General features: G+C 42.0%; 4 protein-coding genes across 4 annotated transcripts; all 4 read left to right on the top strand.

Annotated features, from left to right (window-relative positions):
* Positions 1-42,349: 42,349 nt before the first annotated feature.
* On the top strand, positions 42,350-44,476 carry LOC138740037 (uncharacterized). Its single transcript, XM_069892481.1, has 6 exons — positions 42,350-42,731; positions 42,774-43,163; positions 43,207-43,362; positions 43,421-43,557; positions 43,618-43,825; positions 43,929-44,476. Exons 1-6 carry the CDS (start codon positions 42,350-42,352, stop codon positions 44,474-44,476), a joined length of 1,821 nt encoding a protein of 606 aa, XP_069748582.1.
* A 2,940-nt stretch (positions 44,477-47,416) lies between these two features.
* Positions 47,417-50,201, top strand: LOC138740036 (uncharacterized). The gene is made up of 6 exons (XM_069892480.1): positions 47,417-47,970; positions 48,062-48,421; positions 48,463-49,085; positions 49,144-49,279; positions 49,363-49,547; positions 49,651-50,201. Exons 1-6 carry the CDS (start codon positions 47,417-47,419, stop codon positions 50,199-50,201), a joined length of 2,409 nt encoding a protein of 802 aa, XP_069748581.1.
* Positions 50,202-51,267: 1,066 nt separating this feature from the next.
* On the top strand, positions 51,268-53,010 carry LOC138740035 (uncharacterized). The gene is made up of 3 exons (XM_069892479.1): positions 51,268-51,632; positions 51,701-51,839; positions 51,901-53,010. The coding sequence occupies exons 1-3, from the start codon at positions 51,268-51,270 to the stop codon at positions 53,008-53,010; spliced, it is 1,614 nt and encodes a 537-aa protein (XP_069748580.1).
* Position 53,011: 1 nt separating this feature from the next.
* LOC138740034 (uncharacterized) lies at positions 53,012-55,916 on the top strand. The gene is made up of 5 exons (XM_069892478.1): positions 53,012-53,910; positions 54,106-54,585; positions 54,668-55,206; positions 55,263-55,592; positions 55,666-55,916. Exons 1-5 carry the CDS (start codon positions 53,012-53,014, stop codon positions 55,914-55,916), a joined length of 2,499 nt encoding a protein of 832 aa, XP_069748579.1.
* Positions 55,917-72,089: the final 16,173 nt, after the last annotated feature.

Genomic DNA, 72,089 nt, shown 5'->3' with positions numbered 1-72,089 from the left:
TTTTCACACTATGAACCATATTGACCAAAATGCACGTAAACATTTCCCTCTGGAATATACACAGTGTAATTTTCTCCCTTTTTTCCCCTATCCCTTCCCTCCCTCCTTCCCAGCCCCCTCCCCACCCACTAAACGTTCAACATATACTATACATTAAACCCATAAAACAATGTCATCACACAATGAAAATAAACAAGAAAATTGTGTCATCTACTTTTACACACTGGGTCAGTTCATTTCGTCTTCTTCTCCTTCTGTCATTTTAGGTGGTGGAGGTCCGCGGTAGGACTTCTTTGTTGTGTTCCATTTACGGTTCCCAAATTTGTTCGAATATTGTGATGTTATTTCTTAAATGATATGTTATTTTTTTCCAATGGAATACATTTACTCATTTCTATGTACCATTGCTGTATTCTCAGGCTATCTTCAGATTTCCAGGTTGACATAATACATTTTTTTTGCTACAGCTAAGGCTATCATAATAAATCTTTTTTGTGCTCCATCCAAATCGAGGCCAAGTTCTTTACTTCTTATATCACTTAGAAGAAAGATCTCTGGATTTTTTGGTATGTTGCTTTTTGTGATTTTATTTAATACCCAAAACTTTTCCATTTTCTCACATGTCCAAATTGTATGCACTTTTGTTCCTGTTTCCTTTTTACAGTGAAAACATCTATCTGATACTGTTGGGTCCCATTTATTTAACTTTTGGGGTGTGGTGTATAGCCTGTGTAACTAATTATATTGTATCATGCATAACCTCGTGTTTATTGTATTTCTCATAGTTCTGGAGCATAGCTTTTCCCACGTTTCATTCTTTATCTTTATGTTTAGATCTTGTTCCCACTTTTGTTTGGGTTTACAGCTTATTTTGTTTGGGAACTTTGAAGGGGATTGAAATGGTTAGCAACTGGAAGTTCAAAGTGTGACCCAGAGACTGCAGGTATTTGGTGAAGTAGTCACCCACTCTGTGTTTGGTTTCAATGAAGTAGAGGAGGCCAAACCAAGTACACCAAATAGAGCAGATAAACAATTATCTGTTAACATTAAAGGCTTTCTGCTTGAAATGTAGACCATTCTATTTAACCCCCAGATACTACTTGATTCCCTGTTCCTCCAGCAGAGTGCATTTAGCTTCAGATTCCACCATCTGCAGTCACCCGTGTGTCACCACTCTCAGAGGAATAGCTGTTGTGTCTGTTAATAATTGGGATAATTGTTCGCTCACGGTGTCAGCTGCCACAGTAATTGTGTTGGGGGTCTGGGAATTCTGCTCTCACAACCTTTTAGAACATCCATGTGAATTAGTTGGTCACAATAAAGATATTTGGAATAGTCAGAGGTATCTTGTCTGTTAAGGCACACTTGCCTCATGAATAAATAATTTGTCTGTCCCTAAAATATTGAAGTACATCATGCAAATGCAATTATTGAAATTACCTTTTGTTATCTATATACTTAAGAGTATAAAAATTGGATTTGCTTGGATTTCTGAGAGATCTCCCAAGCTTTGCCTAGAGAGCCTTCAGAATGCCTGCTGTCTACGCTAAATAAAATATCTCAAGTCCTGTGTAGCTCATTCATAATCACAACGAGGCAAATGACCTGAACATTACTGCCATGCATGATATATTATGTACAATATGATAGGGAGATGAGATTGCTTGGAGCCAGCATGGATTTGATGACCAAATGTGCTGTAAGAATTCTAGTTGAATAGTTATATAGAATATATGGAGACAAATCATCGAAACAGTTCCTGTCAGAATTTAATGGACCATCCTAGCCTTCTTTCTCCCTTCTGCATTCAAATAGTTCAATATTCATTTCCTTCTCTCGTTGATATTTAGTTTTCTTTGAATTCATCTATCTATTCTTTTCAAGTAATCCTTGGATTGGTGAATTCAGTTTCTTTGTGCACTCTTTGAAACCCTAAGTTACCTTAATACACTGAAGGTCTCTAGTTGTTCAATTTTTCTGTTCTAATCTATTAAAACCTTTCACAATATATTTACCTCTTCAATAACACTGCCATGACATAAGGTTGCTGATGCAGTGATTGTAGTTTACACAAAAAGGTTGGAGAAACTCAGCAATTCACACTGAGTTCTTTTATGTTACAAAGATATAGATAAATAATCAAGGCTTCAGGATCAAGACTTTCATCAAGGTATGATGAAAAAGCAGGCAGACACCTGATTAAAATGGATGGTGGGGGGGGGGGTGGAGATCTAGGAAGAGGAGCACAGGCAAGATGTGATAAGTGGATGTGGGTGGATGGGCATAAGAGAAAAAAAAACTTGAAAAGTGATGGGAGTATGTCAGCATCGTCGTGGAGTGTGGAATTGAAATTAATGGCCTCTCAGAGATCTCCACTATTGCAGCAGACCTTCCCTCTGTCTGACAACATCCCTTTCCATGGCCTCAAGCATTGCCAAACCAAGACCACCACAAATTGATGGAGCAACAAGAACAGTAATTTTCTGCCTGGGCACCTTTCATCTGGATGGCATTAACATCAACTTCCCTGGTTTCCGTGAAGGGAAAAGAGGGAAATAAGCCCCCCTTCCCATCTCCTTCTTTTCCCTATCCCTCTATCTCTTTTTGGCAGCTCTCCAGCCCGTCTTCTCCATTCAGAGACCTAACCCCTCCCCCATCACCTCAGCTATTTTCTTTATCACCCTCTCACCCATATCCACCTGTGATCTCTACTCCCCCCCACAACCATCTTATTCAAACACCTGACTGCTTTTTGCCTGATCCTTGATGAATAACTGAGGCCCAAAATGATAGCCATGTATTTTTGTCACATAAAGAACATTGTGTGACTTGATGAGACTCTTTAATAACACTACTGTAACTTTGCAAAACAAATGTGGTGTAAGGTTTAATACATAATCAGTATAATTTCTCCATTTTTAAAAAATTCCATTTATTGAGATATAATTGCAGAGCTGATGTTTAAATGTTAGAGTTTGTGAAGTTTATTAAATCTACTTCTAATGTGCTTTTCTAATCCTTTTCATATTTCCTCTTCAAAAATGAGTAATTAAGATAACATTCAGAGATGTGTGTTTTTAGTGCAGTAGTGTTCTCACTGTGCAATACGCAATTCACCATCTACTTAATAACAAAAATATTGTTGGGTAATTTTAAATGAAACCTTACACTTTTATTAAGTACCAGAAGACTATTGACTATTCCTCTCTTCGCTTTTCTAAAGAAAGTCTTTGGACCACCCTCATCTCAGTCCACAGATATTATAGGCAACTCACTCTCACTGCTACAACTCCAGATCTCACTTGCCACGGCCTGTCATGGACCTCTCCGATACTTCATCCTTCGCAGGAACCATTGGCTCTTCACTCACCTAGTATTCATTAAGGATCAGGATTGATTCCCTTCAATGCAGGTTTTCATCTTGGCTCCAGTCTCACCAGAGCTCCTGTCATCTTGAATGCCGACTTTTGCCTCAGCCCTGGCCGCCCACAGCCCAAGGCTCCCGATGCCTCTGATATCACATAATGTTTCATGGTCACGACCTCCTCCGCACCAGAGTCCATGCTGATTTTCTCACCTGTTGCCACACCAACCTCCATAGCATAATCGCACAGGCCAATTCACCCCCCCCACAACCACTCTTTACTCCTCCATATCCCCTCACACCTCTCTCTGCTCTACCCTCATTTCCCCCTTTCAACTTCCCCTTTCTTCCCATCCCAACCCTCAGACTCTCTCATCTGCCCCAATATTCTACAGTGACATTCCTACCCTCCACCACCCCCCTTTGAACTACCCTATCTACCACCTCCACCTCCTTACCTCCACAATGCTTCATCTCCCCCCTATGATTTTCTCAATCCTCTACTTCCCCCCAATACCCCCCCCCCCACACCCACCTCCAACACCCTCCACCTGACTGTCTCCTGTTCTGACCCATTTGGTTTTTAATCAACTCCTCTGACCTTCCTTTCTCAGAGCTAGAATGTGCTGTCGTTATTTGAGGCCCTACCTTCTTTCCCCTTCACCCACACCTTAATGAGTTCCATGCATGCCACAATACCAAACTCCTTATCCAACACCTCTGTAGTCACTTCTGTATTAACTTCTACTTTGAAAAACAACCACTTGATAAATTCAAGCTCAAAAGAACAATTTTATCTGAAACAGCAAATCTCTATTGATTTTTTTCTCTCCCTACAGCACACAACATGGCCTCCAAGCTATATACAGGGCACACGGGAAGTAAAGAAGACAGCAGGAAGTAAACCTCTCCCAGCCTCACTTTAAAAACTGCTCACATTACAACACTTCTTCCCCCTTAGACTCCAACATTCCCCAAATATTAAAAAAAAATGGTGTTATTAGCTTGTGTATGCCTAAAACTTACAATAATATCTCAGCAACAATTTAATAATATAAAAACATCTATAAAAATAATGTGGCAGGTTCCACATTCAGTCAACTAAAAAAAAACTGTCCAATCAAAGATTTAGTCTGTCAGGAAGTTTGTAAGTATGTTGTTATCTATGCACTACCCCCGACGACCCAGCCCACACCGCTAATGAGGGTGTTTTAGGCAGATCTGTTATTGTGGGCATAAGGGAATGTCCATCCTCTTCAGGGGGCCCAGGCTCGTCTGCCAGCATTTCTCTCTCTGGCAAAGTTACTGGGGAACACACTTCCATAGTAGTCTGTCTCACCATTGGAAATTCCATGGAATTGTTCATCTCTGAGTATGTATGATGCAAGCACATGTGGTCCTGATGTTTGTGGAAAACAGGTGCATCAGTCAGCTTAACAAAGGAGATGGGTCCCACTCTGCTTAAGAATAATCCTGAGCAGCCATTGCTAATTGTTTCTTACATAGAAATTGTCATCTGGTTTTAACTGTCTTTCATGCACATGATGATCATTTCCCTCCTCCTGCTTTCTCTTCACTCTTGCCTTCCTGTCCAGCCGCAGCAGGTCCAATTTTAACTTGGGCCTAGGCCCTATTAGCATCTTGCCTGGAGTGCATGCAGTTGCAGTCTGCAGCATAAGGTGGTATTTAAACAATAAATGTGAAAGCCTGAGGCTAAGCGAGTCCTCTGTCATTCTCTTCACTGTCTGAACAGCCCCCTCTGCCAAACCATGTGAGGCTGAGTGGAAAGGGGCGTCCGAATGTGATGAATGCCCTTTTGCTGCATGAACTCACTGAACAGCTCACTGGTAAATGCCAGGCCATTATCAGTGACTAGAGTGTCAGGCAACCCCTGGACTGCAAACACTTGCTTGAGTTTGTCTATGTTTTAATGAGCTGTAATGTTGCCCATGATGTGAGCTTCTATCCATTTGGAATGTGGATCCACCATTACTAGAAACATCTGCCCCATAAAAGGCCCAGTAAAGTCCAAAAGTAGCCTAGACCAGGGGCAGTTCAGCCAAGAGCTGCTAGTGACATTTTCTGATTGATCTTACATGGTGTGTATGATTTTACCTGGTTCTCAAGATACTGATCTATTCTTGGTTACCAGGCATAGGATCTTGCAAAGCTTTTCCTTGAAAAAGGAAAGTCTTGACTGTATCGGAGTCACCTTTACAGGTGTCTCTGACAGCCTCTCCAATGAAAACATCATCTCTTGAGGCACATACGTAATATCCGGTGACTCATGAAAATTTAAATGACTCAATGCATCAGCATTTGCATTACCCCCATCTGCTCTGTACACAATAGAGTACTGGTAGACTAACAATGAGAGAGCCTAATGCCGTGACTTAGCTGAGGTTAGGGATGGGATACATCTGGTTTTACTAAACAAGCTCATCACTGGTTTATGATCTGTATAAATTGTGAATGCACATCCATAGATGTACTGATGAAAACATTTAACCACAAAACATGGCCAGACCTTCTTTGTCTAGCTGTGAATATCCCTTCTCTGGAGTCATTAGGATTCACAAAGCAAAGCCAATAGGCTTATCTGTACGGATGCTCCATTACATGTGAGGGAATTGCCCCTATTCCATAGTGTGAGGTATCACAAGAAAGGATGATCTCCTTATCTGGGTCATAATGAACCAGCAGCTTAGCTGAGTGGAATTCTTTCATATCCTTGAAAGCTTCCTCCTACTGTTCACTCCATGGCCACTGGGTGCTATTGTGCAGCAGCTTGTTGTCTTGGGTAAACTTGTAGCTCTCACTTTGTTCGTTTTAGATTGGTCACAGTGTTCGAGCTACCGAAAGAAAATAGACACACACACCGAGAGCAGTTCAGTTTATACAAGTCTTTATTACTAAATCTAAAGTTGAATTCACACTACAATATGCAAGACCTTCCCAATTATACTTATCAATGCCTGGACTGGTCCCAACTGCCAAAGCGAGGCAACAACTGCACACTTGTAGTAGGTTGTCGGGGCGCTGGTAGCAGCTTCTCTACCTCCCTCGACCGGGACGTTAGCTGGACTCTTGAAGTTCTTCTTCTTGCTGAGAGATGTAGCCACCTCTTCCAGAGTCTCTCTCTTCAGCAGTGGGACCAGGGCTTATATTACCCAAAAGTTCTTTACTTCAGAGCTTATCTTTTTGAACAAATAGTTTATTATCTTCCTCTTGCTGAGAGATCTTGCCACCTCTTGGAGAGTCTCTCACTTCAGCAGTGGGACCATGGCTCATATCACCCCAAAAGTTGTTTACCTCAAATCCTATCTCTTTGAACAAATGGTTTAATTATCTTCAAGGTCTCCTGACAGTCTGCGACCAACAAATGTAAACTGCTCTGGGCCTCATAAGTGTAAATTAGGTAATGTCTTCCTATTCAACTGCATCCTGGGCCCCATGGTGGGTGTTTACTAAATATGCATCCTGGGCTCATGGTGGAATTTAGATTATGTCTGCTGATTCCAAACAAGTTCTCAGCCTTGCAGCTGCAGAAGTAAAAACACAGTTTAAATCTTTCATTACACTTGTACATTGGAGCTTGTACACCTAGTGCCAGGTACACATATTTGTCGAGTTTAAATTGCAGCCCTGCATCAGACAGCCTCTTCAACACTTGGAACAAGTGAGTCAGATGCTACACATCCTTGGTCCCCATGATCAAAATATCATCCAGATACACCACTACATGTGGAATCCCTGGTAGCAAGGTGTCCATTGTCCTTTGGAAAATGGTGGGGATGGACGCCGCTCCAAACACCAGGCAATTGTACTTAAATAATCCCTTATTCTTGTAATTGTGACGTATTTCTTTGAATCCTCGTTGAGCAGCAGCTGATGGTAAGCATGGCTTATATCTAGTCTTGTGAATAGCTTACTCCCTGACAGAGTCATAAACAGGTCATCCACCCATGGCAATGGGTTCTCCTCCAGGTTAGAGACCTGATTGATCAAAAGTATGTAGTCCCCACATATCCTCTCCAATTTGTCTGCCTTCAAAACTGGAACAATAGGACCTGCCCACCTTGAAAAGTGTGATTGTTTAGGGTTTTCCCAGAGGACATGGGTTAAGGGTGAAAGGGGAAATGTTTAGGGAGAACATGAGGGGGAACTTCTTCATACAGAGAGTGGTGGGGGTGTGGAGCGAGTTTCCAGCTGAGGCGGTGAATGTGGGGTCAATTTTAACATTTAAGAAAAATTTGAACAGGTACATAGACATGCACATAGGTACATAGATATATACATAGGAGGGCAATGGACTGGGTGCAGGTCAATGGGACAAGGCAAAAAAAATGGCTTGTCACAGACTAGAAGGGCCAATAGGGTCTGTTTCTGTGCTGTAGTGTTCTATGGTTATGCGGCATCAACAAGGACAAAAGGTTTAAATTCCTTTACTTCCTATGGACCCTAAGGACTATTTTGCTTTAATCCCATTAATTGAATTTATACTATGTACTTACTTAATTACTGGTACCAATTTCTTTATTCTTCATTCTCAATTAATTCTTGATTACACATGATTGACATAAATGAAGGATTAGTACAATGATAATAGAGTAATCATCGGGAATTTTAATCCACATAAAAACCAGGCAAATCAAATTAATATTAACAATGTAAAAAATGAACTCCTGGAACGTATACGAGATTATTAGTATACCTATCAGTGAATAGATGCTTTTGCTTTAATTCTGAGCAATTAGAAAGTATTAATTCCTGCAAATAGGCTTTAGAAAAGAAATAAAATCAATTCCAAAAGAATAATTTAAGCCATGATGGCAAAAGCAAATTAAGTAATGTAAGTCAAGTAGTTCACCTTTTTACTCAGTAACCCCATTCAAATGGCAAGGATTGAGACACTCATGCCGGGTGTCTTCAGTGTAAACGTGAGTAATTGAATATGAAATGGTACACAGCTCATCTCTGACTTGCCATTTTCAGTGTGCAGGCTTGAAAGTCAAGTGTTAAGATGCCTGGTGTAGGCATCTTTCTCCAAGAAGGCATTACACACAATAAACCAAAATTGACTTAATGTCCTCTGCTGCTCTGAGCTACCTTGTGTAAACAATAACTTTTTCAAATAGACAATAACTGGAAAGCTAGTAAAGCAACCCTGGAAAATGTATTTATAAAATGGAACATTTTCATCTGGACTCCTGATGTGTGAGAATGTCACCAACATCACAAGATAATGCTCAGATAACGAGGTGGCTAGGTTTTAATGGGTCCATTCTCATTAGTCAATTGAAAATGAAAATGTAAGTATCAGAGAGAGAAAAAAAAAACAAGCAACTTTCAGAATTGTTTAAACTTGAACATGTTCCCTGTGAAATCATCTTGTTGCAGTAATGTTGTTCCTATTGGGACAATTTGTGATCTTACAATAGCAAGTAACATTGAAGATTGATTCATTAAATAATCATTTATCATGGGTGTGATCTGTGGATTGTAAAGGAATGCTTAGGTAAAACTGGATGTGCAACCTGAAAGGAGAAGATTGAATTGCCTGACATTCTGAGTAGACAGAATTAAAGATCAAGTAATATATATAGTTAAAGAACAGCTTGCAAGGGAACTACAAATGGAAATTAACACTTTTTCATTTAAATTTAGAGAAAGAGCATGGTAAAAGTCCCTTTCAGCCCACGAGCCCATGCCACCCAATTGACCTACAACCCCCAGTACACTTTGGAATGATGAGAGGAAAGCAAAGCCCTCAGAGAAAACCCACGCAGACACGAGGAGAACATACAAATTCCTTAGAGAGCGTGGGATTCAAATCCCTGTCCCGATCACTGGCGCTGTAACAACGTTGCACTAATCACTATGCTAAACTTGCTGCCCTTGTTGAGAGAGAGAGAGAGAAATTACAGAATCTGTGCAAGTATGCTGGAGCTTACAGTTAAGATATTTAATCTCACATTAATGTTCCTATTGTGTTATATTTATATTACTATGTATGTCATGGCTGTTTGAATTCACTACATTTTAGTGGAGTTCTGTGTGTTATTTACCCTCTTCAGGGAGTTCCAACCAAATTTAAAGAATTAGTTGTGGTTCTCTTGGGTCCTCCATTCTGTTGGACAGGATCAGAATGCGAAATCATGATTGCCAATGAACAGGATCAGTTGAAACAGGAAATTGCACAGTGTTCTTCGCAGGGAGCCATTGCATTTGCGGGCATTCCTTCTTTTCATTCTTGCCCAATCAAAAAATCCTTCCTGTATCTTGATATGAGTCTCATCGATTTCAGTTTATCCCTAATTTCGCTTGTTTTGTTAACCAAATCAATGTAACACTCTTGTTAGTTTTATTCCGCAAAGGGAAGTGTGTTTGTTGCAAATAATGATTGAAAAATACTTTTGATCATCTTCTGTCACATTTTTAATCAATTTCCCTTTGCTAATTTATTTCCAAACTTACTCATTTACATTATTTAGATTCACAAACTTCATTTCATATTTGAATCCATCTTATCAAGTTCATTTATATTTCTTTTACTACTAGTTTAGTATAATGTTTCTAGTTTACAATGTCTCATTACATTTTCTGCATCTAAAGTAGTCTGTTCCGAGGTACTACCACTATATGTATATATGTATGTATGTACTGTATGGGCTGGTCCACCCTCTGAACCTGTGACTCCTCCCTCCCAGATATCCCCATAATGGCTGTTATGCCCAAATCCCTCACTCAGTACCAGCCTTGGAACCGGGCCAGCAACATGCAAGCTGTGCTGACACTTTAAGGTGATTAAAGCCCATTAATCTGATTCTCTGCCTGATTGCGGTTGATTGGTAGTACAATTTAATCACCTTAATTTTAGACCACGGACAAGGTAATACAGGCAGATACATTAGACTCTGACCCCAAGGATCTGAAGGCCTCTACTATATTGGACCAGTGGGTGCACTGCCTCAACCCTTTCTGGAGATGCAACAACGTGTAGAGCGAAGACAACAATTGGGAAGTGCTCTTTGCTCAAGTAAGCCTCTGGCTTTTACAAGCAATAAGAGACTTTGCTATTTACTCTGAAGTGATGGAGTGCATGCAGAAGCAGAACCAGGCCTGGACGTCATATATGCAGGAATCCTCCTGGGCAGCCGAAAACAAACACCAGGTGAGTTGATCGATGAAAACATGTGGCAGCTGGGGTGAGCCTGTGACTGCCGAGAAGTCTCTGTGGCTCCTCACCTCGAAGGCCCAATACAGGATACATGCGTGGCCAGATTCAACTCTGGTTACATCAAACAGGAACTCCAATAAAAGGGCAATTGGAGACTGCAGAAAGTAATAGACTTGGCTAAATCCCTGGAGACAGCAAAGCAAAGTGCCGAAGCATTCTCCTCAGGTAATGCGGCCACTGAATGAAGGACACAGGCAGCACCATCTTGGGATGTGTGGGTCCCACATCACTGTCACCACCATCAAGCGCCTGAAGTGCTACTCCTTCAGGCATGGAAACAACCCGGAAGAGCTGCCCAGCCTAAAGTGCCACATGCTCCACTTGCGGAAAGAAAGGGCACTATGCAAAAGTGTGTATCCCAACCTTCCACCAGCAGCGTCACATGCAGCCGACAGCCATCACCATCTTGGACCATTCACATCCAGCTCCACCTTCAATGTCATTTCTAGTAGCTGTGAATGTATTGATGGGGCCTGGGGATGACAAGCCAGGGTGGCACAATATCCAGCAACACGGGACAGCACCAAGTGCACAACATGGGTGTGATCATCTTGGTAAGCACCCCCAAAGAAACTCAGCAGTGATTCAGACAGCGACCACATCCTGGATCAAGACAGCCCATACCAACTGGCCAAAGCCATGATGAACGTCGAGGTAAACGGCCACCCTACAAACTGTTTATTCGACACCAGAAGCACCACCCAGGTACTGTACACCAATACTCCCTCGAGGTAACCCCGATGCAATGCAAAGTCTCCTTGGCCTCCTAATTCCGATCAGCCAAGATCAGTGACTGCTGCACTGTGATGCTGACCAAATGGGGCATCCAGCACAGGAATTTTAAACTCCTGATCATGCCACACCTCTGCTCACCAGTCATACAGGGACTGGACTTCCAGTGCCAGTACAGAGCATCCACATGCAGTTCAATGGCCCCCACATGCCCCTCATGGTCTGTAACACAAACCAGCCGACACCCCCCCCCCCCAAACATGACCTGAGGCCTCTCAACCCTCTGGGTCCCACCATTGACCCTGTTCAAAAACCTCACCCACGACTGCAAGCTGGTAGCCACTAAAACAGATGGTACAGACCTGGGGACAGAGCCATCATTAAACTGGAGATCAAACAACAGGGATCATTGAAGCCATCACCTACCCATGGAGAGCCCAAGTAGTGATGGGAAAGAGCAGAGAGAAACAATGCTGGTCATTGACGACAATCAGACCATAAACTGCTTTTCCGCATTGCCGACATGGTCAAAGAGATCACCCAGTTCCCGGTTATCTCAAACCATTGACCTCAAGTCAGCTTATCACCAACTACCAATCCAGCCAAATGACAGCCCTTACACTGCCTTCGAGGTGGATGGCTGCGTCTACCACTTTCTCCACGTCCCTTTTGGAGTCTCCAATGGGGTCTCAGTCTTCCAGAGGGAAATGGACCACATAGTTGATGACTATGGACTCAAGGTCACATTCCCCTATCTGGTTAATGTGACCATCTTCAGCCATGATTAGCATGACCATGATACCAACTTCAAGTTTTGCCAGGTGGCCAAAAATCTTAATCTGAACTATAACCACTTCAAGGCTGGCCATCCTGGACTGCGTGGTGGAGAATGGCGTCAGTGGGCCACACCTGGATCGCATGTGTCCCCTGTTTGAACTCCCATTACCTCTGACCCTCAAGGTCCTGAAAAGGTACTTGGGCCTCTTCTCCTACTATGCCAAGTGGGAACCAATTACGCAAACAAAGCCAGCCCTTTGATAAAATCGGCCACTTTTCGCCTGTCGGCAGAAGCCCAAATGGCATACACACGCATCAAGGGTGACCACCAAGGAAATTATACATGCTGTAGATGAATCCATCCCCTTCCAAGTGGAGAGTGATGTGTCTGACTTTGTCATGGCACCATGTGCAACAGGTGGGCAGGCTCATGGAATATCTTTCCAGAACCCTCCAGAGCTCTAAGCTCCAGCACTCAGCCGACGAGAAAGAGGCTCAAGCCATAGTGGAAGCTTTGCGCAATTGGAGGCATTACCTGACCAGAAAATCATTCACCCTGCTGGCTGACCAACATGCAGTCACTTTTATGTTCTAAAAATTAAGAACAATATGATCCTGAGGTGGACAATTTAATTTTCCAACTACAAAATCTTGTACCAGCCCAGGAATCTCAACAAGACCCCCGATGGTGCATGTCCCCTGGGACAGGGCAATGCTCAACTGGATCAGCTCCAAGTCACCCACAACAACCTTTACCACTTTGTTAAAGCCCGCAACCTGCCCCACTTAGTCTAAGACATCAAGGAATTTACACGCAACTGCCCAGTCTGCACCGGGTGCAAATCCCAGTTCTACCGGCCAGACAAAACCCACCCTATCAAAGCCACCCACCCCTTCGAGCAGCTGAGCATAGAATTTATGGGACCTCTCCCGTCCAGAACAGGAATGTGTACTTCCTTAACATCGTGGATGAATACTCACGCTACCCCTTTGCCATTACCTGCCCTGATATGACCACAGCCACCATCATAAAGGCACTTTGTGGCATCTTTACTTTTTTGATCCCACTGTTATATCCATAGCGACAGGGGGTCCGCCTTTATGAGTGAGGAGCTGTGCCAGTACCTACTGGCCAAGGGCATAGCCATGACCAGGACCAGAGGCTATAATCTCCATGGGAATGGATAGGTCGAGAGGGAAGATGCCACCTTTTGAAGGGCAGTTCTCTTCATCCTTAAATTAAGAGAACTACCCAACTTCCGGTGGTAAGATGCCCTCCCCGACATGCTCACTGCTACCAGGTCCCTTCTCTGTGTGGGCATGAATGCAACACCACATGAAAGGCTCCTTTTTTCCCCCAGGAATTCTGCATCCGAAACTACACTACCATCCTGGCTGACGAACCTGGGCCGGTGCTACTCTGAAGGCACATCAGACACCATAAAACTGACCCTTTGGTTGAGAAGATTCACCTCCTCCATGCCGACCCCAAATATGCCTACGTGGAATATCAGGATGGTTGACAGGACACAGTCTCCATCTGGGACCTGGCACATGCAGGAGACCCCTCAACCGACCAGCTAATCCCCCATAACCTTGACCAACTGGCTTCTCCCAATTTCGCACCCCAAACTCCAACTGATCTGAACACCATCTGTGATAGTACAGATTCTATCACCAATGTGTATATGTACAGATTGTAGTATAGGATGACTGCGATTGGCCAAGAGTGTAGCCACACCTACTGGCATATCTTAAAGGATTGCTCCTAGCCAGACCAGGTCATTCTGGACTGGTCGACCTACTTGTGATATGCTCCAGTCTTTTAGTTAATAAAAGCCTTGGTTTGGATCAACAAGTCTTTGGTTCTTTCGACGCGCTCTACACCCCCTCAGCCACCAGAAGCACCACCTGTTGCACAAGACACTGCCAGGAACCGACAGCAACAGATGAAACCATCAGACCGGCTGAATCGATAAGGGACTTTGGAACTGCAATGAACACTAAACCTCAGTACCCTGCCGGACTTTGTTTAAAAAGGAGGGGTGAATGTGAAGCTACCACGATGTATATAGATATATGTATGTACTGTATGGGCTAAACCTGTAAGTCCTCCCTCCCAGAGATCACCATAAAGGGTGTTATGACCAAAACCCCTCCCTCAGTACCTACCTTGGAACTGGGCCAGCAACACGCAAACTGTGCTGGCATTTTAAGGTGATTATAGCCTATTAATCACGACACTCAGTCTGTTTGTGGTTGATTAGTAGTGCAGTTCCCCAGTTGTTTCCTTAACAAAATGATGTAGAAAGTAATCTTCAATATATTTCAAGAACACAATTGAATCAAATTGGATTAGCTGGACTATAAGATATATATTTCTCATTTCTAGATTAACATTGCTTTAAATTTTAGCTTCAGTTTGGAGACCTATATTCTTACCAGCATTTTAGAATCCTTGTTACTTTCTTCATTACAACCAAACTGATTTTATGATTTAATTTTCCAAGCTAGGTTCACTCCTGAATCATAGACTGTCATGGAGAGACACAGAGCACAAAAACATGACTTTCAGTTCCTTGCATTTGCATTGACCATCTAGCATGCAGCTACACTAACCTCATTTTTGCTCTCTCACATCTTCCATCAACTCTCCAGCCCTCCATTCTTCAACCACATAAGGGGGAATTAACAATTGCTAAACAATCGGATATTCCACATATGGTGAGAAACTCCAGAACACAATTGCTTCATGTTCCATTTAGCAGGAGTAAATAAAAAAGGAAACCAATGCAGTCATAGGTAGAAAGTGCAAACTCCCAACAGATAGGACTGAAACTAGATTTTGGAGCTGTGAGAAGACAATGCCAATTGGTGTTTTCCTCTCAACTGTCTTTAAAGCGACCCTTTATTATCAGGGGTAAACAGGACAATTGCAGATGCTGGAACAACACACAAAATGTTGGAGGAGCTCAAGAGGTCAGGCAGGATCCTTGGAAGCCAATTGACAGTCAATGTTTCAGGATGAAACCCTTCATCAGAAATGTCAATCAATGGGCAGAAGCCTAAACAATAAAAGGGTGGGGGGGTGCCGTGAAAGTGGAGGAGCTCAGGTTAGCAAGATATCCCACCTGTATTCAGCTGCCAGCCTTTACTTCCCCCACCCCAAAGCTTTTATGTGGGCATTAGCCAGCTTATGGTGACCTTCTGCAGTATAAAATTCCTTTTCAGGGGTTTTCACTTAATATCTCCATAAATTTGTGTTGTAATTAGCTTGATGATCCATTAAGAAGACTTCATTTCTGTACAAGAGATAAGAATTCCATCATCTTCTTTGGCTGACCCTTGTGATCAACAATGACTTGCTTTCATTCTGGATTGGAGGGTTTTAAGGTGGATAATTAGTCCAATGACAGGGCTAGACATTCTTCCACAGATGGGACAGTTGCATTTCTTCAAGGAAACTTTTGAAAACATCCTCAAATATTTTATTTTATCCACATGGTATTCAATTGCCATGACAGAGTTTGGAAGAGAATGTCTGTTTCAGAATTCTGATGGGCAGAGTCATTTGTTCTTCCAGTACATGGAAGGATTTTTCAGAGCCGCATTGGTGGTATCTTGATGTGAGTGCTGCAAATAGTTAAGATATCAGAACCACTTAAAAATCATAAAAATGGCAAGGTTCACTGTAATTCAGTGGACCCTGATTCTTGTGTCTGGGATGTCAGGAGCTCAGATGGGAGGGCAGCCAGGGCATTGGGAGCAAGGATGGGAGTGTGGCCATGGCATTTAGAGCTCAGATGTGAGGATGGTTGTAGCCTAGGCAAGAGTCTGTGGTCAGTTTTTTGGGAGCTCTGTGAGCTGCATATTATTATATGTCAAAGAGTTGCAGGTGGCTCACAAGCTGAAGTTCAGCCAGACATTCAAGGGCTGAGACCAAGGGGAAGCCTCTCAAACAGTAGAGATGGGAGTAATAACAAGGTGCCACAGGGGTGGCAATGGTGTAAATAGACCATTTACAATAATGGGATGGATGCACATGACTCTAAGGTAGTGTAGAGATTGAACAATTTTCTTTTTTGTAAATATTTTTTTTGTAAATCAAATCTATTTTGGGGCTAAATGAATCTTGTGCTGTCTGAGATCTTCATTTGCAGATAGCCTTTTTCTCAACTGACCAATCAGACTACAGAAATATCAAATTTTACACTCATGTATGTTATCACCCCTGAGATATGCTAGGGGAATGGTCCACATTTACTAAGGTCTTGTCCTGAATCATTAATGTCAGAGGACAATGTGGGTATAAAGAACCAGTTGGCAAAGGACCTTGTATTGGGAAAATTGACTGCACATCTCATCTGCTTCAGGAAAAACTTTACTGGTAACTTGGAGGTCATAAACCTACATGCTGACACTTGATTACCAAGGTTTTGAAACATTGATTTTGGGCTTGTAGTCACCATATGATCAGGTTCCCTTTAGTTTTGAAAGTTAATTCCACTCACTTGGGATATGTATTGGAGATGAAAAATAACATTGTAACAAGAAGTATTAGGAAAAGTTGATCAAGTAATGACACATACTTGGGTGGCTTTAGTCTTCAAGCAGAATGGGTTAATTGTGGACCACAAGTTTATATTATAGCGTGCATGCTGTTGTGGAACAAGTGTAAGATGGAGAGGAATTTCTGTGGATAGTTAAATTTGAGGAGTCTCAACCAACACATTTATAAGGCTATTGGCCTTTAGTGCCATTAAATAAGGTTATGCATTGGGACTGGTGCTGCTACCTGCATTTTATGGTTGTCATGTCTCTGGAATCCACATAATGCTACATGGAACAGCTCTATACCTTGGAGAAGATTTTTGAAGAAAACTCAAATATTGACCTTCTCTTTGGAGTTCTTACAGGAGTTTTAACCTTTATTTTCCTGAAACTAGGTCATATTGTTGTTGCACCAAAGCCAAGTAGTTGATTGTTTACTTAAGGAAGGGAAAAAGAGGTGTACAATCCAGTGATCATTGGGAGATCAGAGATGGAGAGGTTGAGAAAATTGAAGTTCTTGGGAATTACTATCTCTGAGGATCTTTCATGGAGCCAATGTTCTAATGAATTGTGAAGAAAGGATGTCTGACCCTCTACTTCCACAGGAGTTTGAGGAGGTTTGGTATGATATTGGAAACACTGACAAATTGCTACAGACATGTGGTGAAAAGGGTGCTGATTGGCTGCATTATCACCTGGTATGGCGACACCAATACACGAGCATAAAACCCTGCAAAGGTGAGTGGACACAGCCCAGGATATCACAGACAAACCCCTTCCCACCCTCAAGAACATTTATGTGGAGCACAGGCATTGGAGAGCAGCAGCTACCTTCAAGGATCCACATCACCCAACACATGCCCTGTTCCTATTGCTGCCATCAGGAAAGAGGTAGAGGTGCCACAAAACTCACACCACCAGGTTCAGGAACAGCTGCTACCCCTGCATCATCAACTCCTTGACAACAAACTCAATCAGCGACTCATTTAAGGATTCTTATTTTTGCACTGTATTTGTTTTTCCGCTCGGCATTGCACAGTTGTTTACATATGTTTATTTGTTTAAATATATACAATGGTGTACAGTTTTTTTTTTGCATTACTGATAAGCGGTAAATTCTGCCTGGCCTGCAGGGAAAAGAATCTGAGGGTTGTAGGTCATGTACATATTCAGACAATAAATCTGAAAATCATTTGGCTGTAGGAGTCCAAAGGTTTTTAGAGATGCTCATAGATAGTTTGTCTGCTGAGAAGGAGACAGAAAGATCAAGGAAGGGGAGATGGGTGTCATAAATAGTGCAGATAAATTTAAAGATAGGATAAAACTTAGTTGTGATGTTAATAAAACTGAGCTGCTCCAATGTAGTTGATTTAGCAGTGGAAGAGTCAAGGATGGTACACAGTGGGATTGGACAAGGGTCTGTTCCACATACCAGACAAAAAGGCAGGTGTAACTGCGACCCATGGGTGTACCTAGAGTGATACCCTGGATCTAGTGAAAATGGGAAGTGGAAGGGGAAATTAAGAAGGGAAAGGACAAATTTCACCAAATGTATGAGAAGATTAGCAGAGGTGGACAGAATTGATCTGCATTCAGGAAGGAAGAGGCTTCCAGATGGGGAATGGATGTGTAAAGGGATTTCACATTCACGGTGAAGATGAGATGGTGGTGGGGCATATCACATGGAGTTAGTAACGTAATCCCACTCTCTACAAAAATGTTTAAGTCAAAAAAAAAGAAAAGTTTAAAAGGATAGTGAAAGAAACCATCAGAAGAGTTGGAGAATAGAATAGATGCAACCAAAGAAGGGAAAACTTGTTGTTACGGCACTGGAACCAGAAAAAAGGACAAGGAGAAAGAAATAAGGCCCACCTCAAAGAAGGAGCCTGGAGCTGTTCGTAGGTTGGCCAAGGAATTGGAGAGACCTTGAGTTCTTTCACTCAGGGTCTCCCCCAACAGTGGCCGCTGGCAACTGAAGAACATATACTGCACAGGGGTGACTACTCGCGCATGAGCAGAAAACGAAAAAAATTGAGGCATTTATTAAAAAATATCCTAAACCTGGCAGCTCTGGGGGAGAACAAAGTGAAAAACTAATAGAAGTAGAATCGGACACAGAACAAGGTTTCAGAGAGGTTGGTAAATAAATTTTATTATTGGCTTTGGAGGTCAAAATGTATATGGGTAATCTGCAGTGGTCTCTGGAAGAATCATTGCAACAGACTCTCAAAGTCATATCTGGTAAAGTGAGAGAAACCACAGATGTGACTGGTCAGGTGCAGAATACCATAAAGCAAATGAATAAGAATTAGAAGTTATGGAAGAAAGAATAAAAGGAAATGAATTGGAAATATAGTAACTAAAAGACTAAGTGAAAAATTTGCAAGCAGGATCAAAAATAATGAAGGATTAATTTAGCCAGAGATGGACACTTTGGAAAATTATAGTAGAAGAAATATTATCAAGATTGTGGGGCTGAAAGGAGGTGGAGGTCAGGATATGAAGAAATTTTACAAAATTGGATACCACAGTACTGGGAATGGAAATATTTAAAGGAGACCTTGAAATTGAAAGAGTGCCTAGAGCTTTAAGTCCAAAACGATGAGAAAGTCAAAACCCTCATCCAATACTGGTTAATTTCCTTCACTGAGGTGATAGTGTTGAAATTAGCAGCAAAGCAAGCGAAGGCAAGACAAGCTCCAACAATTTACAATGAAAAAAAATCTTCTTTTATCCGGATACATATTTTGAACTGCTGAAAAAAGAGAAAGGAATTTAATGTAGTTAAAAATGTTTTGAGGAAGAAGGGATATGCATTGTTTTGAGATATCGTTCTATATTGAACATTTTTATTGATAAGCATTTTCTTTCAGATCCAGATGAAGCCAAAGCTTTTGGTGAAGGCTGGGCAGTTTGGGATGAGGAGGAATACTGTTTGGTTTGATGGCAAAACTGGAAGATTGTGTTTATTTGACTTTTCTTTAATTATAAGGGTAGGGAGTTAAGATAATATTAATAGGTAGTTAAGTAACTGAAGATATGTAAAAGTTGCTCAGTACAAGATTCAGGGGGGGCAAAGGGAATGAGTGCTGGCTGCCACCAAATCATGTGTGTAGGTGTAGGCTGGACTACCACTCCTAAAAATAAGGGTGACAAAAAGGGTATATGTTTTGTGCAAGATTTTTTTGTGATTTTGTAAGAAAACAAATTAAGTTTTTTTTTAATGGAAAATAATAAAAATTCTGTAAAGAATAAATTTGATATATGGAATACTTTAAAGGCATATTTAAGAGGACAAATGATTAGTTATGGTAAAATTATAAAAAGACTATTTAAAGGAAGTAGATCAATTAGAAAAAGAAACAATTGATTTAGAAAAAAACAATACAAATTAGTCCAAATGAGTAAAGGAAGAAATTAATATAAAGAAAAAACATCAAGCTTAATACAATATAAACATAGAGAGTTGAAAGAGATATTATGCCAACTAAACAGAGGTATTATGAATTGGGAGAAAGAGCTCATAAGGTGTTGACATGGCAGTTAAAGAAAGAACAGGTATCTAGAACAATAGTAACAATGAAAGACAAGTGTGGTCAGATGGTTTATAGGTCAAAGGAAATAATGAAAATTTGTGAATTTTATGAGAAATTATACAAGTTTGAATTAAAACAAGATGAAATTAAAATAGAGCAATATTTGCAACAAATTCAATTACCAAATCTATGTGAAGAGGAAATATCTATTTCATTTACAGAAGCTGAGATATATGAGGTTCTGAAAACATTACAAAATAATAAAACACCAGGAAAAGGTGGTTTTCCAGTAGAATTCTTTAAGGAATTGTTGGTAACAATTTTTAAAAGAGATACAAGATCAAATAAGAGAAGTAAATGATGTACCAGAATGCTTTTAGATGGCATTGATAACAGTAATACCAAAAAAGGGGGAAGATCCATTGAAATATCTTTGTTAAATGTAGATTATGAAATTGTATCCAAATTCTGGGCTAATCATTTGGTTAAGATGCTTCCAAAATTGATTAATATGGACCAGATGGTGTTTATTACAAAAAGAAAGGCAGCAGATAATATAGTGAGATTTTGAAGTTTGATAAATGTGGCTCAAAAAAGGAAAGTTCCAGCCAAGACAGTTACTTTAGATTGTGAGAGTTTATAGATATGTTTTTGGGAGATAAATTTGGAAAGATTTATTAGAGTAGGTCACATATAGACATTTTAAAACAGATCTCATTTAAAATACTGGAGCTTTGCCCCATGCTAGACATGTTGGGGCCAACAGTTTTTGCAAGACCTTTGGAGAGTGCCCAAGAGACTTCACTAATGGATTGTTGTTTATAAAAAGGCAACAGATGAAAAATCTTGTTGGATCCGCAGATTGTCTGGAGCGGTTATAAGAGGGTCATGTTGTTTAGGGGAGTGAGGGGGAGCTCTCAAGCTTGTGGAAGACAGATTGTAAGTGCTTGATTCAGCCCAGTAAGAGAAACAAAAAGGCACTCTGTGGTGACCTGAAAGAGGTAATCATCTGGAGAACCCTGAAGGGGGAGCAAGTTTTGTCAGCAAGACACTGAAGTGGCTGGGTGTCCATCATACAACAAATCTCTAAAAATCAACAAGAACCTCCCTGAGTGGTAACCATTTACCTTTCAAGCACCAACACCTGGTAAACTTTATACATGTTAAATTCTGTGCACAATATAAAAATTGCCTGGAACCAGTGAACTTGAAGGAATGAAAAGTGTGATTGGACTGTGATCCAAAGAACTTTTCTGAACTTACACACACATTACATACATGAGCACTTAGAATTGGAAGGGGGTTGTTAGGTTAAGTGATAAGTTAAAGTTTGATTCTATTTTCATGTTGAAAGATAATTAAAAGCAATTTTGGTTTAAGTAACCATTTATCTTGGTGAATATCTATTGCTGCTGGGTTTATGGGTCCTCTGAGCTCATAACAAGATCCAGAAAAAGCATTTGATAGATTAGAATGGTACTTTCTATTTAAGGTATTATACAAGTTTGGATTTCCTGACATTTATAAAAGCATTGTATAATGAACCAAAGGCAAAAGTAATAGAAAATGGTCAAACATCGGGCTTGATTAGATTAGGAAGTTCTTCTAGGCAGGTTTGCCCATTTTCACCATTCTTATTTGTATTGGCAATAGAACAGTTAGCTGAAATGATTCGAGGGGATGAGGAAATTACAGGTTTTGAGATAGGGGCCAGAGATCATAAAATTAGTCTTTCTGTGGATGATTTTATAGTATATTTGACTAAACCTGAAATTTCATTGAATAAATTAAATGAAAATTTAAATGAGTGTGAATTAGTTTCAGGATATAAGGTTAATGTGGATAAAAGTGAAATGATGCCGTTGGTTAATGCAGATTATACACAATGTATAAAGTTAGTATAATTTAAATGACAAAATGATGGGGCTAAATATTTGGGGATAATAGTAAGTAATCAATTGAATAATTTGTAAAAATTGAATTATTTACCACTTTTAAAAAGATTGGCGGAAGATAGAAAAGATGGAAGGAATTACCAGCAATTAATATTTTTCCCAGAATTCAATACTTATTTCAAATATTATTAATTCTGATACATGAAATGTTTTTTTTAATGATTAAATAATATTAGGGAGCTTTTATGGAAAGGAAAAATCAGCAAGGATAAGTATGGAGAAGATGACATGGAAAAAGATCAAGAGGTTTGAGATTACAATTTTTAAAAAAAGTTATTATAAGATAGCTCAATTGAGATTTTTGTCTTCTTGATATTAAAGGGAATAAAAAGTATCTTGTGTAGATATTGAGATGAATAATATAGGTGTAGTAAGTCCAGACCAAATATTGTATAAATGGAATTATGAAATTTTTAAAGGTAGAAAAGATACCAATTTTAAGGCATTTGTTTTGAATATGGAATGGGATACATGTGGAAAGAGGTATAAGGAATTATCAGTTGACACAATTGAATTTAAAACAAAATCACCTGCCATTTACAATAATTCTTTATTTGACAATTAGTATGAAAAGGTATACAGAAAACACAAGATTGTTTTAGAGGTTTATAATTTATGACATTTCATTAATTAAAGGAGAAATATGGGATATTACAATATTCATATATTATCAATTACGATCATGTTCGAAGGAAAAAATAGGAATGAGACTTCTGGAATTATAGTCAATTTGAATACATTACAGACACCATTATTATTCAAAGATTTATAACTACTATGTTTAATAAATTACAAGTAATAAAGCAAAAGAAGGATTTGTATAAAACTAAACCGAAATGGGAACAGGATTTAAATATACACATTCAAGAAGAAATATGGATGACATTATGAAGTTAGTGTAACTAATACAATGAATGCTAGATAGCAAATGGTTCAATATAATTTTTTTACAATAAATGTATTATACACTTTATAAGTTGAATAAATTTAATTTAAATTTCTCTGCTCAATGACTTAGATGTAAAAAATGGTTGGTAATTTTTTTGTATTCAGTATGGTCATGAAGAGCTAAAAGATTTTTGGAAAGAAGTGTGTTATGTTAGAGAAAATATTAAAAGTGAAGGTTAAATTAGATCCAATAATATATTTGTTGGGCAATATATATGAAGATTATTAAGTTAGAATTAAGTAAATATAAAAAGAGATGCTTGAGTCCAGCAATAGTGAGGAAGTGTGTAGCTAAAACATGGAAATAGGAAAATAGAAGAATTGTTAAATTAAATAATACATTGTCTCGCATTAGAAAAAAATACATACAATATGAGGGAAGATTATGATAAATTTGTCAAATATGGGAGCTTTATGTGAGATTTATAAATAAATATAGACTAATCCAGACTTTGTTAACCAATCCCCTCCACCCTGAAAATATGGTACTTCCATCAAGAAATATTATGGTATTATTCCCACAAATTTTCCCCTGCAACCGCTGCAACTGTGTCTGCCTGTCCCGCATCGGACTTGTCAGCCACAAATGAGCCTGCAGCTGACGTGGACATCTACCCCTCCATTAATCTTCATCCGCGAAGCCAAGCCAAAAAAAGTAAGATAACTATTACAATGAATGTGCTCTCATTTTATCTATCTGCAGGGGCTAGGGATGGTGTGAGGTGGGAGGGTGAAAATTGAAAATGTAGTATATTCTGCAATGTTATAGCAAGTTAATTTGAAATGCATGAAGATATAAATAAAATTTTCAAGATGAGATAATGGTCTGTAGAATTGGAATTCTTCAGAGGTGGAACATGCATATAGAATCTCAGATGTTGGTGAGAAAGGACTTGGGCAATAAGATGTTGTCAAAGTAGGAGATGAAGATTTGGTTGGGAAGGAGCAAGCAGAAACCATGAGCATGCCAGGACAGTTTGGTTTGTAAACATGGAGTAGGAGATGGAAGCAGGCAGTGTGGAGTTGTGGAACAATCAGATCGGTGGCAAAAGTGAGAAGATCACTTGAAATAATGGGGTCCATTGTGGACTTGGAGATGATATCCTAATGATATTTTTAATTTTAAATTTAAAAGGTCAGTACACCAGACCACAACTTTACCTCCCTCGCCTGCAGGTTTATAAGCAAGATTGATATTGATGTGGAGTGAATGGAGTTTGGGGGGGGGGAGGGGAAGAGATGGGCATGCAGTTAGTGTGATTGAGGTAGACAAGTCCAGGCAGTTGACTGAAAGAGGTGACAAGCATGAGTGGTGCCTCAGAACCACTTCTTCTATCTAATACCCCATTAGTTCTTGGCCTTTCCCCTACTGCCCACCACCCCCCCCCAACTCCTTTAAATTTTAAAATTTAATTTAAAATTTTTGAATTTATTTTAAAATTTAGACATACAGCATGGTAACAGGGCATTTTAACCCACAAGTCTGTTTATCCCCCAACACTCATGGTTGGAGAAAACTAGAGTCCCCAGGGAAAACCCAAACAGACATGGGAAGAATATACAAATTCCTTATAGACTGCAAGGGATTCAAACTCCAGTCACAATCACTAGTGCTGGAAAGATGTTGTGTTAACCGCTAAGACAACTGTGCCATCCATTGATATCCTATTATTTTCCTGTTGATATTTCCTTCTTACTTTGGTCTCACTAAAGGATCCGGATTCTAAACATTGACCATTTCTAACCACTGATGCTGCCTGACCCATTGAGTTCTCCACCAGGTCACATTTTCCTCAAGATTTCAACATCTGCAATTTGTGTGCTTCTGCAGAGAGATGCATCAACCACAGCATGGAACACCCTACTCATCCCATATATATTGGGGGGGGGGGGGGGGGGAAGAAAAAACAAGGCCATGGTTGTATGCCTCTTCACAATCCAAGTTTAAGACTTCAACTGGGATGACATAATCTTCCATGGGATTGTTCTTTGCGAGTTAATTTCTGGGCTTCTCAACTTCTTTCAGTCAGGATAGACAGCACAGCTACACTGGATATGCTATAGTATACGGAGCTTATGTCAAAGACTGAAATGTGGTTCAGAAGATCTTTGAAGTGTTTCTCCCAGCAACCATTTAATGCCTCTGTATTTGATGAGATTTCCCCCATTCCTGGTTGTCAGGTGCTGTTGCCTTGGGGAAATTAATGGAATTTATAGACCTTTATACCTGCATGTAGTTGTTCACGGCGAGTTGTCACTTCTGTATTCTCTAGGTTTTCGGCAAGATTTCAGATTACAGTACCCAGGAGCTACTTCTTGTTCCTCACCAGCAATGGTTTATGTTTGTTGGTGACTAGTTATTTTTGATCCTTTGGTCATACTAAAACTTATCCTGATATTTCAGAGTAGAAAAGCTCATACTTGTCAGACAAGGAAAGAGTCAAGATGCTTACAGCCCTCCAATAAACCTCTTGCTTACATTGCTCAGCTATTTTATTGTGTCTGAGACCACTAATCAGATTGCAACTAGTTGCTTTATACAAAATCTTTAGTGCCATTCACTATATAATTTTTTTTTATGGAATGAATTTTGTAGCTTTGAAATACTGATAGTAAATAGTCTCATGGGAGAATTTATATAAAAAGGCAAGAACAGAAATAAAGTTTTCATTTGAAAACAAACTTATTTTGACTGGGGTTTCATCTCAAAACACTGACCACTTTTTATCTTCTACTGATGTTGTTCGATCCATTGAGCTCCTCCAGCAGATTTTTAGTTTTAAATTCACCAAAGTGCATTCACCTGTGTGTATAATTTTATTGCATGTACCTCCAGAAATGTATTTTGATAAGTGCATGAAATTCCTATTCAGGACTACCAATGCAAATCTTTCACCCACTCTCATTTGATGAGATATTTCTTCATCTTTTATAAAACCTGAAAAACTTCACACTGTTATTGGTTTAATTCATCCAATATCTGGGCCTTTGGTCACAGATTATCTACCATGTTGCTGGTACATGGAAAAAAGATTGGTCTTCGTTTTCCTTCAACTTCATTTCTAACTTCCAATTTTCATAGTCACCAAAATAGACCTTCTTTCCCCTCGGCCAAAAGTAGGACTTCTTTTAAAAAAAAAGTTCAAAGAAAATCTGTAATCATATTTCTGGTTCGAGTTTGTTTAGACTTTTCAAAAATCAAGTTAGAACAGAAATATGGTTCACAACCAATTTATTCAAGGGGTTTGCTCAAAGATTAAGGGATTAAGATTTTATTGTCACAAGATGGGCCATTGTAAAATGCAACATTCAGCCTGTGTCATGTGATTTCTTGTCAACAGCATCATTCATCACATTCAGTACCAAGAATTGTTGTCAGGTATCCAAACATCCCAGCATTATAGCACATTTCCCAATCTTTCCTTCATTTCTGAGATCTTCCTTCTAGTACACAAGATTTTTATACACATTGAAAGCATGAATACTCTTCAAAAGTATTGTTCACTTTGAATGTCTTAAAGGTCACAATTAGTGCAAGTTGCAAGTAAATGCAAGATTTTCTTTACAACAGTTTTAATTTGTACAGCAATGCATATTTTCCCATTCTGGCATTTTTGCATCACATCTAATGCAGTAGCATGGGCACACTCAAATCCATTGTTTTTAATAGTCTATGCTAATTGACACTTAAAAATTCTACTTCTTTACAAATTCATCTTCATTGTCAGCAGTTTTTTTTTTAAATTTACATCTCCAAAAATGACAACATTTCTACCATAAAACATTACACCAATGTAAAAACAAAAGCAAATAATTTTTAATCTGAATACATTACAGCACTGAAAACTCAGGATAAAAAGCTGTCTTTGGGCAAAATATCTTTTGAGTGGTTAATCTCGATGTGAGACAATATCAACACAGGCCTACAGCTGGGATTGGAGGCATTTTTAATCATGTTCATAACATCTTTACTTGTGTATTATCTTGCAATCCTACATTTTGAAGAGGCAGTATCAACTGATTAAAGAACAATTCTACAACATTTCTCCAGACATTAATAATGAGTTAAAAAAAAAACAAGTTTCTAACAGAAATTCCATCCCAGGTCTTGGATAACCAAAATAAGAACTAATTTTCCAATGCATCGAGTCCTATGAATGTTTATTTCCCAAGAGTGAACCAAAGAATAGAAATTCCTGACAATTTTTTTTTGTGTTGCATGGGATTTCAACAGCATTGTAGTTGTTTGGTGAAAAAGTTTCATTACATTTCCTTCTGGGCAAACTTTATTCTACTCATCCACAATCTCACTAATCAAGACACTTTAAAAATATTTGGCATTCTTTTGTAGGCAATTATCTCCAGCTGGAATTATTGTCATCTGCCACCACAGCAAACACTTCTGTGCCAAATTACCCAAGAGAGGCGAGTGATTCAGACTTTTGGAGAATATACCCTTTTATATGGTCCAGATGGGCGGTAAGAATGAAATCAGCATTCAGGGAAACATTATGCTTCTCTGATGTTGATAAATGCCTGGACAAATTTCCTTCTGAATTTTAGTGACACTTAGCTCGACTAAAGGGTAAGAAATTTTGAGATACTGCTTTACAAGAAGCAGTTGGCAAGGATTAAAAAAAAAACTTTATAAAGTGTATGAAAGGAAAATCCTATTTAAGGGAACTCAACCACATTCCCCTTTATACAAGGGGGGGGGGAAGGTAGGACTTATCTTATTATCAATGGGATGATCAACTCCAATTCAGCTTGGAGATTAGTTGAAATTTTGGGCTTAGTTTTCCATTCACACAGTGATCAGCATCAAATAAACACTGCACAATTTTTCAATGCTAGATCGGACATGCCAGTTATTGTCACAGTAGAAACAAATTAAAAAGGTAAGTCTATTAATTTCACAGTAACTGCCAATTCTTTATGTTACAGGGAGAACTTGGTGTTGGTACAATGGAACAATGTGTTCATATTTTTGTACTTGGAGGCACATTTCCAGAGGAGGGAAAATTAAGCCTGGTACATCAGGAAGAAGTCTCCTTCATCATGACCAAACCCTTCTTTGGTAGCTATACAGGTTGTGAATCAAGAACTTTGTCATGTAGTCAGAAGAACATTCTCATAATAATATACCAGTAGTCAGTTTTAATTCCTGTAGTTTGTCTTCAATGCCCATGCTTGCAAAATTTACACCCAAACAGCAAGTTTTGATTTTGAGGATACAAGTTCAAAGGTGAAAATTAAATTAGCGTGAAGGGTGTGTTTAATTTAGAGACAGAAGCAACAGTCCTTCCAGTCCATGAGCCCACACCATCCAATTACACCATTGTTATCAATTTGTCTACTAATCCTATGGCTTTGGAATGTGGGAGGAAACCAGAGTATCCGGAATAAACCCATGTAGTCATAGGGAGAACATGCAAATGGCGAATTTGAACATGGGTCACTGGCATCGCAATAGCATTGCACTAAATGGTACACTGACTGTATTGGGCACCAAACAAAAGTTCCAATTCCTGCATGAACAGAACTAGTTTAATAGTAGCAGAGACCATAGAAAGACATGGAAAAGATAGTTCAAACCAGGAGATAAATATTAATGACCAGCCACCATTGCTTAGGAAAAGTCAGATAAAACAAAAATGCTGCACAGGAGCCAACACATTTAGGATCAGGTTCTTACTATAGGATTCAACAAATCTAAGATAAAAGTAGGGCAATCTAGTGCACAAACTCAGATTGAAAGCTACCTTTTGTTCTGGAAGATGACAATGGCATAGAGCTGTATTGTCCTGTCCTTTCCCTCCCTTGGGTGAACATTATTAATTAACCTGATGTTTCATCAAAAAGTGAAAATACAGACTGTTTGAAAGGGGGAAAAAAAAAGCAAACCTGATGCAATCAGGCGGCAGACAACTGTGCAAAAGCAATTCTCACCTGCAGCTCACATAAGGGATCACGGATATATTTGAAAATTCCAGATTGAGAGGATTTGACTGAAATGTGCTTTAAATTTAGACATACAGCATATTAACAGGCCCTTTCAGCCCATGAGTCAGTACCATCTAATTACACCGAATTTGAATTGTTGAAGGAACGTACAAACACCTTACAGACAGTGTAGAATTCGAACCCCGGTCCCAATCGCTGGTGCTGTAATAGCACTGCACTAATCACTACGCTGACTGTTCTGGCCCATTGATGTAGACAACTTCAAGATGTCACTTTACTGCCTTCACTCAAAATGCTGCAGATTACCAATTCAGCTTGTGGTCAATGACAAATATTGCAGAACAGACCATCATTTCACCCCCCCCCCCCCACCCCCTCTCCATTAAAACTATTTCAAGTTATTGCAGCCGCTAAAGCAAAAATACAACACATTTAAAAAAAAAACGAGAATAATAGAAGCGTTTGCTTTTCCAGCTATGGGGGAGTTTTACAACAAAATGAAAAGATACTGAGATGATGGGGGCAATAAAGAGATGGATTGAGGAGAGAGATTGCCCCAAGAAATCATATTCTTTGTCCACAGAGGCCAAGGACACGTTCCCTGCTTTGGAAGTTGATAGTAATGACTCCATTAGGATGTGAGTGCAATCTGAATGGCTGCACTTTGGGAAAATCTGCAATACAGGCAAAATGTTCATGTATGCTCTTGTACGGTGGAGGAAGTCAATATAATTCTCACCTCCTTAAGTAAGTTTTGCTGGTCTATGCAGTGAGAAATGGTAGTACATGGCAACAGCAGCTTGGAATGATGCGGAGGGAAGGAAGAAGAAATGATTGACACACTGAATTTCACAGGTATAACCATATAACCATATAACCATTTACGGAGCAGAAACAGTCCATGTTGGCCTTTCGAGTCCATACCAGTTCACTGATTTTGTGCGCCCTCTTCAGGCTTTGGTCCCGGTAGATCTTCATTAGGTCAGACATGCATCTGAGGCAGTTTTTGAGATTCCAGTTGAGCATATTTATGGCCAAACCTACAATGAGGGTCCTGGCTCTTTTAATAGTGCAGGTTAATGAAACAATGGAGCTAGTAAAACCTAGTTATTCTGACAACAAATTGAAATACAATTATTTTGAGAGGTTTAAAGTATCACAGTGGAAAATACCTGTGACTGTTGTTCTGACATATACAGAATAACAAGGTTAAGGCAAACAAAATCTCCTCAGAAAACTGTGGAGTCAAATTTTCCAGTGGATGCTGTGGCACCCTGAAATTTCTGTGCAATTCCTCAGTGGCTCTTTTTTTGTTAAATTATAGTTTTGTATGCAGTACAATATGACAAGAAAATTGCGTCCATACGATATTTACAATTATCAAAATAGTATAAAATAAATGATTGTACAATACATAAAAGTGAGAAGAGAAAAAGTATAAAAGAAAAAAAGAATAGATATATGTACAAAGCTATTGTGATTAACTACACTCCCTCCCACTTTCCCAAAAAGACAGGATTTTAATAAAATAAAATTAAACCAACATAAGGTTCAACCATTAAGATTAAAAAAAATGGTGGTGGGATATAGAAGAGAAAACATTAGATATCCAAACACAATATCTAAATATGGTTTCCATATTTTTATGTATCATCCCCATTTCTAATATTACAAGTCACCTTTTCTATTTAATAAAAATACATTTACCATTTTAACACTCGAGCTTTTTCTTTTGGGAAATGTATATGATTTGGATCCCCAATTGAAGTGGGCAAAATATCCATTTTTTAAAAATTTTTAAAAGTTACATAGGTGGTGGCCAGGAGATGTACAGCAATTACATAGAAATCTGAATCTGGTCTTACAATTGATTGTTAGAAGAGGGAGATGCAAAATTGTAAAGTTGCTCTTTTTTAAGCACTGAAGTTTCTGATATTTGAAACATGAAAATCTATTCTTCTGGCCATTGCTGATTTCCTTAGTACATCTACCATCGAAAAAAAAATCAATTGAGTGAGATTGGTTGTATCAGCTACATTGAAAGGAAATATTTCAAATGAAGTTCAGAACATTACAACACAGTACAGACCCTCTAGACCACTAAAATTATGCTTGTAGAAATCTGATAGTCTCTTCCCTAGACTTTCTTAACTGTGGGATCCTTTTATTCCTTACCTACTCATTTCATGTTTTCTTCTTTCGAAGCTATTATGATTGGCACATCGTCACTGAACTATTTTGTAAGACATTTCCAGAATAATCCATAAACTTCAGAATACAAAAGTAATTTTCATAGTCAATCTATAGAAACATGGCTTTGTTCTGCATATGCCATATTATAACACTTAGGGTTGGGGTGGGAGAGGGACTCCAATATGTTTGATATTTCAGCCAACCACTTCTCTCATGGCATTTTTCAAGCAAAGGTGAAGTTCCATTTTCAGGATCAATGCAATGTACTGGCCAAAAGATCATTTTAATCCATATTCATATTTTTGAAGGTGCAATGATGTTAATGGACTTAGATTTTCTTTTTCAGTGGAGGTCAGACGTGCCCATGAATTCAATCAATTGTGTCAGGCACCCCAGGCAAAGAGTCAGTAAAAACAAAAATAGCAAATTTGGCTTTCTGCACCATGTTACTCATTGTAATTGCTACAAAATTGATTTATTTCAAGAGAAACACAAACTGAAGTAACTTGAATTTGACTGACCATTTCTGCCCATGGACGTCGCCTGACCCATTGAGTTCCTCCAGATTCTCTCTGATTTATTTTAGTGTCAGCAACCCCTCTGCATACACATGCCAGGTTTGCAACTGTATAGTTTGATGAAGGCAAAATACTGCCCTTTTATAAATAGTTATTACCTGGTTCATGTCCTATCCCAAAGAAAATTAAACTCAATGACTGTGCAAACAGACACCAACCCAATAGTTGTCTTCACATTTTGTGTTTCTTTTCTGTGCAATTTCTCAGTGCTTTGGTTCTCACTCTTTTTGTTTAACAATTGCAATATTGTTTTCAGTACATTTCTAAGTTTCTGACAGTTTCAAACATTGATTAATTATTTCCAATGTCATTAATAACATTGACATTGTATGAGCCATATTATTTCAAATTGGTTCCAAATGAAGTGGTTCAGTTTTCAACTTCCTTAAAGTGATCCCACACTGATTTTTGAGCAAGGACTCGTCATTATAGAAGCCTTTCATTCAGGAGGCCAAAGGCTTCATTGATAGACTAGGTCAAAGTCACTTTGTGCTCATTTCTGATCACCTTTTTGATTGGCTTTGATCCAAAGGAGGTCAGGGCTGGTTCAAACGTGAGAGCTGTGGAGTTGATTTAGTTTGAGAAATGTGACAGCAGGAAGTACAGCAGAATGGTCAGAGAACATATGAAGAATATTAATCTGTGTCATTTCTTAATTGGAAGCCAATAATGCTACATTTTATTTCACTACAGTAACAGTGAATAATATCTTTTGTATTTATTAACAATGCACGATTTAATATCTATCAAATTAATGTTTTATTGAAATATCTATATGGTTAAAGTGAGAACATTTTTTTTGCATATGGAATATTGTAAAATAAACATTGTCATTCCAAGTGCCAAGGACATCCCAGGAGTGAATCAGATAAGGGTTATCTCTGTTTATTGAATATTATTGAAAGTTTTAATCCTTCATTTATGGGCACGTTCAGTGCATGTGAGAGACGACAGACAACTTTTACATCAAATCATGATCAGTTTGAAATCACTGCCAATGGGCTCAGCCACCAAATACAAATTATGCTCAAATCTGAAATGTGCAATTGAAGCTTCTTGATCAGTACATAAAATTATCATGTTACAATTGCTCTGTAATTGTTCCCACTTCAATGCACAAGTACAATGTACAAAGGAGCTGAAACTCTTGCTTTCTGCAGCCAAATTGGTAAACAATGAACACTGACTGCAATACCACAACATGCCAAGACAAAAAAAATTATGAACAGTAAAAAAAATAAATATTCAGTTTTAATTAGTTAGGCTGAGTGGGAAATTAGATCAGCTGATGATTAAATGGCAGGGCAGACTCCATGGACTGAATAGCATATTTCAGCTCCTATATCTTATAGTGTGTAAAAAAATGATCATTTCATAGCAAAGATCTATCTTTTTTGTGGTGCTGGGACAGTTAATTGTTAGTAAAGGGAGTTTCAAGATCCTGATAGTTGTTGGAATAAAAAAAAATGTTCTTGAACCAAAAGGTGCTGGAGTTCAGGCTTCTGTGCCTTCTGCCTGAAGGGAACAGAGAGAAGAGATTGTGTCCTCCATTGCGACGTTGGCTGCTTTCTTGAGCCAGTGACTCACACAAATGTTTTTAATGAACTGAATAGTGGTGCCCTTGATAGGGTTAACTTTCTGCATCCTTCCTCTTTTCTAGGTGCTCAGGTTTCCAAACGAGGAAATTATACAAATTACGCCAATTTACACTATGCATTCATAACGAACATCACGATTTGATGATTTTTTAGTTAAACTTCCCCCTGATAGCTGTCCCATAATGACAATGGGCCCTGGACAGAGGGCCCGTTCATCTAGTCTTGCATCCTGCTTCATTTTACAGACGATTTAAAATAATACTTTTGGTTTTGACAATTGCAACCCTGATTCAAATGTGAACTTTATGATCAAAATCAAGTGACAAAATAACAAAATTGGGAATGCTAAAACAGAAAATCATGTGAATTTCAGCAGTCAGGAGATCCCAGAATTTGATTAGCAATGGAAAATGTTAAAATTTCTGATCAAGTAATAACGAGATGCCTGCAACCTTTTATGACGAGTCAGATAATTTATCTATTTAAGCAGAGAATTGGAATTTTTCATCAACAGGATTGTTAAAGCAACTTTAAGGTAAATGGGAATTTTTTGCAAAGGATAAAGCGTTGAAAAGAATTTTCAGGGTTGTCTGTCTTTTCTGTGAATGAATCTTTGCACACATGCTGGTTAGGTGATAAAGTTGTTTCCAATAAACCAAGTGGTATAGTGTGACATATAGGAGGCTAAAATGGATGATGTCATAAAAGTATGTGAGCTGGTATCCTGTTGAATGCATGCAAAACTTATACTCCCATCTGGTTATCAAAACTGCAAAATTTAGTCAGGAATTCCATTATGCCAGGGAATCGCCACTTGCAAAATATGAATCTAATACACCTTGACAAACTAGGCCCATTTTTCTCATTTCCTGGAGAAAACACTCCAGAAGCAAGGCTAGTTTGTGGAAACGATGGAGAAGACAGATTTTGATAAAGTGTTACAGGTCTAATAGGTTAACTGTTTCTCTTTCCACAGCTGTTTCCTTATCTGCTGAAGTGTTTCCAGCATTTTTTTTTACATTTCAGATTTCTGGCCCCTGTTTTACTTTTATTTTCATCGACAAGACTCATTTCTTTAACTCAGTAACTCTGGTCTTTTTGAAAATGTGATGGAGGGAATCTACCTCTACATTTGCAGGAGCCATGGAAACAATCCTGTCAGTCAAATGGATAACAGGTAGGAGGATGACAGGTAGGAGGATGACAGTCATCAAATACAATAAAAAAAACAAACACTGGAACAGGATCAAAAAAGCTTTTTGACCTTGTACATGGATACTCAATATCAGTAAACAGCCCCTTTTTAACCATACAGCTCAGAAACAGGATCTTCAGCCCATCTAGTGTGTCAAACTTATTTTGCACCCATACCACCTCACCCATGTATATATCCAAATTGTTTTAAATGTCAAAATAGAGGCCACATTCATCATTTCAGCTGGTAGCTCATTCCAATGGCTCCAAACAATGCACCATCACCACTGGTAAATAATTGACTCCAGCTAAGATTCATGTGCTCCCACAGAATCAGTACCCTTCGATGAGAGCTCATAGGCTCCAGAACTAGCTAACCAACTATGTAGTTATATCACCTCACTAATTTGAAAGGCATTGGCTATTTCCTTGCAATCTGGTCTCTTGCTGGAATGTGCTGAAGTCATGCTCTTTGCGAAGAGGAATCTTGGATTCTTTCCCTCAAAGCCAAATGAGGCTTTTGGAGAAGGAATTAGAATCCTCCAGTCAGCCACAACTTTCAAGCAAGTGATTTGTGAAATGAATGCAAAATAAGGGAGCAAACAAGGAACAATACACATCAGAGGCAAACACTCATGGTTCCCAATATCAGCCAGACTGCAGGAATCACACTGAATCTGCCCTCAGGATCTATACTGGGTCTAATACTGGGGATCTGATGAAGCACTGGGCCTAATATAGGTAGCATTCTAGACCTGGCACAAGCAGCCCAAAACTGCTCTGACCACTATGATCAAAGAATTAGGGAAAACACCAAGTCACTGGCCAGGGATCAGAAGCATGGGAACCATTTTGGGTCCATTCAATCTCTGAACCCCAGATTCAGATTTCTGGCCCCTGTTTTACTTTTACTTTCATTGACAAGACTCATTTCTTCAGCTCAGTAACTCTGGTCTTTTTGATAATGTGATGGAGGAAATGTACCTCTACATTTGCAGGAGCCTTGGAATCAATCCTGTCAGGTGCACATCTATATCAGGATAGAACAAATGAATTCTGTCACTATAAGCCAGGTAAAAGTGGGGTTCTCAATTCTCAGAGAGAACCAAGTTTTTAATAAAACAACTTTTGGGGGTGGGGGTGGGGGTGGAGAAATGACAGTATTATCAGCAAAAAAAGTTGGTCATTGGCTTCAGAAAATGAAGTTGGGGGGGGGGGAGATGCTGGGATAGTAATTATTCTTGCCCACATGCACATATACAAAAAAAATATACACAGATGCAATATACACGCATATAAATGCACACACATGAACACATACAAACATGCACACAAATATATACACACAAAAAACATACATACACCCAAACACAAACATACAACACACATGCACTCAAACACATACAAATTTGCAAATACACACGCACACAACTATACAAACATGTATACACACATATATACTCAAATGTACTGTAAAAACACATACACATGTATAAATACACAAATTCAGACACGTACACTCACACATGCTTGATCATATACATAGACAAATATACATGCACACACTCACATGCAAATACATAGACACCCACACAAACATCTCCATATTCATACACTCACATTCCATAGATATCATTCTCTGTATATATCCTACCCCAGTTACACTTCTCCCGCACTCCATCGCTTAGAAGCTGGGAAGATGCATGATCTTGAACCCATGAAACTCAAGGACAGCTTTACTGCATTTATCAAACTCTTAAATGGATGTTTCATTAGTGAAAGATGATGCCCTTGCATCTTTTAACTTTTCTTTCCACCCAGCATTTTCTTTATAACTCTATGCTCTGCACCTGGTTTATTATTGCATTAACCATTACTCTCAAATATGTTTGACTTACTTGAATGGAACGCAAAACATAACTGTTCAGTGTGTTAATACACCCAACAAATAATTCATTTCATTTACCTGTAGACTATTCCAAGCACAGCACGATTGGCTGTCTAATGTCCTTCAGTCAATGGCAGAAAGATATTAAAAATCATAAACTGAAATTTTGTTCAATGTCAAATAATTATCCTCTGGTGAAAATAATTTAATTTGAAGCTTGAAATCTGCGCTGTAATTTACTAAAACAGCCCCATGTTAAGTGCTCAAAATTGAACATTGGAGTTACTATGATTAGGATTCAAAGTTTTAGTGAGGATCAACATTTATAAAAAATTGAAAGGGATATTTATTCTGGTTTGTTTTATTCTGGGATATTTATTCTTCCTTCTGGGATATTTATTCTTCCTTCTGGGATATTTATTCTTACTTCTGGGATATTTATTCTTCCTTCTGGGATATTTATTCTTAAAAGTATCAGACAGCATAGAAACAAGCACGAGCCAACCAGGTGTATGTTGACTATTTGTCAGCGCCTAACCCATAGCTTTCCAATGTATTAATAATACAAGAGCTCATTAATCTGGAAGTGCTTGCTGCTGCGACAGTGACTGATAGAATATTCGGCAGAGCAAAAGGTACAAAGTATTGAATGCTTCTGAACCAGCCCTTTACAACTGCAGATTTTTTTTAAAAACACCTTCCATTTTGAAGCTCAAAGGAAAAACTTCAAGGACAGGACAGTAGTGGTGTGGGGGCGTGGCAAGATGGCGTAGAAGAAAGACATGTATTCCACCTTTCCCCAGCTGGATCATTAAATACCCAGTTTTTAAAAAGCATAAAAGTGGTTAAAAATAAGATTTACAATTATTTAAATAACAGTGATTTATGATGGCATTCAATGTGGAAAAATTTAAACCTCAGCTTCAGAAAAAAGACTACCATATAAAAGTGTGGAAGAATTGAGGCCTACCTGCATAGCTGAATCCACAGAGTAGTCGCTGGGAGTCTCCAAGCCTCAGAGGACTCCAGCCCGTTTGAATCTGACTCTGGCGCCGATCCTGCCTCCGCAAGATGGCGCCGGCACATTGGAGAATTCGTCCATTGCCGACCCGTGTTCACATGCAGTCATGTGTGTGGATGGGATGGCTGATAAGGGGACTTGCGAACCTCTGACCTCACTGGGTGGCCCAGTGGCGTGCAGTGTAGCATCGGAGGACGCTCCTGCACATCCGACGGCTTTGCCTGGCCTGCGTGGGACATTGTGGGTCCGAGAACTGCTGGAGAAATGGTGGGGGTGGGCTGTGGGGGAGCCTGAATGCCATCATCCCAAAGAGGTCAGGGTGCCGGCATCGGGTGTCCAGACCTGCAGCTGTTCAGCCAAGGGACCGACGATGATTGAGAAAGAAGAGGAACTTACCTTATTGGAATTCGTCCAGGAGGAGGAGCTTGGAGTCAAAGGAGGTGAATCTCAAAAAGTGGAAGTGGAATCTGGACTGGATTCAGTGTTTACTGTTTTGGAAGGAATTGCTTGTCAAATATATAATATGTCAAAACAAATATCAACTCAAGTGAATCAAGAATTTATGGACATGAAAATAAAAATGAATACCTTGTGTGATGAAATGTCAACTGTGAAGCAGGAAATGACTGTAGTTAAAAGTGATATTAATAGATGTATAAAATCAGTTGATACTGTGCAAGATAATTTTAAGAAAATTGAAACAGCCTTCTCTGAGTGTTAAATTCAGGTAGAACGTAATAGAGAAAAAATTGAAAAAGTGGAAGGTTCTTTTGTAGATTGGGGGATTCAAAAAAGAGATTTAATGAAGAAGTTTGATTCATTGGAAAATCAAAATCGAAGGAATAATGTGAAAATAGTTGGTCTCCCAGAGGACATTGAAGGTGCTGACCCTATAAAAAAATTTAAGCACTGGATCCCAGAGGTGTTGGGTAAACAACTTTTCCCTGAAGATTTGGAATTGGATAGGGCTCATAGAGCTCGGAGAAGAAAACCACTTCCAGGACAAACACAGAGAGCAGTCTTGATTAGTTGTTTAAAATATCAAGATAGAGAAATGATTTTACATATGGCAGTGCAGAATGCATGGCAGAATCGATCTCCATTAATGGTTCAAAATAACAGTGATTTTTTTTAAATGCTGATTTGAGCAAGGAGGTTATCAGAAGATGACATGAATTTAATACGGCCAAAGATGTTTTGTGGTGAAAAGGCAACGAATTTGCTTTTTGTTATCCTGCAATTTTAAAGGTTTCCTATGGAAATTTTCAATCTTAACTTTTTGAGAATTATCATGATGCTTTGGTTTTTGCTAATTCTTGCCGGAATTGCAAAGAAATGGATGTTCTCCTCCGTTATCTCCTAAGAGGAGGGTAAATGGACATGGGAATAATGGGAAGAATGGAGAATTGACACAAAGTCTTCTTGTTGTTGAAGATCCGGAGCAGTCGTTGGGCTTTGAATCATTCGGCTGAATATATGGACTATATTCTATTGCTTTTGATTAAATAATAAATATGTATCTGGCTTGGGGGGGGGGGGTTGGATGATACTGAAAACTTTGATAGTCATCTGCCACTAGTGGGTTTACCACACCCAGATTTTTAGGGTATTACTACCATTGGGTGTTTTTTTTTGTATTTTTCTGGGACTTTTTGAGGGGTTGTTTTTTTTTTCTTGGAAGAATGATAAAGGGGTGCATTATTTTATAGTGTGTAAATATATTAGTAGTTAAAAATGTCTAAAATGAATTTTGCAACTTTTAATCTTCAGGAGTTAAATAATCCAATTAGGAGAAAGAGAATATTGGCTTATATATAAAAAAAGAAAATTGATATTGCTTTTTCACAAGAAACACATTTGACTGAGAAAGAACATTTGAAATTGAAAAGAGATTGGGTTGGACATGTTTTTACTTCTTTTAATTCTAAGGCAAGAGGAGTAGTGATTTTAATTCATAAAAAAATTACCATTTGAATTGGAATCTTCAGAGGGGTATGCTGGCAGAGTATTAAGAGCGAACTGTAAAATTTTTGTTGAATCTTGGACTTTGCTGAATCTTTATGCCCCTAATATAGATGATGAGCGGTTTATTTCAGAAGCTTTTTTAAAAAAAATATTAACTCAAACTAATGAAAATGTTTTAGTTAGTGGTGATTTTAATTGTGTTCTCGACCCTTTATTGGACAGAAATCCAAAAAGTATAAGGAAATCAAAGATGGCAACACAAATTAATGTGTTAATGAAAAATTTATATTTGGTGGATATTTGGAGAAAAGTTAATCCTAAAGAGAAAGATTTTTCTTTTTATTCTTCAAGACATGATTAGTTTCTAGAATTGATTTATTTTTGGTATCAGCACATTTACAAGGTAGAGTATTATGAGCTGAATATAAAAGTAGAGTTATATCTGATCATTCATTATTACTTTTTCTCCTGTGATAGTTCGGATGTAGTACATCCGTCATTTAGATGGAGGTTTAATGCAATGTTATTGAAAAAAAAATCTTGTTACTTTTGCTAAAGAGTAGATTTCTTTATTTTTAACTAAAAATGTTAATTCTGTGGATAGTCATTTTGTAATATGGGATGCTTTAAAAGCTTATTTGAGAGGGCAGATCATTAGTTATTCTATGAAAGTTAAGAAATATATGGCAGAAAGTTTAGAGTTAGAAAATAAGATGCTGAGTTAGAGAAAGATTTTCAGAAAGGTGTAACAGAAGATAAAAAGTTGCATTAGTGAGGTTGAAATTATGTTATAATACTTTACAAACATCAGTTTGAATGGTTAATCGATCTAAACAATGTTATTATGAGTTGGGGGTAAGAACTCATGCCAATTGAAAGCTGATCAGACCTCTCAGACTATTATTGCTGTTAAGAAGAATTCAAAAGTTACTTACAAACCACAGGAAATCAATGACCAGTTTTATTCATTTTATTTGAAATTATATACTTCTGAGGGGAAACAGGATAATGGTTCTATTGATTCTTACTTATCTAAATTAAAGTTACCAGTATTAGATGGAAATGATGTTCAGGAATTGGAATCTCCATTTACGGATTTTGAAATTAAGGAAGCTATTCAGAAAATGCCTGATGGAAAGTTTCCAGGGGATGATGGATTTTTGTAGAATTTTATAAACTTTTTAATGATGATTTTCTAATGAATTTGGAGAAGTGTTGAATCAAGTTACTGAAGATCAGAAGTTACCAGAATCATGTTCAAGTACTTTAATAGCTGTCATTCCAAAAAAATCCATTAAAATTCATATAGACCTATCTCTTTATTAAATGTAGATTATAAAATTATATCAAAAGTATTAGCTAATAGACTTGCTAAATATTTACCCAAAATGGTACATATTGATCAAACAGGTTTTATTAAGAATCAAAATGAATCACTTTCAATACTTCATACATTTAGACTTAATTCCATCCTGCACCACTTACCTCATCTTTTCAAGATCCTCTTGTATTCACCATCAACCTCCTCTGAACAATTTCCAAGAAATTCCAGTATCAATTGCATTACCACCAAAGTTATGAACATAAATTACATACTGTGGATGCAGCACCAATCTCTACAGTACACTATTACCTACAGCCCACTTATTCCTTCATATCCATCCAATTTGCTGATTCACCCTGGATCCCATGCTTCGAGAGCAGCGGGAAATGCAGGACCTTATCAAAGTCAATTTAGATAATAACCACTCCTCTACTCATCACTCCAAATCATCATCCATCCAAAAAAAATAGATATTTTTAAAATGCACAAATCTTGACAGAAAATTATATTCCATTGCCAATTTTGTGTTAATTGCTTTTTTTTCATAACACTATATTTTGAACTTTTGTCTTTTTTTTTTATTTTTGGGTGCTACCTGCTGTAATTATGCACAGTTTGATTATTCTGGACAGCAATACAAAGCAATGGGTTTTTTTTTAACTGCAAGCTGGAGGTCACTTGACCACCCCAGGGACAAAGATCAGAAGTGACCTCATCTATCAATTAAGTGTTAAATAAGATCACAGTTTGAGGCTGATGCACAATGAGTCCTCCAGGTGCCAATCAGATGTTAAACCCACCCACAAGTGATACTGCTTCCCAATTGGCTCTCAGAGTTTACGTGGGGGCCCCCAGGACTGTCCCATGAAGCCAGATGCAGGATAAAAACACACCACATAGAATAACTCAAAGTTTTGTGTTCATACTCCCTCGACAATGTGGGTTACAGGGGATGCTGATACCAGGGAGGAATCATTGCAGTATTCACTTGTTAGTTGTTATTTGGATGCTATCTATTAATGGGCTGAGTCTGCTACCGACAAAGTGGTGGATTGTACTGTTCATTCAACCCCTTGTTTTGCATTTGAGAGTCGCTATAATCAGGAGTGATATTTTTAATAATATTGCATTTGATATTTAATTTGTGTTATTGCTGAGTGAGGAAGTTCCCCCCTGTCGAAGATATACCCCCGTCGAAAATATCCCCCATCGAAGATATCCACCTCCGTCGAAGATATTCCCCCATCGAAGATATCCACCCCATCGAAGATAACCCCGTCGAACATATCGCCCCCTCGAAGATATCCACCCCGTCAAAGATATCCCCCTGTTGAAGATATCCCCCTGTTGAATATATACACCCTGTTGAAGATATCCCCCTGTTGAAGATATCCCCCATCGAAGATATCCCCCGTCGAAGATATCCCCCGTCGAATATATCCACCCCGTCGAAGATATCCACACCGTCGAAGATATCCCCCCATCGAAGAAATCCCCCCGGCGAAGATATCCCCACCGGCAATGATATCACCCCCAGCGAATATATCCCTCCAGGCGAAGATACCCCCAGCGAAGATTACTCCCCTGGTGAAGATATCCCCGTCAAAGATATTCCCCTGTCGAAGATATCCACCGTCGAATATATACAACCTGTTGATAACCCCCGTTGAAGATATACCCCATCGAAGATATCCCCCGTCGAAGATATCCCCCCGGTCGAAGATATCCACCCCGTCGAAGATATCCCTAGTTGAAGATATCCCCCTGCAAAAGATATCCCCCTGTCGAAGATATTCCCCCGTCAAAGATATCCACCCCGTCGAAGATATCCACTCCGTCGAACATATCCCCCGTCGAACATATCGCCCCCTCGAAGATATCCACCCCGTCAAAGATATTCCCTGTTGAAGATATCCCCCTGTCGAATATATACACCCTGTTGAAGATAACCCCCCTTTTGAAGATATCCCCCATCGAAGATATCCCCCTGTCGAAGATATTCCCCCATCAAAGATATCAACCCCGTCGAAGATATCCACTCCGTCGAACATATCCCCCGTCGAACATATCGCCCCCACGAAGATATCCACCCCGTCAAAGATATTCCCTGTTGAAGATATCCCCCTGTCGAATATATACACCCTGTTGAAGATAACCCCCCTTTTGAAGATATCCCCCATCGAAGATATCCCCCGTCGAAGATATCCCCTGTCGAATATATCCACCCCGTCGAAGATATCCACCCCGTCGAAGATATCCCACCATCGAAGAAATCCCCCCGGCAAAGATATCCCCACCGGCAATGATATCACCCCCAGCGAATATATCCCTCCCGGTGAAGATCTCCCCCCACATGGCTAAGATATCCCCCGCCGAAGATATCCACCCCGTCGATGATATCCCCATCGAAGATATCCCCCCGTCGAAGATATCCCCCTCAAAGATATACCCCCGTCGAAGATATCCCCCCATCAAAGATATTAACAGTCGAAGATATCCCCCTGTCGAAGATATCCCCATAGAAGATATCCCCCGTCGAATATATACAACCTGTTGAAGATAACCCCCGTTGAAGATATCCCCCCGCAAAAGATATCCCCTGTCGAAGATATTCCCCCATCAAAGATATCAACCCCGTCGAAGATATCCACTCCGTCGAACATATCCCCCGTCGAAGATATCCCCCCTTCGAAGATATCCCCCTGTGGAAGATATTCCCCCTGTCTAAGGTATCCTCCATCGAAGATATCCCCCCATCAAAGATAACTCCCCGTTGAAGATATCCCCAGTCGAAGATATCCCCCCTCCGAAGATATCCCCCTGTCGAAGATATCACCCCCGTCGAAGATATCATCCCGTCGAAGATATCCACTCCGTCGAACATATCCTCCATCGAAGAAATCCTCCCGGGGAAGATATCCCCACCGGCGATGATATCTCCCCTGGAGAAGATATCCCTCCTGGCGAAAATACCCCCCAGCGAAGATTACTCCTCCGGTGAAGATACACCCCATCGAAGATATCCCCCCATCAAAGATATCCACTGTTGAAAATATCCCCTGTCAAAGATATGCCCCATAGAAGATACTCCCTGTCGAAGATATCCCCGTCGAAGATATCCCTCATCGAAGATATCCCCCTGTCAAAGATATCCCACCGTCGAAGATATCCACCCCATCGAAGATACCCCCGTCCAATGTATCCCCCCGTCGAAGATATCTCCCCATCGAAGATATCCCCAGTCGATATCCCCCCGTTGAAGATATCCCTGTCAAAGATATCCCCTGTCGAAGATATCCACTGTCGAATATATACAACCTGTTGATAACCCCCGTTGAAGATATACCCCATCGAAGATATCCCCCGTCGAAGATATCCCCCCGGTCGAAGATATCCACCCCGTCGAAGATATCCCTAGTTGAAGATATCCCCCTGCAAAAGATATCCCCCTGTCGAAGATATTCCCCCGTCAAAGATATCCACCCCGTCGAAGATATCCACCCCGTAGAAGATATTCCCTGTCTAAGATATCCGCCCCGTCAAAGGTATCCCACCATCGAAGAATTCCATCCCATCAAAGATATCTCCCCGGCGAAGATATGCCCCCGGCAAAGATATTCCCCTGGTGAAGATATCCCCCCATCGTAGCTAAGTCCCCGTCGAAGATATCCCCCCATCGAAGATATCCCCACATCGAAGATATCGCCCCATCAAAGATATCCCTCCTGGCGAAGGTATCCCCCCGGTGAAGATATCCCCCCGGTTAAGATATTTCCCCCTGGCGAAGATATCAGCGCCTGGCGAAGATATCCACCGCGGCAAAGATAACCCCCCGGCGAAGATAAACCCCAGGCAAAGATACCCCCCGGTGAAGATCTCCCCCCACATGGCTAAGATATCCCCCGGCGAAGATATCACCCCGTCGAAGATATCCCCCTCAAAGATATAGCCCCGTCGAAGATATCCCCCCATCAAAGATATTAACAGTCGAAGATATCCCCCTGTCGAAGATATCCCCATAGAAGATATCCCCCGTCGAATATATACAACCTGTTGAAGATAACCCCCGTTGAAGATATCCCGCCGCAAAAGATATCCCCCTGACGAAGATATTCCCCCATCAAAGATATCAACCCCGTCGAAGATATCCACTCCGTCGAACATATCCCCCGTCGAAGATATCCCCCCTTCGAAGATATCCCCCTGTGGAAGATATCCCCCTGTCTAAGGTATCCTCCATCGAAGATATCCCCCCATCAAAGATAACTCCCCGTTGAAGATATCCCCAGTCGAAGATATCCCCCCTCCGAAGATATCTCCCTGTCGAAGATATCACCCCCGTCGAAGATATCATCCCGTCGAAGATATCCACTCCGTCGAACATATCCTCCATCGAAGAAATCCCCCCGGGGAAGATATCCCCACCGGCGATGATATCTCCCCTGGAGAAGATATCCCTCCTGGCGAAAATACCCCCCAGCGAAGATTACTCCTCCGGTGAAGATACACCCCATCGAAGATATCCCCCCATCAAAGATATCCACTGTTGAAAATATCCCCTGTCAAAGATATGCCCCATAGAAGATACTCCCTGTCGAAGATATCCCCGTCGAAGATATCCCTCATCGAAGATATCCCCCTGTCAAAGATATCCCACCGTCGAAGATATCCACCCCATCGAAGATACCCCCGTCCAATGTATCCCCCCGTCGAAGATATCTCCCCATCGAAGATATCCCCAGTCGATATCCCCCCGTTGAAGATATCCCTGTCAAAGATATCCCCTGTCGAAGATATCCACTGTCGAATATATACAACCTGTTGATAACCCCCGTTGAAGATATACCCCATCGAAGATATCCCCCGTCGAAGATATCCCCCCGGTCGAAGATATCCACCCCGTCGAAGATATCCCTAGTTGAAGATATCCCCCTGCAAAAGATATCCCCCTGTCGAAGATATTCCCCCGTCAAAGATATCCACCCCGTCGAAGATATCCACCCCGTAGAAGATATTCCCTGTCTAAGATATCCGCCCCGTCAAAGGTATCCCACCATCGAAGAATTCCATCCCATCAAAGATATCTCCCCGGCGAAGATATGCCCCCGGCAAAGATATTCCCCTGGTGAAGATATCCCCCCATCGTAGCTAAGTCCCCGTCGAAGATATCCCCCCATCGAAGATATCCCCACATCGAAGATATCGCCCCATCAAAGATATCCCTCCTGGCGAAGGTATCCCCCCGGTGAAGATATCCCCCCGGTTAAGATATTTCCCCCTGGCGAAGATATCAGCGCCTGGCGAAGATATCCACCGCGGCAAAGATAACCCCCCGGCGAAGATAAACCCCAGGCAAAGATACCCCCCGGTGAAGATCTCCCCCCACATGGCTAAGATATCCCCCGGCGAAGATATCACCCCGTCGAAGATATCCCCCTCAAAGATATAGCCCCGTCGAAGATATCCCCCCATCAAAGATATTAACAGTCGAAGATATCCCCCTGTCGAAGATATCCCCATAGAAGATATCCCCCGTCGAATATATACAACCTGTTGAAGATAACCCCCGTTGAAGATATCCCGCCGCAAAAGATATCCCCCTGACGAAGATATTCCCCCATCAAAGATATCAACCCCGTCGAAGATATCCACTCCGTCGAACATATCCCCCGTCGAAGATATCCCCCCTTCGAAGATATCCCGCTGTGGAAGATATCCCCCTGTCTAAGGTATCCTCCATCGAAGATATCCCCCCATCAAAGATAACTCCCCGTTGAAGATATCCCCAGTCGAAGATATCCCCCCTCCGAAGATATCTCCCTGTCGAAGATATCACCCCCGTCGAAGATATCATCCCGTCGAAGATATCCACTCCGTCGAACATATCCTCCATCGAAGAAATCCCCCCGGGGAAGATATCCCCACCGGCGATGATATCTCCCCTGGAGAAGATATCCCTCCTGGCGAAAATACCCCCCAGCGAAGATTACTCCTCCGGTGAAGATACACCCCATCGAAGATATCCCCCCATCAAAGATATCCACTGTTGAAAATATCCCCTGTCAAAGATATGCCCCATAGAATATACCCCCTGTCGAAGATATCCCCGTCGAAGATATCCCTCATTGAAGATATCCCCCTGTCAAAGATATCCCACCGTCGAAGATATCCACCCCATCAAAGATACCCCCGTCCAAGGTATCCCCCCGTCGAAGATATCTCCCCATCGAAGTAATCCCCAGTCGAAGATATCCCCCCGTTGAAGATATCCCCCTGTCGACAATATTCCCCCGTCGAAGATATCCACCCTGTAGAAGATATCCCCCGTCGAAGATAACCCCAATCGAAGATATCACCCCCGTCGAAGATATCCACCCCGTCGAAGATATCCCCCATCGAAGAAATCCCCCCCAACGAAGATATCCCCACTGGCGATGATATCTACCCCAGCGAAGATATCCCTCCAGGCGAAGATACCCCCAGTGAAGATTACTCCCCTGGTGAAGATACCCCCGTCGAAGATATCCCTGTTGAAGATATCCCACCCTGTCCAAAATATCCCCCCGTTGAAGATATCCACCCCCGTCGATGATATCCCCATCGAAGATAACCCCCGTCGAAGATATCCCCCTGTCAAAGATATCCACTGTCGAAGATATCCCCCTGTCGAAGATATCCCCCATCGAAGAAATCCCCCCCCCGGCGAAGATATCCCCACCGGCAATGATATCACCCCCAGCGAATATATCCCTCCAGGCGAAGATACCCCCAGCGAAGATTACTCCCCTGGTGAAGATATCCCCGTCAAAGATATCCCCCTGTCGAAGATATCCACCGTCGAATATATACAACCTGTTGATAACCCCCGTTGAAGATATACCCCATCGAAGATATCCCCCGTCGAAGATATCCCCCCGGTCGAAGATATCCACCCCGTCGAAGATATCCCTAGTTGAAGATATCCCCCTGCAAAAGATATCCCCCTGTCGAAGATATTCCCCCGTCAAAGATATCCACCCCGTCGAAGATATCCACCCCGTAGAAGATATCCCCTGTCTAAGATATCCGCCCGAGCAAAGGTATCCCACCATCGAAGATATCCATCCCATCAAAGATATCCCCCCGGCGAAGATATGCCCCCGGCAAAGATATTCCCCTGGTGAAGATATCCCCCCATCGTAGCTAAGTCCCCGTCGAAGATATCCCCCCATCGAAGATATCCCCACATCGAAGATATCACCCCATCAAAGATATCCCTCCTGGCGAAGGTATCCCCCCGGTGAAGATATCCCCCCGGTTAAGATATCTCCCCCTGGCGAAGATATCAGCGCCTGGCGAAGATATCCCCTGCGGCAAAGATAACCCCCCGGCGAAGATAAACCCCAGGCAAAGATACCCCCCGGTGAAGATCTCCCCCCACATGACTAAGATATCCCCCGGTGAAGATATTCCCCCATCAAAGATATCAACCCCGTCGAAGATATCCACTCCGTCGAACATATCCCCCGTCGAACATATCGCCCCCTCGAAGATATCCACCCCGTCAAAGATATTCCCTGTTGAAGATATCCCCCTGTCGAATATATACACCCTGTTGAAGATAACCCCCCTTTTGAAGATATCCCCCATCGAAGATATCCCCCTGTCGAAGATATTCCCCCATCAAAGATATCAACCCCGTCGAAGATATCCACTCCGTCGAACATATCCCCCGTCGAACATATCGCCCCCTCGAAGATATCCACCCCGTCAAAGATATTCCCTGTTGAAGATATCCCCCTGTCGAATATATACACCCTGTTGAAGATAACCCCCCTTTTGAAGATATCCCCCATCGAAGATATCCCCCGTCGAAGATATCCCCTGTCGAATATATCCACCCCGTCGAAGATATCCACCCCGTCGAAGATATCCCACCATCGAAGAAATCCCCCCGGCAAAGATATCCCCACCGGCAATGATATCACCCCCAGCGAATATATCCCTCCTGGCGAAGATATCCCCTGTGGCAAAGATAACCCCCCGGCGAAGATAAACTCCAGGCAAAGATACCCCCCGGTGAAGATCTCCCCCCACATGGCTAAGATATCCCCCGCCGAAGATATCCACCCCGTCGATGATATCCCCATCAAAGATATCCCCCCGTCGAAGATATCCCCCTCAAAGATATACCCCCGTCGAAGATATCCCCCCATCAAAGATATTAACAGTCGAAGATATCCCCCTGTCGAAGATATCCCCATAGAAGATATCCCCCGTCGAATATATACAACCTGTTGAAGATAACCCCCGTTGAAGATATCCCCCCGCAAAAGATATCCCCTGTCGAATATATTCCCCCATCAAAGATATCAACCCCGTCGAAGATATCCACTCCGTCGAACATATCCCCCGTCGAAGATATCCCCCCTTCGAAGATATCCCCCTGTGGAAGATATCCCCCTGTCTAAGGTATCCTCCATCGAAGATATCCCCCCATCAAAGATAACTCCCCGTTGAAGATATCCCCAGTCGAAGATATCCCCCCTCCGAAGATATCCCCCTGTCGAAGATATCACCCACGTAGAAGATATCATCCCGTCGAAGATATCCACTCCGTCGAACATATCCTCCATCGAAGAAATCCCCCCGGGGAAGATATCCCCACCGGCGATGATATCTCCCCTGGAGAAGATATCCCTCCTGGCGAAAATACCCCCCAGCGAAGATTACTCCTCCGGTGAAGATACACCCCATCGAAGATATCCCCCCATCAAAGATATCCACTGTTGAAAATATCCCCTGTCAAAGATATGCCCCATAGAAGATACTCCCTGTCGAAGATATCCCCGTCGAAGATATCCCTCATCGAAGATATCCCCCTGTCAAAGATATCCCACCGTCGAAGATATCCACCCCATCGAAGATACCCCCGTCCAAGGTATCCCCCCGTCAAAGATATCTCCCCATCGAAGATATCCCCAGTCGAAGATATCCCCCCGTTGAAGATATCCCTGTCAAAGATATCCCCTGTCGAAGATATCCACTGTCAAATATATACAACCTGTTGATAACCCCCGTTGAAGATATACCCCATCGAAGATATCCCCCGTCGAAGATATCCCCCCGGTCGAAGATATCCACCCCGTCGAAGATATCCCTAGTTGAAGATATCCCCCTGCAAAAGATATCCCCCTGTCGAAGATATTCCCCCGTCAAAGATATCCACCCCGTCGAAGATATCCACCCCGTAGAAGATATTCCCTGTCTAAGATATCCGCCCCGTCAAAGGTATCCCACCATCGAAGAATTCCATCCCATCAAAGATATCTCCCCGGCGAAGATATGCCCCCGGCAAAGATATTCCCCTGGTGAAGATATCCCCCCATCGTAGCTAAGTCCCCGTCGAAGATATCCCCCCATCGAAGATATCCCCACATCGAAGATATCGCCCCATCAAAGATATCCCTCCTGGCGAAGGTATCCCCCCGGTGAAGATATCCCCCCGGTTAAGATATTTCCCCCTGGCGAAGATATCAGCGCCTGGCGAAGATATCCACCGCGGCAAAGATAACCCCCCGGCGAAGATAAACCCCAGGCAAAGATACCCCCCGGTGAAGATCTCCCCCCACATGGCTAAGATATCCCCCGGCGAAGATATCACCCCGTCGAAGATATCCCCCTCAAAGATATAGCCCCGTCGAAGATATCCCCCCATCAAAGATATTAACAGTCGAAGATATCCCCCTGTCGAAGATATCCCCATAGAAGATATCCCCCGTCGAATATATACAACCTGTTGAAGATAACCCCCGTTGAAGATATCCCGCCGCAAAAGATATCCCCCTGACGAAGATATTCCCCCATCAAAGATATCAACCCCGTCGAAGATATCCACTCCGTCGAACATATCCCCCGTCGAAGATATCCCCCCTTCGAAGATATCCCCCTGTGGAAGATATCCCCCTGTCTAAGATAACCCCAATCGAAGATATCACCCCGTCGAAGATATCCGCCGTCGAATATATACAACCTGTTGATAACCCCCGTTGAAGATATACCCCATCGAAGATATATCCCATCGAAGATATTCCCCCGGTCGAAGATATCCACCCCATCGAATATATCCCCAGTTGAAGATATCCCCCTGCAAAAGATATCCCCCTGTCGAAGATATTCCCCCGTCAAAGATATCCACCCCGTCGAAGATATCCACCCCGTAGAAGATATCCCCTGTTGAAGATATCAGCCCCGTCAAAGGTATCCCACCGTCGAAGATATCCATCCCATCAAAGATATCCCCCCGGCGAAGATATGTCCCCGGCAAAGATATTCCCCTGGTGAAGATATCCCCCCGTCGTAGCTAAGTCCTCGTCAAAGATATCCCCCCGTCGAAGATATCCCCACATCGAAGATATCCCCCCGTCAAAGATATCCCTCCCGGCGAAGGTATCCCCCTGATGAAGATATCCCCCCGGTTCAGATATCTCCCCCTGGCGAAGATATCAGCACCTGGCGAAGATATCCCCTACGGCAAAGATAACCCCCCGGCGAAGATAAACCCCAGGCAAAGATACCCCCCGGTGAAGATCTCCCCCCACATGGCTAAGATATCCCCTGGCGAACATATCACCCCGTCGAAAATATTCCCCCCCGTCAAAGATATCCACCCCGTCGATGATATCCCCGTCGAAGATAACCCCCCTTCGAAGACATCCCCCTCAAAGATATACCCCCGTCGAAGATATCCCCCCATCAAAGATATTAAGAGTCAAAGATATCCCCCTGTCGAAGATATCCCCATAGAAGATATCCCCCGTCGAATGTATACAAACTGTTGAAGATAACCCCCGTTGAAGATATCCCCCCGCAAAAGATATCCCCCTGTCGAAGATATTCCCCCATCAAAGATATCAACCCCGTCGAAGATATCCACCCCATAGAAGATATCACCCCCATCGAAGATATCCACTCCGTCGAACATATCCCCCGTCGAAGATATCCCCCCTTCGAAGATTTCCCCCTGTCTAAGGTATCCTCCATCGAAGATATCCCCCCCGTCAAAGATAACTCCCCGTCGAAGATATCCCCAGTCGAAGATATCCCCCCTCCGAAGATATCCCCCTGTCGAAGATATCACCCCCATCGAAGATATCATCCCGTCGAAGATACCCACTCTGTCGAACATATCCTCCATCGAAGAAATCCCCCCGGGGAAGATATCCCCATTGGCGATGATATCTCCCCTGGAGAAGATATCCCTCCTGGCGAAGATACCCCCAGCGAAGATTACTCCTCCGGTGAAGATACACCCCATCGAAGATATCCCCCCGTCAAAGATATACACTGTCGAAGATATCCCCCTGTCGAAGATATGCCCCATAGAAGATACCCCCTGTCGAAGATATCCCCGTCGAAGATATCCCACCGTCGAATATATCTCCCCCGTTAAAGATATCCACTGTCGAAGGTATCCCCCCACTGAAGATATCCTCCTGTCGAGGATATTTCCCCATCGAAGATATCCACTCCATAGAAGATATCCCCCGTCGAAGATAACCCCCATTGAAGATATCACCCCTGTCGAAGATATCCACCCCGTCGAAGATATCCCCATCGAAGAAATCTCCCCCGGTGAAGATATCCCCACCAGCGAAGATACCCCCAGCATTGATTACTCCCCTGGTGAATATACCCCCCGTGGAAGATATCCCCCGTTGAAGATATCCACCCCGTCGAAGATATCCCCCTTCGAACATATCCACCCCTTTAAATATATCCCACCATCGAAGATATCCCCCCGTCGAAGATATCCCCCCGTAGAAGATTTCCCCATCGAAGATATCCGCCCCGTTGAAGATATCCCACCATCGAAGATATCCCCCCATCGAAGATATCCCCCGTCGAAGATATTCCACCGTCGAAGATATCCCCCAGAGAAGATATCCCCCGTCGAAGATATTCCACCGTCGAAGATATCCCCCAGCGAAGATATCCCCCCGGCTATGATATATTCCCCCAATGAAGATGTCCCCCACCACCGGCGAAGATATACCCCATCGAAGATAACCCCCGTCGAAGATTTCCCACCATCGAAGATATCCCCCCATCGGAGATATCCACCCGTCAAAGATATCCACCCCGTCGAAGATATTCCCAAATCGAAGAAATCCCCCCGTAGAAGATATCTCAACCGGCGATGATATGTCCCCCGGCAAAGATATCCCTCCCAGCAAAGATACCCCCAGCGAAGATTACTCCCCCGGTGAAGATACCCCCCGTCGAAGATATCCCCGTCGAAGATATCCCACCCTTTCGAAGATTTGCCCCGTCGAAGATATCCCATCCCGTCAAAGATATCACCCCGTCGAAGATATCCCCCGTCGACGATATCCCCAATCGAAGATATCCTCATGTCGAAGCTATCCCCCGACGAAGATATCCATCCCGTCGAAAATATCACCCCGTCGAAGATATCCCCGTCGAAGATATCCCCCCGTCGAAGATAGCCCCCCGATAAGATATCCCATCGAAGATATCCCCCTTCGAAGATATCTCCCCATCAAAGATATCCCCAGTCGAAGGTATCTGCCCGCCGAAGATATCCCCCTGTCGAAGATATCCCCCGTCGAAGATATCCACCTCGTAGAAGATATCCCCCCCGTCGAAGATATCTGCCCCATTGAAGATATCCCCGTCAAAGATATCCCCCCGTTGAAGATATCCCTGAGAAGATATCCCCTGTCGAAGATATCCCCATCAAAGATATCCCATGTCGAAGATATCTCCACGTCGAAGATATCCCCAGTCGAAGATATCCACCCGCCGAAGATATCCCCCCGTCGAGGATATCCACCCCATAGAAGATATCCCCGCATCGAAGTTATCACACCATTCAAGATATCCCCTCTGTCAAAGATATCCCACCCAGCGAAGATATCCCCCGGAGAAGATATCCACCCGGCAAAGATATCCCCCACCCCCGGCGAAGATATACCCCCATCAAAGATATCCCCTGTCGAAGATATCCCCCCGTCGAAGATATCCTGCCCAGCAAAGATATCCCCCGGAGAAGATATCGCTCTGGCGAAGATATCCCCCCAGTGAAGATATCCCCTGGCGAATATATCCCCCCGTCGAATATATCTCCCACCCCCAGCGAAGATAACCCCCATCGAAGATATCCACCCCGTGGAAGATATCCCCCGTCGAAGATATCCCCAGTCGAATATATGCACCCTGCTGAAGATAACCCCCCCATCAAAGATTGCCCCCATCAAAGATAACCCCCATTGAAGATATCCTGCCCCCGTCGAAGATATCCACCCCGTCAAAGATATCACCCACCGGCGAAGTTATCCCCCAACCCCGGCAAAGATATCCCCCTGCCCTGCGAAGATATCCCCGCAGAGAAGATATCCCCTCGTGGTGAAAATATCACCCCCTGCAAAGATATCCCCCCTGTCGAATATATCCACCGTCGAAGATATCCCCATTGAAGATATCTCCCAGTCGCAGATATCCCCCATTAAAGATATCCCCCATCGAAGATATCACCCCAGTCGAAGATATCCACCCCGTCGAAGATATCCCCAATCGAAGAAATCCCCCCCGGCGAAGATATCCCCACTGGCGATGATATCTCCCCCGGCGAAGATATCCCTCCTGGCTAAGATACCCCCAGCGAAGATTACTCCCACAGTGAAGATACCCCCCGTCGAATATATCCCCCATCGAAGATATCCCTCATCGAAGATATCCCACCATGTCGAAGATATGCCCCGTCGAAGATATACCACCCCATCAAAGATATCTCCCCGTCGAAGATATCCCCCCTTCAAAGATATCCTCCCATTGAAGATACCCCCTTCGAACATATCCACCCCGTCGAAGATATCACCCTGTCAAAGATATCCCCCAGTCGAAGATATCCTCCATCGATGATATCCCCCCGTCGAAGATAACTCCCCGTCGAAGATATCCCCCCATCGAAGATATCCCCCCCGGTGAAGATATCTCCCCCTGGCGAAGATATCCCCCGGCAAAGATATCCCCCCGGCGAAGATATCCCCCCGGTGAAGATCTCCCCCCCACACGGCTAAGATATCCTCCTGGAGAAGATATCCCCCGGCGAAGATATCCCCCCAGCGAAGATATCCCCTTGGCGAATATATCCCCCACGGCGAAGATATCCCCCACCCCGGCGAAGATAAGCCCCATCGAAGATATCCCCAGTCGAAGATATCACCCCGTCAAAGATATCCACCCCGTCGAAGATATCCCCGTCGAAGATACCCCCATCGAAGATATCCCCCGATTGAAGATATCCCCATCGAAGATATCCCCACGTCGAAGATATTCCCCTGTCGAAGATATCCCCAGTCAAATATATGCACCCTGTTGAAGATAACCCCCCATCAAAGATAACCCCCATCAAAGATAACCCCCATTGAAGATATCCCGCCCCCCGTCGAAGATATCCACCCCGTCAAAGATATCCCCCACCGGCGAAGATATCCCCCAACCCCGGCGAAGATATCCCCCTGCCCAGCGAAGATATCCCCGCAGAGAAGATATCCCCTCGTGGTGAAAATATCACCCCCTGCAAAGATATCCCCCCGTCGAATATATCCACCGTCGAAGATATCCCCCATTGAAGATATCTCCCAGTCGCAGATATCCCCCCATCAAAGATATCCCCCACCGGCGAAGATATCCCCCAACCCCGGCGAAGATATCCCCCTGCCCAGCGAAGATATCCCCGCAGAGAAGATATCCCCTCGTGGTGAAAATATCACCCCCTGCAAAGACATCCCCCCGTCGAATATATCCACCGTCGAAGATATCCCCCATTGAAGATATCACCCAGTCGCAGATATCCCCCCATCAAAGATATCCCCCATTGAAGATATCACCCCAGTCGAAGATATCCACCCCGTCGAAGATATCCCCAATCGAAGAAATCCCCCCGGCGAAGATATCCCCACTGGTGATGATATCTCCCCCAGCGAAGATATCCCTCCTGGCGAAGATACCCCCAGCGAAGATTACTCCCACAGTGAAGATACCCCCTGTCGAATATATCCCCGTCGAAGATATCCCCCGTTGAATATATCCCACCACGTCAAAGATATCTCCCCGTCGATGATATTCCCCGTCGAAGATATCCCCCCTTCAAAGATATCCTCCCATTGAAGATACCCCCATCAAACATATCCACCCCATCGAAGATATCACCCTGTCGAAGATATCCCCCAGTCGAAGATATCCCCTATCGAAGATATTCCCCTGTCGAAGATATCCGCCCCATCGAAGATATCCTCCATTGAAGATATCCTCCCATCCAAGATATCCCCCCATCGAAGATATCCCCCGGAGAAGATATCCCCCCGGCGAAGATATCCCCCCAGCGAAGATATCCCCTTGGTGAATATATCCCCCCGGCGAAGATATCCCCCACCCCGGCGAAGATAACCCCCATCGAAGATATCCCCAGTCGAAGATATCACCCTCGTCAAAGATATCCACCCCGTCGAAGATATCCCCGTCGAAGATATCTGCCTGTCGAAGATATCCCCCTGTCGAAGATATCCCCCTGTCAAAGATATCCTCCATCGAAGATATCCCCCCGTCGAAGATAACTCCCCGTCGAAGATATCCCCCCCGTCGAAGATATCCCCCCGGTGAAGATATCTCCCCCTGGCGAAGATATCCTCCGGCAAAGATATCCCCCGGCAAAGATATCCCCCCGGCGAAGATAACCCCCCGGTGAAGATCTCCCCCCCACATGGCTAAGATAACTCCCGGAGAAGATATCCCCCAGAGAAGATATCCCCTGGCAAAGTTATCCCCCATCGAAGATACCCCCATCGAAGATATCCCCCATTGAAGATATCCCCCATCGAAGATATCTTCCCGTCGAAGATATCCCTTCATCGAAAATATCCCCCCCATCGAAGATATCCCCCCCATCGAAGATATACCCCCCGTTGAAGATATTCCCCCGTCGAAGATATCCCCCCGGTGAAGATCCCCCCGACGAATATATCCCCCCATGGCAAATATATACCCCCACAGTGAAGATATCCCCCGGCGAAGATATCCCCCCGGTGAAGGTTCCCCCGGCGAAGATATCACCCCCGGCAAAGATATCCCATCCTGCGAAGATATCCCCCCGGCGAAGATATCCCCCCCGGCGAAGATATCCCCCCTGGTGAAGATATCCCCCCAGCGAAGATATCCTCCCCCGGCGAAGATATCCCCTCCCCGGCGAAAATATCCCCTCCCCGGTGAAGATATCTCCCCCTGCAAAGATATCCCCCCCCCCGGTGAAGATCCCCCCCTCTCAAAGAGACTCTGGCACTGAAAGCTTCTTGATTGTATTGGAGATTTGGATCTAGAACTTGGATTTCTATTGGTTTGAACATAGCTCTGTGTAGCGCATCGAATGACTCAGACTTGTTGACTCTAACCAAGGGTTTTATTAACAAAAACTGGAGCATAGTACACCGAGGTTGACCTGTCGAGACTGACCTGGGTCTGGTTAGGAGCAGCCTTTTATGACCTTCCAGTAGGCGTGGCTACTGCTCTCAGCCAATCACTATTACTATATGTAAATATATACAAATATATACATTGGTGATAGCATCCTGTACTATCACAGTCTATATCTGCAGAATATGTGGGAGAACTTGAGGCAAATACACACAACGTCTGAAAGGAATCTCTTTTTCTTCTTTCTGTTATTGGTTGGGGGTGCCAGGCAATGCTCATGGTGACTGTTTGCCTTAATGGCAGACAAAAGTTGAAGTACAAGTCTATTACATCTTTGTGCATTACATGACAATATTAGGAACCTCAAGATGAAGAGACAAAAAAATGAAGCAAAATGTGAAGGTCATGGTCTTAATTGTACACAACTAAAGAGACTTGTATTTTTTAAAAAAGGTGATTTTCAGAATTATTTTGTTCTTAAAAACAATGCTCTTCTTTTTTTTTAAATTTTTTATTTTTCACACCATAAATCACGTTAGCCATGATATACACTTTTTCTTTTTCACACATATACAGTGTCTTTTTCTCCCACCCCCCTCCCTCCTCCCAAGCCACCCCCCCACCCCCCTCTCATCCATTTTAGGTATACAATCTAGGTTGCTTTTAGCCAGTCAGACAATGTTGTCATTCAACAAAAATACACCAGAAATTCTACTGAGTCCATTCTTTTCTTTTCTTCTCCTTCCATCAACTTAGGTAATGTTTGTTCCCGGTAGGTTTTTGCTATTGTATTTAATGTAAGGCTCTCATACTTGTTCGAATATTTCAATATTATTTCTTAAACTATATGTTATTTTTTTCTAATAACAATGCTCTTCCATGACATTTCAGTGAAAGCAGGAAAAAAATAACATTTATCCTGAAGTAATTGGAATTGGATACACAAAACATATAGTCAATACCTCTGGAAAAAGAAAGTGAACCTTGTTCCAAAATACCTTGTGCTGTTTGCCATCTAGAAAGTTATTAAACCAACAATATTTGGCAGCAACTTCTACAACTTAGTTAAGTAGTTGTTACAATTTTGAAGCCTTGGAGGAGTTTTTAAGTATGTTTATATTTGAACAATTAACAGTGGAGATGAAGTTCTATGGCCCATCTAATGAGTTCATAATCACAAGTCTTAAGAAAGCACAGTGCTGGAGTGAATCCAGTGTTCTCTAGCAATATGCATGAGAAGGGTCTGGCAGCTGTCTGGAATCCAAACAATCTAGTTAAGTAGAGCTTCATTGTATTGTTTGGACTTCAGCCACTGGTAGGCATTGCCAACCTAAAGGGTCTCAGAAAACCATCCCTCATGTGTAACGGCAAAAGTTTTAATGAATGGGTTGCTCTATTTCAGCATCCTTCATTGTTCAATTTTTAATGACCTGCTGCCAAGATTATTTGAGTGTCATTGAGGGAGGTACAATATTTAATTGAATATTGATACTTGCACCTAATAGGGTGCTCGAGCACATCCTCTGTAATTCATAAATTGATGGAATGATACTTTCAGTTGGAAAGTACTCAAATAAACAATAAATGTAAGAATGTTACAAGCATTATTGTGCATGGGCCTATATTTCCCCTCACTTTGTGCAGTGTTCTTATTTGTCCAAGTAAGGATTGGTAAGCTAGAAACTCCCAGGAATTATAGAAATCTCAGACTTTGCCAATCTGACAATGGTTTCTCAGCTGGATTCTGGTTGGAGTGTAGTAATGGAGAATTAATTCATTTGGATTTCAACAATATAATGGCAGTGAATTTGGTTTTGATCTGGAATTGTTTTCCTTTGTGCAGAAAAAGATCCTGTCGTATTGGAGCAAGGTCCTAAAGGCAATCTCTAATGAAGTGTACCAGGATGCATAGGCATATTAGGATATGGCAGGTGGGGCAGAGAACAGGGTTCAAATATCAAGGGGCACCACTGTCCTCGCTTTATCCACCCAATATCAGTCAGCCTAGCCCAATCCCACTTACACTTGTGGGCGACATTTCATTAGGCCACTTATTGGGGCTACAGCCCTTCAGGACAGCAGGGCAGTTCCAGGTGAAGGCAGCAACACAGCAAGCAAGTGGCATCACTTTGCTCCTGCCAGCACCAGACAAACGGAGTATGATCTGAGTTTTTGATACATTTGAATTAGAAGTATGTTGGTGATAGCTTGTGAGTGTGAATGAAAAGGGATATCTGATCTGAAGATTTATTTGACTGAATTACTGTTTCACCACTCTATATTGTATGTAATGTAATGAGTGACAAGTGCCAATCAAGTTTTCACCCTGCTAACACCCATAAAGTGCACACCTTGCATTGGCTAATTTAAATCCCTTTGTCCTTGGCCTATTAGCCATTGTAATTGGCATGCCTTTGGTGGCACTAAGCCAAAGATTGATCCCTGTAAATTACCTGGGCTTGGAACATGGGTTCTCCCAGCCAGCCCACTTGGGTTTGGCTGACTTGGTGTTGAGCCATTGGCCTCCTGTAAACTACCTGATGCGAGCCCCCCAGCACTGTAATGGGTGCCACATGCTCCAATAGCCCTCTTTCCCATTATTGGGTCTCTGTCTTGGGACCATGCTGTTGTTGAGTCAAATTGCGTCTTTGCCATTCTGCTTCACTCTGATCACTCTAGACCTAGAGCAACCTCTGGAGCAATTGTTGGTAATGGTAAGTTCTTGCCTTTTGGCTAAGATGTGTACTGTTCTCTACTGTTAAAAGACTGAGTCTTGATTATTTAATTAGTACCCCTAGTTTGGCCTAATAAGTTGCTGGTAAGTGAATAAAGGATAGCAGTGTGTATGTATGCCTGACTGAGTCAGTCAAGGGGTGACTTGGGAGTAGGACTGGTGGGTATTGTATTTTTGTTCCTTGATTGTTGTACTGGGTACCTAATTAGTGTTTGTGTGCATGTATTTTTTTAATTACTGTACTAAATGTTCATCTCAAGACAGTACTGCCAGAGGAGCTCACCAGAGCACCCCTTCGGCACTGACACTGGTTCCATCATGGAATTTCTGCTCTGTATGGCTCATAATGATTGTGTTCCTGTGCAAGTCTGAGGAGAGGTCTACAAAGTGTTCCTCCTGCTCATTCTCATCACCCAATTAGTAAGCATTTAAAGCAAGTAATGGAATGGGGTGGGTGGGAGGTGCTGGACTGGCATGTGAGTGAGTCGATGTCAACCAAAACCAACTTGAAGTTGTCAGCAGGAGGCCAGGGGCACAAAAGCTGGGGAATGCACATTCTGGGCCAGAATAGCAGGTAAGAAATGCAGACTTCTAATACATTGACACAAACATGTGTAATTTATGGGGATGTGTCAGGCAACAGCAGAATGGTTGATGTGCTGGTCTTTAAACCGGGGTGGGTGGAGAGGCATGCAATGTCAGTGACAGTCCTAGGGTGCCACGACCTAGATATGCCACTACAAGGATGTTAACCATTTTAGAGGGAATTACTTATGAGAACAGGTTGGACAAATTCCAGTTGCTTTCTCTAGCGCATAGGAGGCTGAGTGGAGACTTGATGTTTATAAAATCATGAGGCATTGATAGGGTGGACACCCACAATAATTTCCCCAGGAAAATGTCACACGGGAGGACATGGGCATAAAGAGAGGTTTCCTTTAAGAGGTGTGGTGAACAATTTTCTGAAACAGGCTACCAGTGTTCTGGTAGCAGGCTTCCAGGAATAGTCTTGGAAGCAGATGCAATAGTAACATTTGAGAGGCTTTGTGGCAGGCACCTAGATAGGAAGGGAAGAGTGATATCTATCATTTGCAAAGCCAGCCTAGTTTTAGTTTGATTTAAACATTCCATTCAGAAGTGACACATGGATTGATGGACCTGTTATCTCTGGAACTCGGTTCCTTCTGTCCATTCTTGACAAGCTTGGATCTGCGATAAAGGGTCAAAACAAAAAGTGGTTGACCATGAATGATCAGGGTGAGTAAATACTGCTCACTTTAATTAACACCTTTCATCACTGCAGGGAAACATTAAAGGTGACAATAGGGGAAAATTATCTGAGCTTGATTTGCCCTGACAAATTTCCCCACATTGAGTAAATTGTTATTTCTTGGCCAGCTGTGACTATTTCTAGAAAGCAAAATCCTCAGAACTTGAGCTTGGATTTTTCTCTATTAAAATGCTTTATTCAGTGTTCATAACCATTTTAAATACCACAAGGAGAGATTGTAAATTGTAAAAGATTGCTTTCTTGTGCAGAGCATACCACAGAAGCCAGTTTGATTATTAGGTTAAATTACAGGCAGACCATTTATTATAAAGAAATCAAATTGTCGTTGCAACATCCCAGATGAAACAGCAGCAATAGTTTGCTTGCATCTTCAATCCAGTTTAAAAAAAAACATTTTAAATGAACACCTTTCCAATTAATGCACTGATGAGAACAGGTATTAAATGTATGCCATAACTAAACTTGGTTGGAGGTGGCCAACCAGATACTTTCAGAGTTGGTGCCCAAGTGTTGATTGGAAGCAATTTTTTCATTTACAAATGCTCCATAGTTTCAGTGAATGTTGCAGTATGTTTGCTGAAGCATAAGGTTTATCGTGTACACAATGCACATGTGCACCAAATTTTTGTTTGCTGCAGCTGAACAGATAATTGATTTTTATAAAAAACACCCAACAAAACAAACAAATTAGACAATAGTCATGTCTATCCCAGAACAAAAAGTGATGACAACGGTACAATCAATAATTTTGTGGAGTTGGAGCAGTCCATGATTAGCAAGGTTTAAGAGCCTGATGGCTGTTGGGAATAAACTGTTCTTGAACGTGGTCCCCTGGCTGTTTTCACAATATTGCTGGAAGCAGAAAATCAGTACAGATTTGCATATACAATACCAGAGGTCCAATAGAGGAACTCCAGAAACTGCAATGTCTCCAGGAAACTATAATCACTTTCCTGTCAGCCTTTACTACAGCATATGTTGCTCCACCACCTTCAGAGGACACAGGGAAACTCCTGGCTGGTCATCAGCACTCCCTTTCTTTTGGAGAAACATAGGAGACAACAGGATGGATCATGCCAATGGAATTTCAGTGCGAAAATCAGATTATGCTAATCAGTTGCAAGTGCACAGGAATTGGGAGGGGACAGATGGCCTCCTCCACCAATTAAGATCATGGCTGATCCACCTTCCTGCCTTTTCCCTATAACCCATAAATCCTCAATGATGCAAAATTCTATCCAACTTGGTCTTAAATATATCTAATGAGGCAGTCTCTACTGCTTCCTTTGGCAGAGCAATCCACAGGTTTGCTACTTTCTGGGAGTAGTCTCTACTGCTTCCTGAAACACAAAACATACCAGATTCATGCAAAACAGCAATATTTACAGTAATACCAAAGACGTGGAAAGATCCACTAACACCAGCATCGTATAGACCAATATCTCTACTTAACACAGATTATAAGATAATAGCTAAACTATTAGCAAAGAGATTGGCCGACTGTGTACCAAAAATAGTAAAACTAGACCAAACTGGATTTATTAAAAAAAGATGGACAGTATCTGTAAATTCATTAACTTAATCAAAACTCCAACAGTAGTGGTTGCTTTAGATGCAGAGAAAGCCTTTGACAGAGTAGAATAGAATTATTTATTCAAAGTACTACAAAAATTCAACCTACCAGTGAAATATATTAATTGGAGTAAAGCATTATATAAGGGACCATTGGCAAAGGTGACAGTAAATGAATATATATCGAACCAATTTAAATTAGGCAGATCAACAAGGCAGGGATGTTCACTATCTCCCTCAGTGTTCGCGAGAGCTATAGAACCTCTAGCAGAACTGATAAGAACAGAAAATAAAATAAGAGGGATACAAATAAAAGAGAAGGAATATAAAATCAGTCTATTTGCAGATGACATTATAATATACTTAACAGAACCAGAAATATCAATAAAAGAATTACATAAGAAATTGAAGGAATATGGAGAAGTATCGGGGTACAAGATCAACGCAAATACAAGTGAAGCAATGCCAATAAATAATGCGGATTTCACAAAGTTTAAGAAAGAATCACCATTTAGATGGCAAACACAAGCAATTTGATACCTAGGTATACAACTAAATAATAATCTCGGCCATCTATAAACTAAATTATCAGCCATTAATGAAAAAAATTACAAGACGGCTTAGAGCACTGGAAAGACTTACCACTAACATTGATAGGAAAGATAAACTGTATTAAAATGAACATCTTCCCAAGTATTCAATACCTATTTCAATCATTACCAATTCACTTAAGAGAAATTCTTCAAGGAGCTAAAGAAATTAATAAGGAAATTCTTATGGAAAGGGGGGAAACCGAGGCTAGCACTAGATAAATTAACAAAGTGGAACAAACAAGGAGGCTTACAACTACCAAACTTTAAGAATTATTATAGAGCAACACAATTAAGATACCTATCAGATTTTTATCAAACAAGGGAAAAACCAGATTGGACCAGATTAGAGCTAGATAAAATAGGGGAGAAGATACCTGAACATATACTTTATAAGTGGGATGAATAATTGGTGCAACATAGGAATTCACCAGTATTGCACCATCTGCTCAACCTTTGGAAGAAGATGCATGAAGAAAGGAATAAAATAAATTATCAACTAGCAAAATTAATATTGACACAAAATCAACTAATCCCTTTCACAATAGATAACCTTTCCTTCAAAGAATGGGAGAGAAAAGGGATCAAAAAAATAGAAAACTGTTTTTTGGGAAATAAATTATCTTTTGAACAAATGAAGGACAAATATAATCTAACTCACGATACAATGTTGCATACCACCAACTGAAAACCTACATGAAGGACAAATTGGGAACCAGTCTGAGGTTACCAGAAGGAAGCAATTTTGAATATGTGATTACAGACACAATGATCATTTAAAAATTTATAACAAACATGTACATCAAACTGCAAAAAAAGGAGAATGACGAAACAAACTGTAAACCTAAACAAAAATGGGAACAAGAAAAATAAAAATAAAGATAAAGAATGAAACATGGGAAAAGCTATGCTCTGGAACTTTGAGAAATACAATAAACACGAGGTTACGCATGATACAATATAATTGGTTACACAGGCTATACATCATACCCCAAAATTTAAATAAATGGGACCCAACAGTATCAGACAGATGTTTTCGCTGTAGAAAGGAAACGGGAACAACAATACATGCAATTTGGGCATGTGAGAAAGTGAAATTTTGTGAAGATCTAAACCAGATATAAAATAAAATCACCAAATGCAATGTACCAAAAATCCAGAGATCTTCCTTCTAAGTAATATAAGAAATAAAGAATTTGGACTCTATTTGGATGGAGCACAAAAAAGATTTATTATGATAGCCCTAACTGTAGCAAACAAATATATTATGTCAACCTGGAAATTAGAAGACAACTTGAGAATACAACAATGGTACATAGAAATAAATAAATGTATTCCATTAAAAAAAATAACATATAATTTAAGAAATAACATCACAATATTTGAACAAATATGGGAACCATACATGAAACACAATAGAGAAGTCCTACTGCAGACTTCTACCACCTAAAAAGACAGAAGGAGAAGACAACAAAATGAACTGACTCAGTATATAAAAGACAAAAAATTCTTGTTTTATTTTTATTAAGTGACGACATTGTTTAACGGGTTTAATGTATCTTATAGATTGAACTTTGAATAAATGGGAAGTGGGGGTGAGGGAGGGAGGGAGGGAGGGAGGGAGGGGAAAAGGGGAGAAAATGACACTCTATATATTCAAGAGAAAAATGTCTATGTATTTTGGTCAGTATGGTTTATAGTGTGAAAAATATATATATTTTTAAACATGTCAATAATACTTGCACCTCTTCCTAAAACAGCACATCTTTGAAGCATTTGAGACATAGCAAGACTTAGGCCCAATTTTGGTGGATGCAGATCCCTGGCGTATGGTCTTTCCACATTGGAGCCTTTGTGGCAGGTTCATGGAGATTAAATGCATCCATCAGTAAGTATTCCTGCACCTTGAAATTTGTCAGTTGTCAGCATTCACTTGTCCATTGCAAAGGAAAATTAATAAGTTTCTGGGTGACCAATTTTTTTTTAAAAACTGAGGTGATGTTTGTCACAGAAAATGCCCTTGATCACAAATCCTCCTCTGCAGTTGCTTTGAATAAACTTGACAAGGACACCTCTGCAGACCTTCAAATCCACAAGAAGATGGGTGATTACCTTATTTGCACCACTACTATCTTAAGATCAGTCTGCAGTAGATTTGTGGCCTTGGCTAATCATGAAAGATTTGATGGAGAGAGCCCCTTCTCACTGTCATCTAAGGGTAAATTGATGAATTCTGTCAGAGATTTGGTCTACAAATTTGTGGCTTCTGCTGAATCAGAGAAATACTGAGTGATTGGGAGATGCATCTTTAACTTGTTTTTGTCCCAAAGTACTTTGTACAGTGAGAAGGGTTTTTCCAAGTGAACATTCATGTCATCTCTAACATTCCGAGCCACGTAAAGAGCACAATTTAGAGTATGTGTGTTGGGCGCTATCTGTAGCTCCAATAATGACACAGACAAAAAGCTGAGGGGAAAGATAGGCTTTATTGTTCAAGAGACTCCAGGCTAGGAAAATGAGTGCGAAGGAGAGGGGACTCGATCTTTATGGCATGGGGTCACCTGGGCAGGACCAGGAAGACACCCGGAGGGCGGGCCAGCCAGTGCACATAGTCATATCACCACATTCACCCCATCTTTTTTAAAAAAAATGGAACCCACCGGAAACCAACAGCAAACTGGGGTTAATAACAGTAACAATAATAATAACAGTGGCAATATCAATAATTATCACAAATGGGGGCAGGAGAAGTGGACGCCCCCACTGGCTAGAAGTTTAGCCGCACAGGTGACATCCTCCTGCTGGACCGTTGGGGAACTGGCATGTCCGACTGGCGCTCCTCCAGAGAGGGGGCAGACGGGGAGAGTCCGCTGCAGGAACCGTCAGGGTCGGGATGCTGGCGCGGGACTCCTGGGGTGATGGGGGTCCTCTGCTGCTTCACGGGAGGTAGAAGTCTGGACATCCGGCTGCAAGGCAGGCGGCTCGGACTCCAGGGTCATGCTCTGATGCAGCACGATCGGATCTGCAGCGTGGCCGGCAAGGCAGTCTCAGGGTCTCTAGCCCTTGCCAGATCTCGTATTGGCACAGTGTCCTCATGGCCATCCGGGTACCTAACAAATGTGTATTGAGGGTTTGCATGTATGAGGTGCACTGCTTCAATCAATAGGTCTGTCTTATGGCCCCTGATGTGCTTCTGAAGCAGAACTGGCCCTAGGGTTGTCAGCCAGGGAGGGATGGATAAACCATTCACCAATCTCCTAGGGAAAGCAAAGAGATGTTCATGCAGGGTGGTGTTAGTGGCAGTGCACAGTATCAACCGGATGGTGTGGAGAGCCTCTGGCAAGACATCCTGCCAATGGGACACTGGTATATTTTCGGACCCAAGGGCCAGGAACACTGCTTTCCAGACATTGCAGTTCTCCCTTTCCACCTTGCCATTACCTCTGGGATTATAGCTGGTGGTCCTGCTGGTGGCTATGCCTTTGGCCAGGAAGTACTGTCACAGATCCTCATTATGAACGAAGTCCCCCAGTCACTATGAATATAGTCGGGGTACCTGAACAGGGTAAAGATGCTGCGCAGAGCCTTAATAACAATAGCTGAGGTCCTGTCCATGCAGGGAATTGCAAAGGGGACCTGGAGAATTCGTCCACCATCGTCAGGAAGTAGGCGTTCCTATTTGTGTTTGGGAGGGGGCCCTTAAAGCTGACACTGAGTCGTTCGAAAGGGTGGGTGGCCTTGATGAGGTATGCCTTCTCTGACCGGTAGAACTGAGGCTTACACTCAGTGCAGATCTGGCAGTGTCTGTTTGTGGACCAGACATCTTTGACGGAGTATGGGAGATTCCGTGTCTTAACAAAATGGTACAACCTCGTAACTCGGGTGGCACAGATTATCATGCAAGTCTGGAGATGATCGAGATGTGCTCTGACGCACGTCCCTTGGGATAGGACATCCGGGGATCATTGAGCTTACCCAGCCAGTACAAGATGTCATAGTTGTAGGTGGATACTTCAATCGGCCACCTCAGAAACGGTAAACCTCTTACTGGCCAGATAGTTTGCCAGTGGTGCACTGCCTCAATAATTGTTAGTGCCTCCTTCTCGATGAAGGGGTGCCTGAGTTCAGGACCGTGCAGGGTGCGGGAAAAAATGCTACCTGCCTGTCTGGTTTAGTGTGGCGGCCAGTGCAAAATCTGAGGCATCGCTTTCCACCTAAAAGGAGACGGATTCATCAATGGCATGCATCGTGGCCTTAGTAATGTCTCCTCTAATGTGGTTAAAAGCAGACTGGGCTTCCGCCGATAATGCGAAGGTAGTTGATCAAATTAGGGGGTGGGCCTTATCGGCGTAGTTCGGCACCCATTGTGCGTAATAGGAAAACAACCTCAGGCATCTCTTTAGTGCCTTCAGGGTGTTTGGGGCAGGGAGCTCCATGAGTGGTTGCATGCAGTCAGGTTCAGGGGCAATGACACCATGTGTCACAACACATCCAAGAAGGGCCAGACGCTCTGTATTGAACATGTACTTGTCCTTGTTGTACATCAAGTTGAGGGACTTGGCAGTACACAAGAACTTTGCGAGATTAGCGTCGTTGTCCTGGTCATAGCTGCAGATGATGACATTGTCAAGGTAAGGGAATGACACAGTCAGCTTGTGCTCCTCCACCATCCGGTCCATTACTCTCTGAAAGACAGAAATCCCATTAGTAACACCAAAGGGTACCCACAGGAAATGGAAGAGTTTTCTGTCATCCTTGAATCCAGTGTAGATTCAATCACTCGGACAGAGGGAAAGTTGATGGTAAGTTGACTTGAGGTCAATGGTTGAAAAAACTCTGCACTTTGTGACCTTATTGACCAAGTCGGCTATATGGGATAGCGGGTACACATACAATTGAGTGAAGAGCTTGATGGTCTAATTGTAATCAATTACCATCCGAGGCTTGTCTGCCCCTCTGACCACGAGGACCTGCGCTCTCCAGGGACTGGTGCTAGGGGCTATGATCCCATCCGCCAGGAATCTCTGAACCTCAGCCCGAATGAATTGCATGTCCTCCGTTCTATAGCGACTACACTTGGTGGGGGTCCGCGAGCAGTGACGGGGGTCCGCGAGCAGTGATGGGGGTCCGCGAGCAGTGACGGGGGTCCGCGAGCAGTGACGGGGTCTGCGAGCAGTGACGGGGGTCCGCGAGCAGTGACGGGGGTCCGCGAGCAGTGATGGGGGTCCGCGAGCAGTGACGGGGGTCCGCGAGCAGTGACGGGGGTCCGCGAGCAGTGACGGGGGTCCGCGAGCAGTGACGGGGGTCCGCGAGCAGTGACGGGGGCACCCATAAGGTGGTGAGACCATAGGACAGTGCCGGGGACTGGGTATTTGGTTGTTGATGGGCATCCAAAAGCTGGGGGGTTGTGAATGGTCAGCAGTGGTTGGGGGCCTCTGAATGCCATCGTCACACTCCTGAACTGATTCTGAAAGTCGAGGCCCAGGAGGATCGACACGCAGAGGCGAGGCATAATCAGCAATACAAAGTCATTATAACTCCCCCCCACACAATACCCCTGGGTATTGTTGATCTGTTGATCACTCGCTGCCATTTATACCATCAGGTCATCGGTCTAACCGGAAGGGAGAGTTTCTGGACCACGTCGGGGTGCACGAAGCTTACTGTGCTGCCGCTATCAAAAAGACAGTTTGTTTTATGCCCATTCACTTCGATCTGCATCATGGAGTTCGAGATCAGGTGAGAGATGGCTTGGTTCAGCATCACTGATGCTTGGACAGACATTTCTTCGTCGTCATCAGTGGGGAGGCCCGGCCAAGATGGCAACATCCATGTTAATCACGCAGCTTTCAATGTAGGAGAAGGCGGAAGTGGAGTCGTGGCGGTTGGAAATTATGTAATCGGAGCGGTAGGCCGAGGTGCTGAGGTTAGGAATGGTGGCTGGAAAGATGACACTCCCCTCAATACGCATGCAGTCACTGGTGGAAGCTCCATTAACATGCAAGCCACGCTGCTCCCGGACTGCGGTCTGGACCTGCAGACCTTTTGGTAATGGCCCTTATTCCCGCAGTCTGAGCATGTGGCTCCCCTCACGGGGCAGAGGCGTCTTGTGTGCCTGGCCTGCCTGCAGAAGTTGCAACTTGACTATGCAAATGGCATTATTGCAGCTGTGGTTGGGTCAGTAACACCCGACTCTGAGTCCCAGGCCGACTGCCCTCATGGTGGAACATGCGTAGATGGCCCGTTTCTTCCCGCGATTGACACCACATGGCGCTGGGCCGAGTCCAAAGTCCTGATCAAGTTGTTAGCCTTTTTGAGTGGGAGCAGGTCTTCCTCCAGGAGTCATTGTCGGATATAATCCGACCTCAATCCTTCCTCAACCCTTCCCTGCAGGCGTCTCGGATCAGCTCTTCCATGCACTGGGTCAGTGATATTGTGGCTGTGGGATCTCCAAGACATTACTTTCCCAGTGTGACCGGGACTGGATGAACGCTTCAGTGGACTCACCAGGCTGTTGTTTTCGGGACACCAGCAGGTAATGGGAGTAGAACCACGTTCACTTTCAGCTTTTACAGTGCACACAGGTGTGCCATCACCTCATTGTAGATCGCGCTTCCTTGGATGGCCAGGAAGGCCCTCTGGCCGACTCATGCCTGAAGGATCTTGAGTTTCTTTTTGACAGAGTGGATCACCTTAGCAGAAGCATTGAGGAAGTTGTTAAAGCAGTTCACCCACTGTTCGAAGATCACTGATGCACCTGGGACTTGGGGGTCTACTTTCAGCCATTCTGGGTGCAGCAATTTCTCCATTACTGGAGACCTCCAAAATCCAGTACAATAAATTGTTGGATGCTATCTGTCGCCCCAATAATGACACAGACAAAAGGCTGAGGGGAATGATAGGCTTTATTGTACTAGAGACTGCTGGCCCAGGTCCAGGCTAGGAAAATGAGTGGGAAGGAGAGGGGACTCTATCTTTATGGTCCGGGCAGGACCGGGGAGGAGTCGAGGACAGGGAAACACCTGGAGGGCGGGCCAGCCAAAGCACATAATCATATCACCACAAAGTGATTACAATGGAAAGAAATATCAATTAGCACCATGCAAGAGTAGCACGATAGTGTTACGGGAGTTTGTTCAGGAACCTTATAAGTGCAAAAATTAAATGGTCTTTGCTGATGAGCATTTTTTGCCACCTTCAGCCTTCTCCCCAATGGAAGGAGAAAGAAGATTGTCCAGGCTGCCACAGGTCTATTCAGTATGTTGGCTGCCTTTCCAAGGCAGGAAGCATAAATGGAGTCCCAAAAAGCAGAGACATTTGCATGATGTAATGAGTTGCATTCACCACCTTCTGTAGCTTCCGATCTTGTGCTATTTCCCATACCATGCAGTCAAGTACAGTTTCGAGAGTGCACCATTAGAAGTTGAGGTATGTCACATTTCTGTTCAAAAAATTTGAGCAAATCATGTGCCTTCTTGACAGTTATGTTGATGTGCTTGTCTAAAGTGAAGTCAATGAGATGTTTACTCCCTAGAATTTGAACTTACCAAATCTTTCCACTTCAGCACCATAAATGTGGACAGGTAGATTCATGGTCTCTGAATTTCTGCAACTTGTTTTGACAGCCTTTGGAGCCAGAACACAACATCTCAGATCTCTGGTAAAATGTGGTGAAAATTTGTTTAATTTGTGTCTCTATCCCCTGAGCAATTACACATCCTATTAGTGGGGTTCTTCAACTGTTACGATTTATGTATTTATTTTCCATCTGTTAAAAATTACCAGACAATAGTTACTGGTTTAAAAGCATGATATTGTTGATAAAGCAACAGTTCATTATCTAACATTTTTTTCATCAATTCAAGGCACTCCAAGAAACTGAATTGACAAAATGTATAATAAGTGTGAGTTGATTTTAAGGCCTTAATTCTTATTAAATGTACTTGAACTTCTTCTATCAAGGTTGTTGTTTTGTTTGCTTCTGCCAAATTTACACATCAATGGCATGATCTTTCCTCCAACCTTTTTTGGAATAAAACTTCAGAACACATTTGGTGTTATCCACATTTTGTTTAATAGGTTTGCACTTAATAAGCCATGAAAAAAAAAGTCAGCCAACAGCCATCTCCATTTCTACCCTTATTTAGTGAAGTACTTTCGGATTCCATCTGGTCCTGCTGAGTTTAATATTCAAAACTAGTATTTTTTTTAAATCGCAATTTCCTTTGATTTGTCCTTTGTGAACTTCACCTCTGTCCCTGTCACGAGGACAACCTTGTATTTATATGACTAGAATCATTTTGTATTGGCATCATTATTTTAAAATGCTCTTTGGTTCTTTAAAGTATCAACTGTTGCAAACAGTAAATTTTCAATTATTTTCTGTCACACCTTTGTTCCTTTCTCTTTACACATTTACAGCACATTGCAAGGTGTTGCACAAGTGGAAAGTTGCAGTGTGCATTTTGATTTGATGCCAATATTGCCATGTCTGATCTCACCAATATAACTAATATGTAATCTATTTGTGAGGAGCATCAAGCATTTAATTTTGGAAAAGACTACACGAACCCTGTAATATAAACATTGCAGTACAGGCCC

This window comes from Narcine bancroftii, chromosome 7 (genome assembly GCF_036971445.1).
Source record: "Narcine bancroftii isolate sNarBan1 chromosome 7, sNarBan1.hap1, whole genome shotgun sequence".
Lineage (NCBI taxonomy): Eukaryota > Metazoa > Chordata > Chondrichthyes > Torpediniformes > Narcinidae > Narcine > Narcine bancroftii.
Note: the sequence above shows the minus strand (reverse complement) of the source record. Positions and strands in the feature narration are given on the sequence as shown.

Bases quoted from the DNA above. Each gene is read 5' to 3' on its own strand.
- LOC138740034 (XM_069892478.1), top strand. From the start codon at position 53,012: ATGTCCCCCGGCAAAGATATCCCTCCCAGCAAAGATACCCCCAGCGAA. The intron at 53,911-54,105 runs GTGAAGATATCC...CCCCCATTGAAG, and splicing joins CTGGCGAAGATATCCCCCCA to ATATCCTGCCCCCGTCGAAG. The intron at 54,586-54,667 runs GCCCCGTCGAAG...CTCCCATTGAAG, and splicing joins TCCCACCATGTCGAAGATAT to ATACCCCCTTCGAACATATC.
- LOC138740035 (XM_069892479.1), top strand. From the start codon at position 51,268: ATGAAGATATCCCCCCGGTTCAGATATCTCCCCCTGGCGAAGATATCA. The intron at 51,633-51,700 runs GTATACAAACTG...CCCCTGTCGAAG, and splicing joins GAAGATATCCCCCGTCGAAT to ATATTCCCCCATCAAAGATA. The intron at 51,840-51,900 runs GTATCCTCCATC...AGATATCCCCAG, and splicing joins AAGATTTCCCCCTGTCTAAG to TCGAAGATATCCCCCCTCCG.
- LOC138740036 (XM_069892480.1), top strand. From the start codon at position 47,417: ATGATATCCCCATCGAAGATAACCCCCGTCGAAGATATCCCCCTGTCA. The intron at 48,422-48,462 runs GTTGAAGATAAC...CCCCCATCGAAG, and splicing joins CTGTCGAATATATACACCCT to ATATCCCCCTGTCGAAGATA. The intron at 49,280-49,362 runs GTATCCTCCATC...CCCCCTCCGAAG, and splicing joins AAGATATCCCCCTGTCTAAG to ATATCCCCCTGTCGAAGATA.
- LOC138740037 (XM_069892481.1), top strand. From the start codon at position 42,350: ATGATATCACCCCCAGCGAATATATCCCTCCAGGCGAAGATACCCCCA. The intron at 43,558-43,617 runs GTATCCTCCATC...AGATATCCCCAG, and splicing joins AGATATTCCCCCTGTCTAAG to TCGAAGATATCCCCCCTCCG. The intron at 43,826-43,928 runs GTGAAGATACAC...TCCCTGTCGAAG, and splicing joins CAGCGAAGATTACTCCTCCG to ATATCCCCGTCGAAGATATC.